The sequence below is a fragment of the Engystomops pustulosus genome, chromosome 1 (assembly GCF_040894005.1).
Source record: "Engystomops pustulosus chromosome 1, aEngPut4.maternal, whole genome shotgun sequence".
Taxonomy (NCBI): domain Eukaryota; kingdom Metazoa; phylum Chordata; class Amphibia; order Anura; family Leptodactylidae; genus Engystomops; species Engystomops pustulosus.
Genome location: NC_092411.1, coordinates 88,363,969 through 88,436,057, shown reverse-complemented (window position 1 = coordinate 88,436,057; position 72,089 = coordinate 88,363,969). Strand labels below are relative to the sequence as shown.

Sequence of the window (72,089 nt, the reverse complement as noted above, 5' to 3'; positions counted from 1 at the left end):
GTGTATGTGTATATGCTGTATATACTGTATGTGTGGTTATATGCTTTATGTAGACACATTCATATAAATATATATTTATATGCATATGGTGTATGTGTGTATCTGCTGTATATACTGTATGTATGTATGTATGTATGTGTGTATGTTGAATGTATATGCATTATGTGTGTATACACTGTTTATACTGTATGTATGTGTGTATATTATGTATATAGATTCAGTATGTGTATACACAGTGGGTGTATACCGTACGTAAAAGAATATGATTTATGTATGCTCTATACCAGTGATGGCAAAACCTTTTAGGCGCCGAGTGCCCAAACTACATCCAAAACCCACATATTTTTCGCAAAGTGCCGATGCGACAATATAAACAGTAACTTATTACTCCCTGCTCTGTCACATATTTAAATTGTATAGGCACCTGAGGACACCAATACAGTAGAAAGAAGGAGAAAAAGCTTAGGTTATCATTGTAGCTTCTTTCTAGGGTCCCGGGCTGCCTGGGACTCCAAGAGGCCTTGAGTCTTGTCTGGCGGAGTCTGCGGTGGGGTGATGGCACGGGTGCCCCGTGCCATAGGTTTGCCACCACTGCTCTATGCTATATGTATATAAACAATAGGTATCTACCTTTGATGCATATATACAGTAAGTATATACAATATGAGTTTGTATATACTGTATGTATTAGTGTATAAATATATCTATATATATACAAAAATGTGTGCGTTTAGCACTCCTTTCACTTTGCCTCAGATGTTTTGTGAGGTTAGTGTGCATGGGGGGCTACAGCTTGTAGGTCTGAAGAAACTGTGGTGTTGGAGAAGGTGGCAGCGGTTTCTGCTTCCTTGCATGAGGATATGGAAGAGAGAGGTAGGAGAGTTTGAAGATGTCCAGATGATTGAGATTCCTATGTGGCTGTATAGGCCTGCGGACTGCAGGAGTGGTTGTGTATACAGTGATGTAGGGCTTGCAGGTGCTGAACCTTGACTTGGTATGGTTTTATGTGGTTCAGTTTATGCTGTGTCTTATGATTTTATTAGGTTTTATGCTGTAAAATGTATATTGTAATATGGTATGGTTTGGGGGCTATAGGTGTGAGGTTGGGGAGGATAATTGAGGGATTGTTTTTGTGGACCATAAATCGATCTTGGACACTGGTATGGACTTCTTACTGCAAACTGTGGATGTATCAGGGGAAGGAGGGTATGGGCATGGGGTTTAGTGTAGTTTTTATTTTGTGTATATTGTGTATTCTTAATTAAAAAATAAAGAAATTAGTGTGGTTAAATTCATTTATGGTGGGGTGGTTGTCTGTTATAAGAGGGTGTGGGTGGGTTTATGTTAATTAGTGGGCATGGTTTATTTATTTTTTTTGTTAGTGGGTTGGGTTTATGCTGTTGTTATTGACTGGGTGAGGGTTGTGGTATGTGGTGTTATTATTTATTTTTGGTGTATATTGCATTATTATTATTATTAATATATTATATAAAAAAAAGTTTGGAAGTTGTGAATGGTGCTGGACAGCATGTGAGTTATTGTAAATATTTTGTGTATATTGTATATAATTGGAGAGAGATTAGTTGTGTTTGTTTCTTGTGCTTATGTTACTATTTTATTATTATTCAAGATCAGACAAATGGAAAGACAGATGTTATGTTGAAACAATAAACTTTATTTTAATGTAGTCAAACTGAATCATAAAACCAATTAAAATTCCCACAATTAGGGAAAGAACAATTGAGCCCCCAGTGTTCAGCCCCAGTACAGAGTACATAAAAGGTGTGACAAAAAGTGGTACATAAATATTGGCATAAATATAAAGTGCTTAGTAAGGAAGCCCGCTTGACGGGCGATACGCGTGGGGCACCTGTGACCCCCCGGTCTCTCCAGCCCGGCATCCGTTATTTGGTAATGTGACTTGTATTATCCTTACTAAGCACTTTATATTTTATGCCAATATTTATGTACCACTTTTTGTCACACCTTTTATGTACTCTGTACTGGGGCTGAACACTGGGGGCTCAATTGTTCTTTCCCTAATTGTGGGAATTTTAATTGGTTTTCTGTTTGACTACATTAAAATAAAGTTTATTATTTCAACATAACATCTGTCTTTCCATCTGTCTGATCTTGATTTATAGTTTCAGATGTTGTTACCATTATCTTTTGACCCTTTTTTTTGCAAGTTCATATTTTATTATTATTGTTATTATTATGTTTACTACTTCTTCCAAGTTTTTTAATTTTTTTGCATTTCCGTTTTAAAAACTGTATGACCCTTTGATCACATTTTATTCAGATTTTTATTGGAAACAAAATGGCGAAAAAGTGTTGCTTCAGACATTTAGGCATTATTTTCCGTTATGGGGGTTCATCGCCGGAATAATTATTTTTATATTTTCATAGATTGCACATTTTGGGAAACGGTGATACCTAATATGTTTATTTATTTTACTTGAGTTTATTTTTTTTATGTGGTCTAGGTAAAGGGGGGGGGTCTATATGAATTTTTAATTTTCTTAATTTTTTAAAACCAAAAACAAAATTGAACTATTATTTCAGCCCCCTTAAGTATACAGTTTGGCAGTATATGGGGATTTTCCACATCATTAATTACAATGTGCAAATCACACATTGTAATAGATGAGTGTGACCCAAGGATGACCTCACAGGGGGCGGTGATTGAATCCAATATGCCGGTACCCATTTGCTGCAGGATTTAAATGCCTCCGCCAGCTTTGCCGAAGGCATTTACATGGTTAACACCTGTGATCGGTGCAGTATGCAGCAAACACTCACCTGGTAGGGAGAGGACTGAGCCCGTGAGCCCTCTATGTGCCCCCACTCCCCACACTATTACGGAACATGTTGGGAAGGGGTTAAAAAATTGTTTTAAAAGCATACAATGTGATTTATTTTATTTTTAGATTCTGTCCCAGATTTCACATTAAAAATTACAGACCTCTGAATTCTTTCTAGGTGGGGAAACTTGCAAATTCAGAAGAGGTCTGCTGTGCTGGGGGAGAAGATCCTAGCAGGGGTGGCTGAGTATTTAAACAAGTATCAGGGGAGGAGGACAGGGAAGAAAGTAAAGGGGCAGACAGGTCAGATGGGGGCAGCCTATGTTGTTAAGTGGCGAACTACAAGGTTGAGTGGTACGAGGAGCTGCGCGTTGAAGATTTATGGTAGGAGGAACAAAGAGGCTACTGGGGCGTGGTGTAGCCCCGCCATGTAGCCTCAGCTTTGGCTACTCCACGCCCTAGTAGCCTCTTTAGAAAATGTATATATTAACCAAATAAAAGTCATCAAAAGATTGTGGGGCTGTGAGGAATAGCCCTTAAAAGGGCTATCCTCACATCCTATAGTTGTACCTACCACCCGATATACCTTTATAGGTAGATATGTGGTCAAAGGTTCCCTTTAAGGCCATTCTCATCATAAAAATTGGGCAAAGTGTCCAATGTCCAGTGTCCAAATATTTTATTTTATGCATTTTCATTATTTACAGCACATTGGGTTCCTTTAAACATTAGATGGCCACAATAGCGAGCCTGTCTATAAAGCATAAAATATCTGGCTTCTGTACGATGGTGTTCATTTCATTCTAATCTTGTGTCCTTGTAGTTCCTAACCTGTTGCATAAACTCCTACAACTATGTATACGGACCAGTCATTACATGTCTGATGCTGCAGGCTATAATGTCACTGCTTTACAACTAAAATTAAAAAATGTGCTTGCTCAGTAAAAAAAGTTATACAATGAAACTTAAATATTAATAAACTCTGAATATTCTAACACACAAGAGCATATATCAGGATGGTAGCATATACAGGAATATATAACAGAGGAAATATGAATTGAAAAACTATTTTCTAAGGCCAGCTGCAGAACATGTATATTGACACAATCCCACAGACTGCACACTTCTCACAGGACGGGAGTCCTTGCATTCTACAGAAATTTGATGCATGGACTTCCCATCTGCCGGCAGAACCGATACCGCTGTTTTAACACTAACGAGACTAAGCACCGGCACCAGCTCACCCTGAGCTGGTGCCCGGTATTTGCATCTCATACCTACCTTCAGAAGTGGTAGGTTTCCTTTAATACAGCATCAGTGCTGCAGTTGTGCTGCCAGATGGGAAGTCCTTGTACCATATTTTGCATAATTTATTTAATCCAAAAATAATCTTTCCATAAACAACATATTTTAGGTCTCAAGAATGCACCAAATCAACAACACCACTAGATGGCTGCAGAGTTTTAGACCGAAATTTTTTTTTTTATTATCAGAAAAATATATTTTTTACATACATAATTCAAAAAGAAACGAAAAATAATTTTTAGGGGTTAAAGACATGCTATATTAGAGAAAAGAGAGGGTTTGGCACAAAAATAAATAAAAGCTTACATGGGTTGCCACGGTCAGGTTAGCTTTAAAAGAATTTCTATGCTACTGTGCTTTCTTTTTTACAAAGGAAAATTATATTGCACCTATCCCTGCTATGTCACCATATTTTGTTATTGCCCTGTCCGTTTAAGGAAATGAAATCCAATCTATAAACATTTGTATGACAACTAGAGCAAAGTTACAGCATTACAATTGGATTTTTAATAACTCAATCAGACAGCAAGGAAAGTGAGAGTGCTTGGCACTGGAGACCTGGCACCCAGGGAACACTCTCAACATGTGTTTCGCAAGAGGAGTGAAAAATGCTAAGCCTATGTGTGTATTTATAGTTTGGTCAGACCAATGGAAAGTGGAGGGGAGGGATTAGTTGATTTTTAGCACTTGTATACCGGCGCGCATCCAAGGATTTCCCCCTGCCCAATGGAATGTGGAAGACGCCACATTCGGGAACTAGTCCCAAGTATTACGTTACCACGGTGGATGGTCCTACTGCGGTTGCATTGCGATCCAGCAGCAGTTCCCCGAGAATGCGCACACACAACAACGCAACAAATCAACATTGGAATGAAGGACACATCGCGAAGACTGTATGTACCTGTTAAGTGATGTGAACTATAAAAGTGTAAAATGTGATGCATGTCCGTGTATTGTATATCAGACCAACATACACTCACCGGCCACTTTATTAGGTACACCTGTCCAACTGCTCGTTAACACTTAATTTCTAATAAGCCAATCACATGGCGGCAACTCAGTGCATTTAGGCATGTAGACATGTTCAAGACAATCTCCTGCAGTTCAAACCGAGCATCAGTATGGGGAAGAAAGGTGATTTGAGTGCCTTTGAACGTGGCATGGTTGTTGGTGCCAGAAGGGCTGGTCTGAGTATTTCAGAAACTGATGATCTACTGGGATTTTCGCGCAACCATCTCTAGGGTTTACAGAGAATGGTCCGAAAAAGAAAAAACATCCAGTGAGCGGCAGTTCTGTGGGCAGAAATGCCTTGTTGATGCCAGAGGTCAGAGGAGAATGGGCAGACTGGTTCGAGCTGATAGAAAGGCAACAGTGACTCAAATCGCCACCCGTTACAACCAAGGTAGGCAGAAGAGCATCTCTGAATGCACAGTACGTTGAACTTTGAGGCAGATGGGCTACAGCAGCAGAAGACCACACCGGGTGCCACTCCTTTCAGCTAAGAACAGGAAACTGAGGCTACAATTTGCACAAACTCATCCAAATTGGACAGTAGAAGATTGGAAAAAAGTTGCCTGGTCTGATGAGTCTCGATTTCTGCTGCGACATTCGGATGGTAGGGTCAGAATTTGGCGTCAACAACAAGAAAGCATGGATCCATCCTGCCTTGTATCAACGGTTCAGGCTGGTGGTGGTGGTGTCATGGTGTAGGGAATATTTTCTTGGCACTCTTTGGGCCCCTTGGTACCAATTGAGCATCGTTGCAACGCCACAGCCTACCTGAGTATTGTTTCTGACCATGTCCATCCCTTTATGACCACAATGTACCCAACATTTGATGGCTACTTTCAGCAGGATAATGCGCCATGTCATAAAGCTGGAATCATCTCAGACTGGTTTCTTGAACATGACAATGAGTTCACTGTACTCAAATGGCCTCCACAGTCACCATATCTCAATCCAATAGAGCATCTTTGGGATGTGGTGGAACGGGAGATTTGCATCATGGATGTGCAGCCGACAAATCTGCGGCAACTGTGTGATGCCATCATGTCAATATGGACCAAAATCTCTGAGGAATGCTTCCAGCACCTTGTTGAATCTATGCCACAAAGAATTGAGGCAGTTCTGAAGGCAAAAGGGGGTCCAACCTGTTACTAGCATGGTGTACCTAATAAAGTGGCCGGTGAGTGTAGTTCGCTGTATTGTAAAGATATAACGATTCTTTTGAAATTAGTTCTGAAAAGGTGCTTATTGGATGTGTATATTATAAAGATATGTATGTTGACTGGTGACTACTGAGTAAACTGAGTGAAATACTAAAGTGCCAATGTGCTTATTAATGTATAAGGATCAAAACATAGATAAATACATACATATATTGTTAAATATATTTTAAAAGAGTATATATGTTAACTGGTGATTACTGAGTAAACTTAAGGTAAAATACTAAAGTGACAATGTGCATGTTAGTGTATTAAGATCAGAACATAGCTATATACGTACATATATTGCCACTAAACTGAATACATAGAAATAGTGCATACATTATGTTGTGGTGCTTGGGCTACAATTATATCTACTTTCTGATACATATAAAAAAACAAGATACGTTACCACCGTGTTACATAAATTACTACTGTTTGAAAGAGATCAACTTTAACATTTTATTTTATAAATCAACTTGTATTTATCAAATTAGAAAGCAGAATAATATAATACTCAGTGTTCAGAGAGCATCTATGTATCATAGTATCATAGTATATAAGGCTGGAAGGAGACGCAAGTCCATCAAGTCCAACCTTCAAGAATTAAATAAATGTTTTATCCCCATAACCCGTGATATTTTTTCTCTCCAGAAAGGCATCCAGGCCTCTCTTGAACATGTACATAGAGTTGGCCATAACAACCTCCTGCGGCAGAGAGTTCCATAGTCTCACTGCTCTTACAGTAAAGAACCTTTGTCTATGGTGATGGTAGAATCGCCTCTCCTCTAGGCGTAGAGGATGCCCCCTTGTCCTGGTCACAGGCCTAGGTATAAAACGATCTTTGGAGAGATCCTTGCACTGCCCATTCAGGTATTTGTACATTGTAATGAGGTCTCCCCTCAGTCGTCTTTTTTCTAAACTGAATAATCCCAAATTTTGTAATCTGTCATTGTATTCTAGTCCCCCCATTCCCCTAATAATCCTGGTTGCTCTCCTCTGCACCCGTTCCAGCTCTACTATATCCTTTTTATACACTGGTGCCCAAAACTGTACACAATATTCCATGTGTGGTCTGACCAGAACTATGTCTTTATCATGAGAATCTATTCCTCTCTTGATACATCCCATTATTTTATTTGCTTTAGCAGCAGCCGCCTGGCTCTGGTCACTAAAATTAAGTTTACCATCCACCAATACGCCCAAGTCCTTTTCAGCTTCAGTTTTACTAAGTAATTGACCGTTTAGAACATAATTATACTTTTTGTTTCCATGGCCCAAGTGCATAACTTTACATTTATCTACATTAAACCTCATCAACCATTTCTCTGCCCATCCCTCAAGCTTCCACAAATCCCTCTGTAATGCTAAACTATCGACCTCAGTATTTATTACTTTACACAGCTTAGTATCATCTGCAAATATTGAAACTTGACTGTGTAAACCCACTACAAGGTCATTAATAAAAATATTAAAAAGAAGTGGCCCCAATACTGACCCCTGGGGCACTCCACTGGTAACATCAACCCAATCTGAGAATGTGCCATTAATGACTACCCTCTGTTTTCTATCACTAAGCCAATTACTTACCCAGATACACAGATTTTCTCCTATGCCCAGCAGTCTCATTTTATATACCAACCTTTTATGTGGCACGGTGTCAAATGCCTTTGAAAAGTCCAGATATACAACATCTACAGCGTCCCCCAGATCCAGTCTTGAACTTACCTCCTCGTAGAAACCAATCAGATTAGTCTGACAGGACCGATCTCTCATAAACCCATGCTGATGCTGGGTTATAAGGTTGTGCACAGTGAGATACTCCAGGATAGCATCTCTAATAAACCCCTCAAATATTTTCCCCACCACAGCAGTTAGACTTACGGGTCTGTAGTTTCCAGGATCGCTATTTGATCCTTTTTTGTATATTGGTACCACATTTGCTATGCGCCATTCCTGTGGAACATAACCAGTCAGTGAATCTTCAAATATTATAAATAACGGTCTGTCTATCACCGTACATAATTCATGCAGAACCCGGGGGTGTATGCCACCTGGCCCAGGTGATTTATCTATCTTAGTGGTTGCGAGGCGGCGTCGTACCTCTTCCTGGGTTAAACTGTTGACATTATAAAAATAATTTACATTATTCCTCATTGTGTTTTCCACCAGGGGATTTTCCTGGGTAAAGACAGTTGAGAAGGCGACATTCAGTAGATTGGCCCTTTCCTCATCTCCTTCCACCATGACCCCCATGTTATTTCTAAGGGGACCCACACTCTCTCTTTTTAATTTCTTATCATTTATATACTTGAAAAATAATTTGGGATTATTTTTGCTCTCCCTGGCAATATTTCTCTCAGTCTCTATTTTTGCGGCCTTTATCTGCTTTTTACAGGATTTATTTTTCTCTCTATAATCCTGTAATGCCTCATCGCTACCTTCACGTTTTAGCACCTTAAACGCTTTATCTTTGTCGCTTATTGCTTTCCTTACAAGACTAGTTAGCCACATAGGCTTTTTCTTGTTCCTTTTATGCTTTTTCCCATAAGGTATGTGTTTCTCACAGGACTTTTTCATAATATATGAGAAAAAGTCCCATTTTTGGAGGGGGCTTTTGTCTTTGAGAGCATTATCCCAGTCCCATGCCTTTAAGGTCTCCCCTTAGTTGATGAAAATTTGCCCTCCTGAAGTTTAGAGTGTTGGTTGCCCCTTCACTAACGTGCTTAGTAAAGCGTAATACAAAATCAATGATATTATGATCACTATTCCCCAGGTTCCCCCCAACCTGTAGTTTTGATACCCTATCAGGTCTGTTGGTAAGGATAAGGTCCAGCAGTGCCCCCCCTCTTGTTGGCTCCAGGACTAGTTGCGACAGGTAATTGTCTTTTGTTGTTGACAAGAACCTGCCCCCCAGTCAATATCTGGGTAATTGAAGTCCCCCATGATAAGTACTTCACCATGCTTTGAAGTCGCATCCATTTCACTTATCAGCATTTCCTCTGCTGCCTCCATTATATTTGGAGCCTTATAACAAACCCCTAGTAATATTTTATTATTCTTTTTCCCTCCTCTTATCTCCACCCATAGGGACTCCACATTTGCGTTACTGATGTCATCTCGCAAGACGGGCTTGAGGCAAGAATTCACATATAAACAAACCCCTCCCCCTTTTTTATTTATACGATCCTTTCTAAAAAGACTATAACCATCTATAGTAACAGCCCAGTCATAGCTACTGTCCAGCCATGTCTCGCTGATACCCACTATATCATATTTCCGTTCCAACATCAAGAGTTCCAGTTCCTCCATTTTGTTTGTGAGGCTTCTGGCATTTGTGTACATACACTTTATATGGTTTTTCCTGTCCGTATTCCTTTTGTCCTTATTCCCCAATCTCATTCCAGCCCCCCTTCCTCCCCCATGGACTATGACTCTTCCCAGCTCTCTATGTACACCGTCTATTTGCCCTGCACAAGTGTAGTTGCCCTCCCCCCAGGTCTCTAGTTTAAACACTCCTCCAACCTTCTAGCCATTTTTTCCCCTAAAACAACGCCCCCCTCCCCATTGAGGTGCAGCCCATCCCTACTGTAGAGCCTGTAGCCGACAGAAAAGTCAGCCCAGTTCTCCATGAACCCAAACCCCTCCTTCCTACACCAACTTTTGAGCCACTTATTTACCTCCTTGATCTCCCGCTGCCTTTCTGGTGTGGCACGTGGTACAGGCAGTATTTTGGAGAAAATTACCTTTGAGGTCCTTGCCCTGAGCTTATGGCCTAAATCTCTGAAATCATTTTTAAGGACCTTCCACCTACCTGTTACTTTGTCATTAGTGCCAATGTGGACCATGACCGCTGGTTCCTCACCAGCCCCTCCCAGTAATCCGTCAACCCGATCCGCAACATGCCGAACCCGAGCACCCGGCAAACAATACACTGTTCGGTATGCACGGTCTTTGTGACAGATTGCCCTGTGTGTTCCCCTAATAATGGAATCTCCCACTACCAGCACCTGTCTGACCTTGCCTGTGCTCCCATTACCCTTCTTACTGGAGCAGACATTCCCCTGGTTGCTAGCGGCCACGTCTTTCTGCAGCATTGCTACCCCAGAGCTGATATCCCCCTCATCCGCTAGCCTGGCAAACTTATTGGGGTGCACCAGATCAGGACTAGACTCTCTACAACTCTTCCCTCTACCCCGCCTTCTACATGTTACCCAACTTGCTGCCCCCTCATTCTGCACCTCCATACTTCCCTCCCCACAACCATCTTCCCCAGAGAGTTTGTGCTCCAGGAGCAGCAAACTTCGTTCCATATTATCAATTGCTCGCAGCCTTGAAACTTGCTCATTTAGATCCAGAATCTGGGCTTCCAGATGAGCAATTTTCACACACCCCACACAGCAGTATTCCCCCTCGAACGCCTGTTCAAGGAAAGCATACATGGCACAGGATGTACACTGTGTAGCAATGCCACTTATGGAGTCCATTATTCTAATGGGGATTACAATAGAAATATGCACAGAAAGAAGAATTTACAGTCAAAGTCTTCTTTTTGTCTTTTTTCAATCCTTTGTTTTTTCACATGGATATAATATTGTGACTTTTCTCTCCTTTTCTTTCCGCTATTGGAATAGAAAGTGCTTCATTGATATTTGGTATTTGATACCATAGAAAAACAGAATTCAATATTTGGTACAGAAACAAATTACAGGGGTAAGGCGTTCCTGTATTTCTTTGCTAAGTTTGTAAACACTGCAGCAGGGATTTTGGCATAGTCCTCCAAACAGATCTTCTTCAGATCTTTCAGATGTTGAGGCTGTCACTGGGCAACATTGAGTTTCAGCTCTCTCCAAAGATTTCAATCGGGTTCAGGGCTTTAGACTGGCTAGACCACTCCAGGATCTTTAAAATGCTTTCTAAGGAGCCACTCCTTAGTTGACCTGGCTGTGTGTTTTGGGTCATTGTCATACTGGAAGACCCAACCATGACTTATCTTCAATGCTCTTAATGAGAAAAAGAGGTTTTTGTCCAAAATCTTGCAATACATGGCCTCATCCATCCTCCCTTCAATATGGTGAAGTTGTGCTTTGCAGAAAATCACCCCCAAAGTAAAAGGTTTGGGACAGTGTTCTCAGGGTTGTATTCATACTTCTGCTTCCTCCAAAGCCAGCCAGTGACGTCAATACTAAAAAGTTCTAATTTGGGCTAATCTGACTACATGACCTTATCCCATGCCTCCTTTGGATCATCCAGATGGTTAGAAGGGAGCTTCAAACGGCTTTGACGTGTTCTGACATGAGCAGGAGGACCTTGCAAGCCTTGCATGATTTTAATCCATGACGGCATAGTGTGTTACAAACAGTAATCTTTGAGACTGTGTTCCTAGCTTGCATCAGGTCATTGACCAAGTCCTCCTGTAGTAGTTCTGAGCTGATTCCTGGCCTTTCTCAGAATCATTCTTACCCCACAATGTGGGGTCTTGAATGGAAACCCAAATTGAGGAAGATTTACAGCCATCTAGTGTTTCTTCAATTTTCTAATAATTGTGCCAGCAGTTGTGGTCTCACCAGGCTGCTTGCTTACTGTCCTGTAGCCCATCCAAGCCTTGTGCAGGCCTACAGTTTTATTGCTGGGGTTCTTAGACAACTTTTTGGTGTTGCCCATGGTGGAGAGGTTGGAGTGTGATTGATTGAGTGGACAGGTTTCAGGTTGTAGTGTTTTTTTTTTTTTTTTACAGGAAACAAGTTCAAACAGGTGGAATTAATATGAGTAATGAGTAAAGAGAAGGGGGAGCTCCTTAGGGTGTGATGCCATACCACTTTGACTCTGGATCAATATCTACGACTTTTCTCTTAAAAAGTTGAAATTGTACTTCTGCCATGAAACCCTCCACATACCAGATGTATCAAGCAGTCTAAGCACCAGTAATTCAGTTGATGGGCGGCAGAGCTCCAAATATGCTCTACAAGAAGCCTGCCCAATTATATATCCCACTCCCACATAGAAAGAGAGGTCCAAAGCAATGGAAGGTTCTGACAGCAGCTGAAATGTAACAATCATTATTAAGCAATCCTGCCACTCCATTGGGAGATTTATCACAACACTGTCTGGTGTCTTGTGCTATGATTAAAGAGGACCTGTCACCCCAAATTGGGCCCCCCATAACCCTCTCCCTAGCCCCTTTCTCCCCAGCATTTTTTTAAAAAAAAAATCTATGGTCAGAAACGTGATTTAAACAGATCCGATCTCTTACAAAATAAGAAGCCACATTTTGCTTTGATTACTGCTCTGCACACTCTTGGAATTCTCTTGATGAGAATCAAGAGGTAGTCGCCAGAAAAGGTTTTCACATCACAGGTGTGCCCTGTCAGGTTTAATAAGTGGGATTTCTTGCCTTGTAAATGGGGTTGGGACCATCAGTTGTGTTGTGCAGAAGTCAGGTGGATGCATAGTTCTACTGAATAGACTGTTAGAATTTGTATTATGGTTAGAAAAAAAGCAGCTATGTAAAGTAAAGCGCTACAAAGCAACTGGCTCACATGAGGAACACCCCAGTAAGGAAGGCCAAAAGTCCCCCTGCCGCAGAGGATAAGTTCATCAGAGTCTCCAGCCTCAGAAATCGCAGGTTAACAGACGCACAGATTAGAGACCAGGTCGCTGCCCCACAGAGTTCTAGCAGAAGACACATCTCTATAACAACTGGTAAGAGGAGAAGGTGTGCAGCAGCTTTCATGGTAAAATTGCTGCTAGGAAGCCACTTCTAAGAGGAAACAAGCAGAAGAGACTTTTTTGGGCTAAAGAACACAAGGAATGGACATTAAACCAATGGAAATCTGTGCTTTGGTCTGACCAGTCCAAATTTGTGATCTTTGGTTCCAACCACCGTGTCTTTGTGTGACGCATAAAAGGTGAACAAATGGCCTCTACATTCCTAGTTCCCACCGTGAAGCATGGAAGACTAGGTGTGACGGTGTTGGGGTTGCTTTGCTGGTGACACTGTTGGGGATTAATTCAGGTATACTGAATCAGCCAGTTTACCACAGCATCTTGCAGCGGCATGCTATTCCACCCGCGTTGCGTTTAGTTTATTTTTCAACAGGACAATGACCCCAGACACACCTCCAGATTGTGTAAGGGCTACAACATGAAGGAGAGTGATGGGATGCTATGCCAATTGCCCTGGCCTAAAGAGACCAAAAACAAATAGAGATGGTTTGGGATGAGTTGGACCGTGGAATGAAGGCAAAAGGGTCAACAAGTGCTAAGTATCTCTGGGAACTCCTTCAAGACTGTTGGAAGACCATTTCAGGTGACTACCTCTAGCAGTTTATCAAAAGAATGCCAAGAGTGTGCAAAGCAGTTAGCAGCAAACATATTTTCAGTTGTTTCACACTTTTTTTTCTTAAGTATATAATTCCACATGTGTTAATTAATAGTTTTGATGCTTTTAGTGTGAATCTACAATTTTTATAATCAGAAAATACAGAAAACTCTATGAATGACAAGGTGTGTCCAAACTTTTCGTCTGTACTGTATATATTAGAGATTTAAATTTTTGCCTTTACAACCACTTGCACCGGTATATTTGAGAAAATCATACCATGTGGCTTCTAGATTACCCTTTTATTTCAATGTTCATCAATGTTCAATAATATACGTTAGGGTGTGGAAGATTTATGAACTACACAAAAAGATAGGATGTATATTTAATCTTTAATCAAAAATTCATAGGTAATATTAAAAACATTTAAAAGGCACACATGTGCACAAAACAGCAACGGACCACAGGAAGATGGTACTGAGAGACCAAGGCAACATCCACGAAGTTTCCTGCCGAGCCGCAATCCAGGAGGGCAGATGCAGGAAACGGGTCACGTAAGAAAGGTATGTTCAGACGTTGAGAAGCTTTGTTGAGGACGCTTCTCCCAAGAAACCTAGTTGCGTGCGTTTCCCAGATGCTGAGGACAGAGTGGACAGGTCCGTAGGAAGTGCTCCGGGCTGGCACAGTAGAGAGGTTCTCCTGAAGTTGCCTAGATTGTTTCTGGGAAGACAGCTGAGCTCAGTCCACCTGCATAGGCTCCTCTGCAGGTGGTACGGCCGTAGGCTGGACTGGCCTTTCAAAAGCAGGAGCCAAGCGAAGCAGACGTTGTAGACGGACTTGAGGTTGCTTGTGACGTAACTCCTCGGTATGCTCACTAAACCCCATGTCAATCCGAGTGGCCAAGGTGATGAGACCACTCAGGGTAGACGACAGGTCACGAGCGGCCACTGTGTCCTTGACTTGAGGAGAGAGCCCTTTCCAAAAGGTTGCGGACAGGGCTGCATCGTTCCAGGAGAGCTCCAAGACCAGGGTCCGGAACTGGAAAGCATAGCATATTCTCCCATGGAAGAGCAGAGGAGGACAAAGTAGGTTCTTCAAACATTGAGCAGAATTCTGCCAGAAATGCTGTATAAGTAGCCGTGACCGAGCCGTCTATGCCCCAGAGGAGTAGCCCAGGCCAGGGCCTTCCCCGAGAGGAGATGATAAATGCCACCTTGGATCACTCCGTGACAAACTGAGACGGCATGAGTTCAATGTGCAGGGAGCACTGGGTAATAAAGCCCCTGCACAGCTTGGGGTCCCCATCATATTTTTCGGGCATTGGGAGTTGTAGCCTGGGTTCAGCCACAGGAAAGCTAGCCGGGGTAGCAGCAGACTTCACAGGAGCAGTCTCAGGAACATGATGCTGAAATTGATGCTGAGTGGCTAGGAGCTGTTGCGGCATGGCGGTTACTTGACCCAGCTGTTCACGTTGTATGGCAATCTGCTGATATTGCGGGACCACGATGGTGGGATGTGTGGATCCACTGGACCACCGCTGGCCCTTAAAGTACACCTATGTACAGCAGAAAGAATGAGGAGTAATTAGAATTATCACGGTAGGTTCCCTACAGGGCCCAGTGAACAGCAGGAGCTGAGCAGTGCAAGTCCTGGGTTGCTTTAGAGTCAAGAGGATGCCTTCAGTCCTGAGAACTCTTTGCTGGAGTAATAGCCTGGGTTCATAGTATGCCACAGGGGATGAATGTATGCAGATTTGCATACCAACTGCCTTTAGAAACAAGTACAAGTAAGGTGGCTCAGTGGTTAGCACTACAGTCTTGCAGCATTGGGGTCCTGGTTTTAAGTTTCATCCAGGTCAACATCTGCAAAGGGTTTTTATGTTCTCTCTGTGTTTGTGTGGTTTCCTATTGGTCCTCCGGTTTCCTCCCACACTCCAAAAACATAATGGTAGATTGATTAGATTGTGAGCCCCATTGGGTACAGGGACTAGTTTGGCAAGCTCTATGTGCACCATATAAATAAAGGAATTATTATTATTATTAAGTAACATTGTATATTGTGTACTACTACTCACCTGGTAAAATATTTGTGTGTGGATAGAAATCTCGAATACAAATAAAAGCTGGAAATAATTTGGCACTTCATTAAAACAGTTTAATATCATGAAATATGAATGAAAACTTGGAACGCGATGGATCATATATTAAAAGTTTAAATAGAGATTTGAAGAATAAAAGTTTAACACTGCGGTAAAAACCATCTTCACTGTTATTTTTTTCTTTTGTTTTCAACCACTTGGAACAAAATGATGGACTATTACAATGCATCAGTCTTTTGTGAAGATAAAAGAATAAAACTAGTTATTGCAGACACTCCTTCATGTCACCAGTTTGTGTGTTGGAATAAAAGCATCTATTATTAATAGGTCTGAAGATGCCTCGCCTCATCGGTCCAGTATCATCTGAACCGCTTTTATACCAGTTACTTGTCAGTGCTTAATGTGGCAAAAATAAAAGCCTCTTGTGGCTCCTTATAAAATACTGGCTCCATATTCAGTAACAAATCAAAGATCCCAGCTTCACAGTAAAGTCAGATGAGCTATGAATGTCCAATTTAACCAACAAGTCTGAAAAGATGAAGCGTACAAACAAGTGCAAATACATTCGCTCTGGACAGTCACAGTTTGGCAATATTTGGCAAGCAATATGCTTGGATATCCGTATTCCTTCAACATCAGGATTTTTCTATCTCATCTTCATGACAAGACGTTGAACTTTAAAACCTGAAAATAAAAAAAGTAATATTGTAAAGAAAATACAAAAAAAACAGTAAAATTAATATGATGCAAGTTTAATTAGGTACCAAAAAAAAGAAAAAACTCCAAATTTCTATGAAGGTCCAACATATCTATAAGTCCCATGGTAAATTAACATTGATCAGGGCAGATAAGGAGGAAAGGGGATTCACCCCTACAGCCCACCGCAAAGCGATCATGATTCTTTGTGAGTATTACAGTGTATTACAGAGTATTACAGTGTTATAACAACAATGTGAGTCCATGTGCAAGTGCCCTTGTGTGACATTATATTAAAAAAAAGTTAAACGCCACCTTTTACAGAAATGTTATCTTTTAACAGTCTCCCATAGAGCCCTAATACCACAAAGGCACCCTTGTTTAAAAAAAATCTCTGCTCCCGAATGGATAAAATGTACTTTGACTGGATACCAGGTGGGGAATCTAGCGAGCCTGTACGGGCAAGTTGGGCGGCTCCTGCTCATCTCCTCATGAATCCCACACCTTCCCTCCCACGTCATACGGCTGGCCAAATTCTGCGCAGTGAGTGGAGGGAGGACACGGACCGGTCAGCCAGATGACAGAGGGTAGGTGTGAGATCCGTGAAGCGGTGCGCAGGAGACTGGCCAGTACAGGCCACGCCCAGTTTGATTCAAATTAGTTTTCGCACAGTTGGAGACAGCCTTTGACATAAATTGCAATGATACCTATACCATGCTGCTGGCTTCTGAGATCCAGCCCTATATGTCTATCAGCACTATGTGCAAAATCCTCTCCAGCTTCTCCTGAAGGGGGCGGAAACTTTGTGGCTGTGACATCAGCTATGGGAACAGAGGTCAAAGAAGTTTCCCTCACTTCCCATAATGCTGGACTCTCTCATAATTGTGTCCCCAACATAAGATGTGTCCCTAACCTAACAGATAAATGAAATGTTAGTATGTTGTATGTAAAACTAATATCCACTCCAGTTACGGTGACCAAAACACACACAAATATATTTATGCATATATATGTATTTTTAAACAGAAAGATTTTATTTGGATATAGACATGGCTGTTGTGCTCACTACCTGCTATACACTACCTGCCATGATGCATTACAGATCATTCTACTAGGATACTGTTCTGACCCTTCCCCTTCTCTTCACTGACCTGACTGTAGCTTTGTCAAAGTTTAGAGAGAAGAGGATGGTATGCAGATTCTTTATTAAACTGAAAAGAGGTGGGATGTGTGTGGGAACAGGAGGGCAGACTGCAGACAGGACAGAGCAGACATGCTTACTATAATTATTGAGCACAGACGGGAGTGAGCACATTGCAAAGCCTTCCCCTTTGCTGGCACAAGAGTCTGTAGCCTGCGTCTCTTGTTGCACAGTACAGATTCTTCTTGGAAACCAGATTGCAGGGCTGAAGGGAGAGGGAGTGGGCGGGCAGACATGTGTAATTAATGTATATTAGAAAAATGCTAGATTTCAGCTATTACAGCTATAGAATTTTTTTTTTATACATTTTACATTTACGGTTTAAAGTTGCTTATATGCCTTTACAGCGTTGTACATAATCGTTGAATGTTACTCAAGTCATTAAGAAGTACTGCAACCTACTTTTATAATGTGTGCAGAGTCTACATCTTACATATTTACATGCCTGATCTCTGCTGAATAGGTGAAGCCGGAACAATGCTCTGTTCCTACCCCCCTTCCACTGCCTGGCTCAGTCAGGGCTGCAGTGGACATGCTGTATGAGAAATGAAGAGAGAATGAGGTCACATTGATGTCAAGCAGCGACATGTCTAATGGAAGACTTGTAAAGTGGCCAACTCCTTTACATAAATATTAAAATAAAAAAATATTAGACCTTAAAAATAAAAACTTATTTGTCCTTTACCCCATAATTTTTTTATTCTCTAAAAAGAATAATAAAACCCTATCCTTAAAAACCTAGGAAAAGAGGGTATTGTGATGGCCATAAAAAATAAATAAATGACAAAATTGCTATTTTTGTACTTCCTGCCTCCAAAAAGATGTAAGAATTTTACCTGCGTAGCTGCGATCACGAGTGTGATGAATTATTCTGATGAATCTTCAAATAAAGAAAAAGAATCACAATTATCACAAATGTACATAACCATATTTACCACAACATGTAGGGAAAATGTAGTATCCAACAGTAACAAAAAAAAAAATCAAAAAAAAATATCAATTTTTAACAGTTTCTTTAACATTCCTTAATTATACACTGCTCAAAAAATAAAGCGAAAACACTTAAACAACACAAAATTGGCGTTGATGTTCAGCTTCAGTTGCGCATCTTTTGTGTTTAGTCTTCGTTGTGTCTCCTCGATGCATCCATTTTGTCTCTGTGTCCGCCAAAAAAGACTGAAGGTTTAACATTGCTTTGAAAACATCATACCTGGTTTTTCAGCCTCATTAGTGAAAAAAATTGAGGTTTCATCTGTTTTTTTATGGACCCATCGACTTCTATTGCTTTTTGTGATCCACATCAGTGAAAATACAAGCCAATGTAATAACACCCATAGAAATCAATGGCTGTGAGAGGCATCTGTGGAAATCACTAAACTACAGACGTGAAAAACAAAGCCAAAGTGAAAGAGCCCTTGATCAACCTTCTGTGAAATCCAACTGTCCACTTAGGAAGCAACACTGATTGACAATAAATTTCACAGGCAATTAACTAAAGGAGTGGTTCTGCGGGAGGGGATCACAGACCACTTCTCAGTACCTATGCTTTCTGGCTGACGTTTTGGTCAATATTGAATGTTGCTAACGCTTTCACACCCTAGCCGGAGACGGATTTTACAACCCACACACAAGTGGCTCATCCAAGTGGCCCAGGATGGCACATCAATGTGAGCTGTGGCCATGCGTCATCACGTAAATACACATAACCACAGGTGGGCGGCGCCACACTAAGCTTCAAACAATGTAACTCACAACCTGTAACATCTATAAAACATTGTTTAAATAACACCAATGATACACGCTTATACACCAGATCGTGAGATTAAGTTAAATTCATGAAAACAGGTGATGATAAAAAGACAGGGTGTAGGAGAACTACAGGTCCCAGGAGGTGGTATTTTTGGAGCCATGTAGCCCCCCTGGGGAAGAAGTTTACTATGAACTAATTTGTCCCTAATTGTAGTGCTCCTTCTAAAGGCAACCAATGGTCTGTCAGATGTAATCGTCGTCAGATTGGGGTCCTGCCTCAATATATGCCAGTTTCTTTGTATAGCCAAGCCTATTGCGCTCTCACAGGAGTAATACTCAAATCAACCACCGTCGTCCCCATCTTCCTGTTCCTATTTATGCCCCTCAATAATTCTCTACAGGGGACCCCCATCGTTTTCCTCTGTGCATTTTCCAGGAGTTCTAACGGGTACCCCCGATCTAACAATCTGTCCCTCAATTCATGTGCCTGTACTAGAAACCTGTCCACATCGCTATTAATCCTCCTCAACCGGAAGAAATGACTGTACAGGAATCTATTCTTCGTATGCTCTGGATGGAAACTACGGTGCTGTAGTAAGGAATTGGTGGCTGTGGGCTTGCGGAACGCTATGGTAACCAAATTCTCCTGATTCCATTAAAAGCACATCCAGAAATTCCAGGCTCTTGTTACCAAAAACGGATGTAAAACGCATGTTCATACTGTTGGTAGTATTAAGGTATAGCACAAAGGCAGGGAAGCCGGATACCGAGCCCTCCCATACCAAAAACACGTCATCCACGTAGCGATAGTATGCCTTCACGTTTGATGCATAGCGGTTGTCCAGAGAAAAGACATGGTGGCTCTCAAAGCACGCCAGGAAGATGTTCGCAAAGGTACGGGCAACGGGGGTGCCCATTGCCATACCAGTTTTCTGGACAAACCACTTGCTCTCGAACATGAAGGCATTGTGGTAGAGTACCAGTCAGAGACCCTTACACACGAAATCAATATATTTCTGACTCTGCCCGGCATTTACTGAAACTTCCCTAATACACTCGACCCCCAGCTCCTGTGGAATCCGCATATACAAGCTCTACACATCGATGGATGCTAGGCAGTAGGACTCCTGCCACTGTAAATCCTTTAACAACCCAAAGAAGGCATTGGTGTCTTTTAAAGGAAACCTACCATTTAGAATGGTAGGGGTAAGCTGTAAGTACCGAGCACCAGCTCAGGGTGAGCTGGTGCCGGAGCTTACTTTCGTTAGTGTTATAAACCGCGGTATTGTGGTTTTAACACTTTTTAAACTTTAGAGCAGAAGGGGCTTCGGCGCTGTTTCCTATGGAGGCGCACGCAGCGCCGAAGCGTCTTCTGCTCTAAAGTTTAAACAGTGTTAAAACCGCAATACCGCGGTTTATAACACTAACGAAAGTAAGTACCGGCACCGGCTCACCCTGAGCTGGTGCTCGGTACTTACAGCTTACCTCTGCCATTCTAAGTGGTAGGTTTCCTTTAAAGATGATGGTATATCCTTCAATAAGCAGCCAATCAAGGTACTGTGACAGGGGTTCGAATAACAAACTGATCCCTGCCACAATTGGACAGCCTGGAGGATCAACCAAGGTCTTATGTACCTTAGGGAGAAAGTACCAACTAGGGTACCGTGGGTTAAGAGGGAGTAGCCTGGCTGCCTTCTGTCTGAAATGATTCTCTGTTCCATGCCCCAAAGTAAAAAAAGGACCGAAGTCTGTTTTGATATCTACAGGTCGGGTTACCTTCTAGCATGGCATAGGTATTAACTTCCTGCAGCTGCCACATAGCCACGTTACCCCCCTTGTCGGCGGGCTTTACCACCAAATCTGTACGAGAACTAAGGTGATCAAGCGACTGTTTTTCTTCCCTTGTAAGGTTGTTGGGTACCTTAGGGTACACCAAAGCACGGACCTCCTCCAGAATGCGTTCTCTTAAGATCAATAGGTGAGCCTGCCGGCAAGGGTGGGGGACAAGACGTGGAGGGTACACCACCTTTAAAGGCCACCATTTCCAATACTGTTTCTACTGAGGGTTCCACAGTAGGGCTTTCTACCCCAATTCCCAATAGTAAATTGATCTCTGCTTCACTAACCAGAGCAGGCACATTAGGGGGGATAAGGGGAGGAGGGAATTTAGAGGAGTGAATGGAGGGAGGACCATGGTCTTGTCAGCAGGACTGTCACCGGTTACCTCCCGACGGTCTACCGCCACAAGACTTGTTTCCGCTTCTTTCCGAAGCACCTTCCTCTTCCTCCTTTTGCCTCGGCTCCTCTGGGTCCTGCGCCTAAAGGGGTTACAGGCATCGTGGATGAACTCGGTCCCCTTGCAGACAAACTGTCCCCCACTTCGGGACCTTGTTGTTCGATCCTACCTTCAACTCCTCCTTCGAGCTGGGCCTCGGATGTACTTGAATCAGACTCGGTGGATTTCAGTTTCCGGTTCTGCTGGCCTCTGAAGCATTTTCTCCTCGGGGTTGGGGTATTCTAATTGAAAATCTAATCTTGGTCAAAATCAGCTTGTCATGCAAGAATTTATCTCTTTTTTTCATTTCTTTTCCTTCAATTTGCATCAGATTTCTTCTCTAGTTTTTTTAAGAAGTTCTGCCAGACGTTATCGGACATCCTGGTTCTCAGCTCTATTTTCGCCTTGCATAATTCAGCCGTCATCTTACTGTACTTCGTCTCGTTCCATTGTAGTACGAGTTGAACCTTCAGTCACGTGCATTTATGTGATGACGCATGAGGGCGGGGTCATCGGCTTGAGAAAGCACCATAGGGTGCGAAACTGCCCCGTTGCCAAGGCTTGCTAAGTTACCTCCCTATATGTTTGGTTTATAATAAAGGACGTTTTTTATTTTCGACAACGAAAATAACAGTGAGTGCCGTTACCTTCTTCTAGTTTGTTTACTTTACTCCTCTGATATTGACTGAGCACCTTCAGAAGGTCCAATACTGGATATACTGGTCCCAGTCCATAGTCCAAGTGTGTGGTTGAAGAAAAAATCAGTTTCGTCGAAGATAGTGCCCGCCAGTTGTCTTTTCTCTTGTTTTACTTGAGGAACAGGAGGAGAACTACCAGAGCCCTTGCAAAATTACCTCTAGCGGGCGACAAATGTGCATGTGTCTGCACAAAGGGTTAGAAAATGACTGCATGAGGAAGGTATGAGAGCCAGACATGTACAGATGCTCACAGCCCAACACAGTGCATGACGCTTGACAGTTGCCAGAGAACACCAGGATTGACAAATTCAACACTGCAGCCTGTGCACTTCACAGATGAAAGAAGGTTCACACTGAGCACATGTGACAGAGTCTGGAGACATTGTGGAGAGCGATCTGCTGCCTGCAACATCCTTCAGCATGACCGGTTCGGCAATGGGTCAGCTATTGCGAGGGGTGGCATTTCTTTTGAGGGCTGCACAGCCCTCCATGTGCTCACCAGGGGTAGCCTGACTGCTATTAGGTACTGTAGACCATATGCTGGTGTGGTTGGACTTGGGTTCCTCCTAATGCAGGACAATGCTAGACCTCATGTGGGTGGAGAGTGTGTCCGCAGTTCCTGCTAGAGGAAGGATTTAAGGCTATGGACTGACCTTCTTGTTCCCCAGACCCGAATCTGGGGACATTCTGCACCACAGACTGTCCAGGAGTTGGTGGATGCTTTGGTCCAGGTCTAGGAGGAGATCCCTCAGGAGACCATCCGCACCCTCATCAGGAGAATGCTGAGGCGTTGTAGGGAGGTCATACAGGCACAGAGAGGCACACACAAAATACTGAGCCTCATTTTGAATTGTTTTAAGGACATTAGATCAAAGCTGGATCAGCCTGTAGTGCGTTTTTCCACTTTCATTTTGTGGGTGATTCCAAATCCAGGCCTCCATTGGTTAATAACTGTGATTGATTCATTCAGATCTAGGATGTGTCGTTTGAGTGTTCCTTTTATTTTTTTGAGCAATAAATATTAAAGAATCCTCTTATTTTAACACAGTAAACTATCCACTGACATGTAGTATAATACATCACAGCTGTCTATAACAAAAATATAAAGGGGTCCACTGCAAGTCTGTTAATTTAGAAAACAAGCCCCATGTTCTTATGATAGGTAGAGGTCCCAGTGGTCAGATGATAACATTTAATTTTGGGTGTATGTGAAAGAATTGCGGGAGCAAAGTGACCTGCAGTCTTCCTCTTCAGGGAGAAGGGGAGGGCACGTTACCCATCACCTATGGCGGGAAAAGCCAGAATTTTAGGCCACACTTTCCATGTTAAACATGAAAGGCAGCCATAAAGGGTAAGGTATAATGTGACATGGTAAAGTGGTTTTTTTTTTAATTCTTTCATTCAGTTTGAATTCTGAAGAAATGAAATAAATAACACATTAAATAAGTAAACTAAAAAAAAATATTTATGCAAAGAAGGCTTACCTGAATAAATCCTTTCAGGCTACTTGGTGTTTTAAAGTCACCCTTTAAGATCTGAAACATATTAAGCATAAAGGACAACAAGTAATAAGATTACACATGAAAGAATACTAAAATAATAGTCCATTACAGTACGAGAACTGATGTTCATACAGACAGGCACGCGAAACTGCTGTCTCTCACAGGTGTTGTTCGTGGGTGATTGAAGGTAGGTGGATGCCAAGTAAACTTAAAGGCAGACTCCACAGGCTGGGAGGCACTGACCCCTGAAGAAGTCGCAGGATTGTGACGTAACGTGTGGGGTGCCTGCAGCCATAAGTGAGGGACCATGTGTTTCTCCCACTCTTCACTGTACTTTGGCTAGTTTTGATTTCAGAGATTTGGTCCTGGGTTGAGCATTTGAGCAACTAGGGAATCCCATTGCTCCTTATTCAACTAGACTACTAAACTTTATTTATGTGTTTGCATGCAAGGGGTTCTTAGGCACTTTGTATAGGGACTACTGCAGGAGTCCATACATTTAACCTTTTGTGCTCTTGTATCTGTGTATTTTTGTAATAATCAATTATTATTTATCGTATTTGAGAGACCTGTCCCTATTTCTTTTTTGACTCGTGGCTGTATGTGGACCTGTGTGATCGACTTTGGTCCACTGGTGTTTTTGATGTGTGTTTATGGTTTTATGAAATTTTGATGCTTGTCATCTGTTTGCACTGATTTGTAAGACAAACATTTGTATATACTTTAGCCTGTATACACTGGCTTTTTCTTGGATATTGCTACATATTGGATACAGTGTGATGGCTACTTAATAATATTGCTTATCTCCACTATTTGCATATATGCAAGTTATTGATGAGACTCTCTCGGTCCTTGTAAGGCTTTTTCCAGTGGAGTTTGTAGTTTTTTTTATTTTGGCACTTGCCTTATTATTTGGAACATGGATCTAAAATCTAGAGAAAATGTTTGATCCAGTCAGTCTGGCTTGTTACTGGATGTCAGAGATGGTCTTGGTTGGTGATATGAGCTTTCAATTGATTTTTTGGAGGAACTCCCGGAAGCTCACAAAACCCTTACGAAGGTTTATTGGAACATCAGGAGCCTCGAGGAGTATTTAAAACTTAAAATAAGGATACCGATTTTTCCATCCTGGGAGGCAGATACCGACTTTAAACAGATATGTGAGAACTGTTTGTTGCAGTGCTCCAATATTTTGATACATTTGCTCCTTAATAATAAACAGATTCTGGCACGTACTAGAGATTAGATTCAAACTCTAGAGAGTAAATTGGTCAATTTTGATGAGGTCACCCAGGTTCAACCATTTAAGGCGCACAACTCAAGGAAGTCATAGACAAGCTTGAAAAGGAGGCAATTCAGAACAAGCGGGATAAAATTAGACGCAACAAACAGGATTTTGATAATAACAAAGCCTACTGTTGGAACCACCAGGGTAATCAGAGACGATTTTTTAGGCGTACCCCCAGAAACCAAACAATGAATGAACAATCTTCCAGCGAGGATATTTTTTTTTCCGGAACCAGCGATGCATAGAGCCAGTTGGGGAAAGCATGGCAGGGGCTACACAGTCCATAAAAAGAGGGCCCCAGAACAGGGTCTAGTCTCCCTCGCACAAACGGGGGAATCAGCGGGGCAAGTAATCCAAGGTCCTGCCACTAGGGGCATGGAGGGGAGTGGTCTTCAGGTTATTAATCTTTTCACATACAATTTGAACGATGCAGAACTGCCAGTGCTAGGGAGAGGTTTAACCTTCTCTCCAGTGCATCGTCTTGACAAATTCAGTTAATTAAAGATATTTTTCTTTTCTGCAGACAACTCGCTTTCAAGATGTTATACCATCAACCTAATTTAACAGGGCACCAGAAGAAGATCGACAGACCCTGAGAAACCTCCTGGATCTACTCAATGAAAATGAATCAACGGAGATCACAGGTAGGAAACCCTGTCCTCTACGGGTACCCTCCCAACTTACGCCCAACTTGGGACTAATCCCTACCTTGCAATTGTTCTATAACCGGGTGACACAGAGAATGTACCTCTTAATAGATGTGCACAGGAGAATCTTACAAGGGAAGAAAAAGCAGCAATACAAACTCTCAGGTCCAACCCTGAATTTTTGATCAAGGAGGCGGATAAAAAAAGGGGGGAATGTGGTTCTGTGGCCCCCGGACTTATACCTAAAGGAGGCCAGGCAACAATTGAGTAATCGAACCTACTACTTCCCCCTCCCCTCTGATCCCACTGAGGTTTTAAAAAAGAAATTAGACCATTTTCTTTGCTCAGCACACAATTACAGTAGAACATCAAACAAAGAGCACAAATTTTTGTGAGTGGAACCCACTGTGGCACCCACGTTTTATATGCTTCCAAAAGTCCACAAGTCCCTGGCCTGCCCTCCTAAGAGGCCCATTGTGTCGGGGATTGGGAGAAGGCATGTATGTATATTGCCTACTTTCTGCAACCATTGGTGTTGGACTTAAAATCATATATTTGTGACTCTACGGATCTTATTCAGAAAATTCAAAGCCTCACTGTACCAGAAAATGTGTGGCGTGTGACCCTTGACGTCGAATCATCATATACAAACATTGCACATAATGACGGCATTTATGCAGTCTCTACCTTCTTGGATAGGTATTCAACAGGTCATCGGCGCCACGATTCTTTTTTGATTGAACTTTTGGGTTACAAAGTTACTTTGTTTGTGATGGAGAATATTACAGAAAGGCCTCTGGAACAGCGATGGGTGCAAGGTGTGCTCCCTCCTACGCCAACCTATTTTTGGGGTGGTGTGAGGGCGCACACGTGTACCCATCCTCCCATACAACATACCTTGGGGTGGTTTCGCTTCATAGATGATATCCTGCTGCTTTGGGATGGACCGTTGGAGGCCTGTGAATCTTTTATCGCAAATCTAAACCAAAACCCTTTTCACATTATTCTTACTCACAATGTCTCACAGGTTACAGTGGAATTTTTGGATCTGAAATTCAGCATTCGAGACAGCAGTCTTCATACCGATTTGTATCGTTAAAGCACCGCAACGATTAGTCTCCTGCATTATTCAGAAGATATATGTTGGCCAAACCACACAGGAGTTAAGGAAAAGAATCCAACAGCATCCTTCAAGTATCACTAATGCCAGCTCACATTTTAGCCAGGACAAGACCCTTTCAACGGTGGCTACACATTTTCAACAAAAACATTCAGGTAGGACCCAAGGCATCCTGATGGTGAGCCTTGACATAGTGCGGCCTGCCATAAGGTGGCAATATTATACCTGAATTATTAAGTAGGGAGGCCCGTTGGGTTTATAATCTTGGGAGCCTTGCCCGCCGGGGAATTAATGAGGACCTTTTATTTTCAGGCTATTATAAACAGCAATGATCTGCCTCTGGGCCTGATGTTTCTCTGGAATTTCACGTGTAGGTAAGTGTACATACATGTATATATTTATATATTTTTTTGTCTAAATTTTTTTTTTCCCTGCACAACTGGGATACACGTATCCCCCTTTAGACATGGGACCCTTCTGGTCCCCCTACACTTGGAATAAAGTTCCTGAGGAGATGTGAAAAGATGTAAAAAATGATATAGTTCCAAAATTAAAAATACGCTTTTTTAGACCTTTATGGTCCCTTCATACACCTTTTTATAATATTATAATATTTTATTATTAATTTTTTTACTTTTTACAACTTGCCTACAGAATTTTCCGAATGGATGTCACAATCCTTCATTTCCTTCTTGGTATGCAACCTTGATCCCTCTGACCTTGATGTGCCTTGTATGCAACTCTTTTTCTTACCTGCTTTCGGATTCCCCTGGGATGACTTCATGGGATCCTGTGGCAAGATCCGAGCCCTCTGGACCTCACTTAATTCATCTTGTGTATATTATCTCTTGATTACATATTGTTTAATATATATTTTAATATATAAAATATATTGTTTAATATATTATATAATGTTGTACCAGTTTGTTATATTTTGGAATATGTTGCCATGCGCAAGGATTTCCTTTAATTTACTGAGCTGTGGAGCTGACGGTTTTTGGGGTGTTCATATGCCTTCATTGCCCCCCACCCCCTTTGTTTATTTTTAGTAGACGCCAGGTTTTGGTTGCACTATATTTTGTTTCATAATTTATTCGAATATAACGAATTTGTAATTAATGAATTTTGCTCTTGGCACTCATCGCACCTTAGGTGCTGCATTTTATTGTCAGGTAGGATGGGTTTACAGTGCTTCCAATCTTTGGATAATGGTGTACTATTGCATTTGTAACTTTGTGTACTTTATACATTTTTTCGATTTATCATATAAAAACATATTCTTTTGGTTACTTATGTGGACATTAAGGGTCTACACGCTTGTATTTTACACATCGCTTCATATTAGTTTATCGTGTATATTATGAATTAGTCGGCCCAGCACAAATTGCACTTTCGTTTTTTTGTACTTTATTGTTGTTCATTTAGTAACAGTAAGTGGCAGAGTCGGCTGTTAGTTTTATTTGACACTTACCTGAATTTGCGCATGCGAAGGTGGAGTGTCGCAGTCTTTGCCTTGTTCCTTTTTGCTTGCGGCGACTCATGTGTACTAAGAGCGCAGGCGCATAAATCGTGTATTTGATAGGACAGCATTGGCGTCTCTACTACAAGAGTCTGTATTACTGCGCATGCGCGTGATATTTTCCTCATCGCGAAAACTGATGTTCATACAGACAGGCACGCGAAACTGCTGTCTCTTACAGGTGTTGTACGTGGGTGATTGGAGGTAGGTGGACGATCTGTAACTTTAAAGGCAGACTCCACAGGCTGGGAGGCACTGACCCCTGTGGATTGTGACGTAACGTGTGGGGTACCTCCAGCCATGAGTGAGGGACCATGTATTTCTCCAATTCTTCACTCTACTTTGGCTAGTTTTGATTTCAGAGATTTTGTGCTGGTTTGAGCATTTGAGCAACTAGGGAATCCCATTACTTATTATTCAACTACACTACTAAACTTTATTTATATGTTTGTGTGCAAGGGGTTCATAGGCACTTTGTATAGGGACTACTGCAGGAGTCCATACATTTAACCTTTTGTGCTCTTGTTTTCCAGGACTGTCTTGTATCTGTGTATTTTTGTAATAATCAATTATTTATAGTGTTTGAGAAAACTGTCCCCATTTCTTTTCCTACTCATGGCTGTATGTGGTCCTTTGTGATCGACTTTGGTCCACTAGTGTTTTTGATGTGTGTTTTCACACTTTTAAATGTTTTTATGAAATTTTGATGCATGGCATCCATCGGTTTGTGCTGATTTGTAAGGAAATAAAAACTTGTATATACTTTAGCCTGTACACACTGGCTTTTTCTTGGATATTATTCCACTACACTGAAAATACTAACACACAGTATGAGGTGAAGGAATATATATATGAAGGAACTATGAATTCATTTTTATACTTTATATTCAACAGACATTTCCTCAAGTTATAGCAATATCATTATGAATAGGACTATAATTGCCTTAAAATTCTAGGTACAATATTTTATTATGTTGTCATTATTTATTTATAGAGCACCATTAACACCTTGGCTCTGTATATTTGGAAGGGGTTACATACATTACAATAATAAGCAATTATTTTATGGACCATTTTATTTTTATAGGGGTTTGGGGATTTCTGTTAATATAACCCCCCCATATATTACCCCATCTTATTAACTTCTTCCCTCCAACTATTCAAAACAGCATGTAGGAAGCTTGTTAACCGTTTAAGTATTTTAGAGAATTTCAAATAAAATGAAGGTTTCCTTTGGAGTTTACCAGTTTTTTTTTTTATTAATGTTCATTGGTGCCGAAAACGACCAGGTTCTGCTATGCACTTCTTTAAATGACAATATCTCTGTAAAAGTTTTACACATCATATTTTACTTTGTTTATTTCATGGCATGTGAGACTTTAGTTTGATAGGATAGTTTTATTAATTACATATTTTTTTCTTTATAAAATTTGCCAATAATTGACTACAAATGTAAAAAATAAGCTTTGTCATTTTTCTTAAAGTTTTTTTTAAAATAAGTAGTACATTTTTAACAAAATATGTTATAAATATCTACAGCATTAGTTCACTTCACTTGAGGCTCGCTTCAAACACCTATATCTCCTGAACCCTTGCACGTAGAAACACAATTCTAGTGTCATATAAATCCGGAAAGCAAAACAGAAAGCTGTACATAAAAATCATTTTAGTACAAATTTAAGCGGGGGTATCTCCGGTTCTGTTAAGCATCCATACACAATTCATTCAAACAATGTGTTTCTAGGTGCCAGGGTTCCGGAGATATGGCCGTTTGAAGTTGTTCACTGTCAAGACGTTTATAAAAGTACTTTCTGCAGGGAGCATCTGCAAATAGGAGCTATATAGCCGTAAGGCAGTCGCGAAGGGGTTCAAGAAAATCTACCATTTGTTTTTATGCATTGTGAAGAAAACATACCTTCAGAATGCTGTAGCTACACTGATGCAGAAACATACCTGGATGACTTATACACAGCAGCTGGGGAATGGTGCAGCAATTGATTATTTCTGCGTGTCAGGGACTACAGAGTGATGACGTATTCTCGGCTTATGCTGGGCAGGGCAAGACTGAAGCAGCCCATAATTAGGGTAGGGAGAAGCGCCGGGCAGCCACATCAGCGACATTGCCTCATTATCATTATTTTATAATTGTTTTTTCATCAAAACCACTCGGTTCAGGGATTAAACAAGACAAGTTTCTGCATCAGTGTAGCTACAGCATTCTCAAGGTATGTTTGGTTCATAATGCATAGAATCAAATGGTAAATTTCCCCTTCGTGCCACAAGTACGCCCCAAATGACATGTCTACTTTATTCTTTAGGTCGGCACGATTACAGGGATAACAAATTTGCATAGGTTTTTATAATGTTTACATACATTTACAAAAATTAAAACCTCCTGGACAAAAAAAATTGGGGGGGATTTTGCCATCTTCTGGCACTAATAACTTTTTTATACTTTGGTGTAGAAAGCTTTGAGAGGTGTAGTTTTTTGCGGCTTTCGAATACGTTTACAATGTTATCATTTTTAGGACTGCGCAACCTTTTGATCACTTTTTACAGAATTTTTAATTTTTTTTTTTAAATGGCAAAAAAGTGCCATTTTCGACTTAGGCTCTCTTTTCTGTTACGGGGGTTAAGGACCATTATTATATTTTGATACATCGGGCATTCTCAGCAAGTCGATACCTAATGTGTTTATGATTTTTACTGTTTATTTATATCAGTTCTAGGGAAAGGGAGTTGATTTCAGTTTTTAGGTTTTTTTATTATAATTTTTTTTTTTCCCCCAGACTCCCTAGGGTACTTTATCCCTAGGTTGTCTGTACGATCCTATCATATAGTGCCATACTACAATATGGCAGTATATGGGGATTCTCCTCCTCATTCATTACAATGTGCTGATAGAACAGTGTAATGAATGGGTTAACACAAAGCAGCCTCTGGTCTTCGGAAGACTCGAGGCTGTCATAGCGATGGATCGCCACTCCCCGCTGACGTCATGGGGAGCGACAATCCTCGGCAAGATGGCGGCGCCCATGCGACATGTTTGTAGAGCCCCTGTGGCCCGCATCACATGTGGCGTTTTAGTTGTGTTTTGAAACGCAGTCCAAAGGCTCCAACTCCAATCACATGTTGAGGTAAGATTGCATTTCCTCTGTGTTTAGCATTGGAAACACAATGTTACCTCAAAATGTGATCACAGGTGGAGCCTTTGGATTGCATTTCAAAACACAACTAAGACGCCACATGTGAATGAGGCTTCAGGCCACAAATTCTTATCCCAGAGTATGACTTCATTTTGTAAACTTTTTATCACGTGGTATAACCCCTTGGCACTGATGGGCTTTTTCCATTTTACTTTCTGTTTATTGCTCCCCATAACTTTTTTTTAATTTTCTGTGAACAGAGCTGTGTGAGGGCTTGTACTCTGCGTAACAAATTATACTTTCTAGTGGCAATATTTTATATTCTATGCCATAAACTGGGAAATGGGAAAAAAAATTCCACAAGCAGTAAAATTGATAAGAAACTGCATTTGTATCATTTTCTTGTGGGCTCTGCTTTTATGTCTTTCACTGTGCGCTCCAAATAACATCTCTAATTTATTCTATGGGTTGGTAAGAGCACGTATTGCAGTACATTAGTAATTTCGGCCTACGTACATTACAGGCAGTTTGCTCGGTGCTGCCACGGGCAGAAACAGTCCAGTACAGGCCGGTAGGGTGGAGAGCATACATCACCAGGTATGCAGATCCCATTCCGATGCGGTCTGTTAGAGCAGGGGTCCGGCTGTTATATGACATATGAGACACTGCTCTTCCCTGCATGGGGGACCCGTACAGAACTTAGGCTGGACCAACGGAGAAACCCATCAGCTTAGCCTAAGGCCCCTTAGAGGCCGATTTGGAACCAATATGGGTAATAACTATGGGAATAAACTAGAAATAGTGGAGGGAGAACCATCGCAATCTATACGGGAGGGTACATTGTTAGGGGGTTATTTTGTGTTGTAGGCAATCCTAAACAGATGGGTTTGCGGGTCATGTTTGATGGTTTGTAACGTGCAAGAGAGTGTGACATTTTTGTAGAGAGTTCCAGAGTATGGGAGACGCACAGGAGAAGAGCGAATGGTAATAGAGTGAAGAAGAAGGTCTAGTGAGGAACGGCAATAACATGTGGCACAGTATTGTCGGGTTAGGTCAGAGATATATGGAAGGGACATGTTGTGGACGCCTTTGTAAGTCGTAGTTAGTATTTTAAACTACTGGTGATGGACTGGCGACATAGATATACTCACTCTCTGGGTGTTGTTGACCACCAATGCATCTGCATTACCATATTTTGGTGGGTTTGCGAAGGGGTCATACCCTAGCCGAGCTAGCATTGGAGCTATTCGAGCCATGTCCTCTACAATATCTGTTGGAAGCTTTCCAACCCAATTAGTCAAGGCCGCAAGATTCACAGGTTTCATTACTTGGTCTGTTGACTTTTCTGTTCTGAAAAAGCAAAAAATAAAATGTAAGTTGCTCAGAAAGACAGCCAAAGATCTATCCAGAAGGATGAGTTCAGGCACAAGTCAACTTCTCTACAATACCTCCTTCCCCCTCCTCTCTCCTCATTGCCCTCCCTTTCCCATTCTCAGCACCCCCCCTTATGTCAGCTCACTGAGGAATGCAATTCTCATTTGAACTGCCCCTTTGGGACTCACCACACACTACTGGCAGGGAACATAAATCAACATAACAGAGGCTGTTGGAGCCTGTCATCATTTAAAAATGACCTTCCAGGTTCCCTTAAATAGTTCTCTGTGCCCGAGTATTTGCATGTTCTCCAAACTAGTACAATCAGTGAAAAGGGTAGTCCAATTTCAACAAACTATTGATATTGTTTGTGCAATAAAAAAAAGGTTATACAATTTTCTAATATACTTTCTGTATCAATTCTTCACGTTTTTCTAGACCTCCGCTAGCTGTCTTCTTGCTTATTCAACAGGAAGCTTCATCGTTTACTTCTTGTAGATAAACACTGGTCCATGGTCATGTGATGTCACACAGGTGCACGGCTGGTTATATCACAGAGTTCTGATTACACAATGTGTTTGAGCTATGCAATGCATCTGTGTGACATCACACGACCACGAACCAGTGTATATCTACAGGAACACGTCTTTAACCAAGGGTCATCTGTAAGTCGGGTGTCCTATAGTAGGAGACCGCCTGTATCTGGTCTGGAGCCTGTATTAGTTATTGTCTATTCTATGTTAATACAGCAGGGGTAAGTAATCAGTATTTTGGTGGTGGTCACTACCATCACTGAACAAGTGTCAGTCCAAACTAGGGTAAATTTAAAAAAAGAACACCTAGTTTTTCATATTTACTAAAAATAAATAAATAATAATAATAAAAAACGATTATGGTAAGATCTACACAAACCCTTCCATGGGAGTACTCACTTAGAGAGGGATACACCTCCTGGTTTCCCGATCAATTCCTCATGGTGGAGCACAGCATCATCCCATGGGATGTCCAGAAACTCGATAATGGCATGCATGGTTTGCTTGGGATGTAGCACTAGCTGTTCATAGTACACCGGAAGGCACTTGTGCTCCCCGACCTCTAAGCACTGGGCGTACATGACCTCTAACGCTTTGTTCCATTTGGTCAGACAGTCTCTGTAGCTGTTGAGATCAAAGCCAGCTATAGTTATCTTCCTAGTAATCATGGAATGTACAGACGCACGGCCATCCCGAATCATCAGCAGAAACTTGGAATTTGGAAACAGTTTGGAAAGATAGACGGATGATTTTAAGGTAAAGGGGTCCTTATTACAAAGTAGTTTTGCAGGTTCTCCATGTTTGGCTATAATTTCTAATATAAAGGCTTGCACTGCGGCATCCATGACCCCATCTGTAACACCAGCCTCATCAAGACGCAACTTTTCACTGCCGGACTTTGACCATGCTTGGCGCATTGCTAAAATCCGAGGAATGATCCGTGTCTCTTCTCCGCACCTGACTTCAGGGTGAGCGTCCAGCATGGCTCTCATTAATGTGGTACCACTTCTGGGCACTCCTCCAATAAATATAAGTGGCATGTCTTTACTGTATCTGTACTCTATATTGTTGGCATCCATCATTACAAGTTCTTCATTTTCAGGCTTCATAACTCCCCGATTTTTTCGGCCATAACCTCCATCCAGAATCTGTTGACATTCCAACATTTGCTGGCCAAGATGCACAGCCAAGGCCACCAAGATCATGAATCCAAACGCCAAGATAACCTTCCTCATTGTGAACCGCATCCTTGCTTGTCAACATGCAGAAACAAGTAATGAAGCTGGTAGATGTTCAATATGATAATGTTCCCATGAGGTCCCTAGAGAGGAAAGAAAGATGCATGTTACATTGTCAGACCTTTTACAACTAGTAAACCAGATCGGATCCATGTTTTGCCATAATATAAGTGTTGTGCTGTTGTATCGACCTCTGGATACAGTAACATAAAGTGACACAAGGTGGCAGTGTTCAGCTCTATATGACAGCTAGGTTCTTTGTGCTATGTAAACCATTTCACCATCCGATCTTTGTGATCACTTTATTCCCATTTCCAGCCATTCTAAAACTAATCCTTTTAGAAAATAGGTGAAGCACGTCAGGTCTTGTTGGTGCAGCATTGTTACAGTGCAGCCGCATATAGTAAGAGATTTACTACTCAGGACAACAGATTACTCAGCAATGCAATGTGTGCAGGTGAGGCAACCGTGGGCCATGGCGTAGTACTCCTGCTGCTCTGTGCTCCTTATCAAGATCGGACCATTTTCTATAAAGCTAGGATTTACTACTATAGGTTGTCCTCTACTTAAGAACACCCGACTTACAGACAACCGCTATTTACAAACGGACCTCTGGATGTTGGTAATTTACTGTACTTTAGTCTTAGGCTACAAAAAAACAGCTATAACAGTTATCACAGGTGTCTGTAATAAAGCTTTATTGTTAATTGGGCTCCTTATGACAAACAAACATTTTTAAAATCCAGGGACCGAAATTTTTTCGGCTGGGGGTTACAAGAATAAAATATACAGTTCCGACTTACATACAAATTCAACTTAAGAACAAACCTACAGAACCTATTTTGTACGTCATCTGCTGGATTTCTGGGGTTCAGATTGGGTTAAAGCCAGGGCCCACTGGAGGATCCTCTGGTACATCATTACCTGTACTACTGACAATAGACATTGATGTACTAGCCATGAATTAATTGCAACTCCTTGCGAACCACCAGAAATTGTGATTGTATCCCCCTTTATGCCACCTCCACTCCAAATGGGCTTCAATCACTGACAGATGATAAATTTCCCCCGATGTCACATATTTTGGGTCATTTACTAAGGGCCCAAATCGCTATTTTACGTTGGGTTTCCCAAAAATTACCGTTTTGCGCCGAATTGCCCTGGGATTGTGGCGCATCGGTGCCGGCATGCATGCGACAGAAATCGGGGGCCTGGCCGTCGGAAAAACCAGACGGATTCGGAAAAACTGCGGAATTTAAAAAAATGTGTTGCTTGACAAGCGCTTACCTGCACCAGGAATAGGATAGTGAACTCTGGCAGCAACACCTGGTGGACATCGGACACACTACCATAGTGAATCGCCAGAAGACCCGAATCCTCGACGGAGAACACGCCGGTGGATCGCGACAGGACTGGGTAAGTAACCTGCCCCATTATCTACACCTCTTATATGTACAGCGCATAACTATAAAACTCTCCATAAACCTCCAGGTTATTGCTGCATTCAGCCATGAGGCTGCTGTAAAGAAAATCACTAAATGATGCTAATAGAGCTCAGGTATGATGACACATTGGGGCAGATTTATTAATCGTTTATGACAAAACTGCCTGTGCCAGATTTATAAGTTTTCAGGCTTTTTTACAATGAATATGACAAAGGGGGTGAGAATGTTGAAAAGGGGTGTAGCTCTGCACCCAATTGTACATGCACCAGAAAATAATGCTTATGTGGCAGAATTTTGGCGCAGGTTTCTGACGTAAACTGAGACAACTAGTAAGAAGTGCAAAGTACAAATAGACAGTCTTAGGCCCCTTTCACACAAACGGATATTTTCAGTTGTATGCTACCCGTACCGTACCGTCTCAGTACAGGTAACATATAGCCACATGCATTTCAATGGGCAATATGCCATCCATATTAATAAAAGTATTGCCCACCGTAGAGCTTGCGCTATCTTTTCCTGTACGAATCGCCGTGCCGCACTCCTCCCTGTGGAGGGGGATAAATAGCGCTCACCCGTCCTCTTTCCAGTGCACGGCTGTATTCCCGCCCAGGATACACTGTTCATGTGAGAATGGCCCCAATTTGCACAAGAGAATCAGACACTGATTAGACTGATTCGCCTAGACACTTTTGTTAAATTTACCAAATTTTCTACAAACCCTAGCTGCAGTAAGAAATTATGTTTCATGTGAGAGAGCCATAGAAACCACAACATTTAGTCTATCCTGTTAGGGAGGTAGATAACTCCAAAGCTGGTGGTACTAACCCAGAAGAATAACCAAACAGAGCTGCCTATAACCATCAATCAGGGTCAGAGGTGAAATGAAGACCGATAAAGACAGCCCTACCATAGACAGGTCTGATAAGTGAAGCCCAGGATCCGAGGGCTGGTGCTTTATGTCCTGCACATGCCGCTCTCTGCCAACAGCAAGGGGTACAGTATTGTGTAAAGAAATACCCACTACGCTACACCTTTCAATACAGTTATGGTACAGACCACCATATACAACATACATGCTGGGAACTTTCTTTCTTCTATTAATGTGTATAAAGGACACAGAGCAATGGATTAATGTGCATGGAGGACACAGTGAAATGACCCAGAAGAATGGCTTGTTGGTATAAGCATCGGATTGAATTGTAAAGACGAGTTGTGGTCTCTTTATAGCACCCAACTCCAGTAAATTATTCATGACAAAGCAATAGAGTATCCATTTATGATATGAAATATTGATACCAGATACATAAGACCATATCAGAGAACATGAAACCACCTAGCCATATTGTAATCACTTTATAATGGAATCGTCCTGCAGCCTAAAATGGTGCATTCTGAAAGAGAAAGGGGAACATCCATCAATAATTCAGTTACATAACCAACTCTGTCGAGATACTGCAGCTCTTCTTTATTACATTCCACTATCATTTAGCATTTACAAGACATCTACCATTTGATTTGATGCATTGATTTGATTTGATGCTGTAGCTACACTGATGCAGAAACATATCTAGTTTAACGCCTGAGCCAAGTGGTTTTGCTGAAAAAACAATTATAAAATTATGATAATGAAGCTCTATCACTTTTGTGCCTTGCTCCAGAACTTCTCCTCCTACATTAAGTATGCACCGCTAGAGAGAATGATGTAATCACTGTGTTGTATCTGACAGACAGAAGTAATCAATCGCTCCACCATCCCCCAGCTGCTGTGTAAGAGTGGTCCAGGTCAGGTTGATTAGTCCTGTCTGGACAGTTCAGTAAGCTTGTGTAATATCTTAGCCTGTATGCAATCCAGCTTTCCCAAGGTGCTGAATGTTATAATTGTTTTTTCCAGCAAAACCACTTAACTCAGGTATTAAACAAGACATGTTTCTGCATCAGTGTAGCTACAGCATTCTCAAGGTATGTTTGGTTCATAATGCATGAAATCAAATGGCAGATTCCCTTTACTTCTAAGTCTGAAAGACACTGTTCCTCTATTATTCCTACTATAAATACAAGAATAAGGCTAAGTTCACACCACATTTTACATATAAGCTGAGTGTATATGCCAGGAAGTTTCCCCATGTATATGCTCATCGTATACATAGGCATATACTGGTAGCAGGATGCATGGTTTTTTTTCTCCGTCAGCACAGTATATTTCGTATACTCATCCTGATTTCTCCTGCTTAGTTACTGAACTCTATGAAGGGGGGCGGTGGGGGCTCCAATGCAGCATTATTGCATCCCTCCTGGCCTCCGCTGTGCGTAGGGAGGTTCCCTAGTGATGTCATGGTCCATATATGGTAACACCCCAAACAAGCAGCAGTCAGTGTTCAGGGGGGAGGAAGAGGCATAAGCATACAATGTGGTGTGGATGTAGCCCAAGTTGAAAACTGGCTGGTAACATTCCTCCCACGGTGATAAGTAATATTACTTTTCCAAGCCGCTACCTGTACATCTCCCAATTGTCATGTCCAGCCAGACTTGGTTCCCTTTAATCATAATTGTATATTTTAACTTGCCTGGCTCCCTGACAAAATTCTGTGCAGAGTCTCGGTGCTTGTCTTATGCTGCTCAATCCCTCCTCTCTTCATCCACTCTCCTCAGCTCTCAGCCCCCTCCTTCCTGCTTGCTCAACTCCTCCTTCACTCACACATGGACAGAGCTCACCTTGAGAATTGCTTGAAGAGGTGAGCTGACTTCAGTGGGGGAGGGAGGGGTAGTAAATGGGCAGAAAGGAGGTGGCTGAGAGCTGAGGAGCATGGATGAAGGGAGGAGGGACTGAGCAGCAAGAGACAAGTGTTTAGTTTTGAAATGCATCCAAACCAAAGCCACTACCGGGACTCGGCACAGAATACTGGCAGGGAGCCAGGTAAGTTAAAATACACAATAATAATTAAATGAAAATGCTCAGAGAAGGGACAAAGGCATCGTTGGAATGCAGGTGTAATTGCCTTTTAGAACCTGTCTTTAGTAAAAATGAGGTCCCTGATGATGGGTTCCCTTTAAAGTGTATCCCAAGGTGACCATAAACCCAAAACTATCTGGCACACGGACAAGATAACATGCATACAGACTGCACCATCTATTTTTAATAAAGCAGTCCATCTAATGCACACAGGACAAATACATTTACAAGGTTTAAAGGATTTCAATAGGAAGTCTTTCAAATAAAGCATAATAAAATATTTAATAACTGGATAGTTATAGCACAATGCCTTACTCCACCTATAAAGATATGTAATATTCTCACAAGAGACTTCTCTATTATCACAAAGTGATGACTACATAACGAAACCAGAGCAAATGTAACACCAGGGTGTCATATAGAAGGAAGACAAGTCATCTAACATAATCATGTATACACAGCACCTCCAAGTCATGGCCAGTCCCAAATACTCTACACAGATGACCGCAAAACTTTCATCACTTTTTCTTAGTAAACAGCGCAGACAACTGACAGGCAGGAAGTATAATCACCCCCGACTAGCTCGCTCAATAGATATTTCCAGGAGCACCCCTCTTCTATACAGTCCTATGAATTACAATCACTAATAGAAAACATAGTGACATCTCTCCAAAACCTGAAAGTGACTGATGTCAGGAACAGCATGACAGCTCCCTGAGGGACACCACGGCAGCAATGGAGCACAAGTTCTTCTAAAATCTCAACTTTCTTCATTAAGTCCACAGCAAAAAACAGAGATCTATATTTTTTGCTCCAAAAAAATCCTCTCTGTTAATGTGGCTTTTTCTGCAGCAGGTTACAGAATGAAGCATTGCATAAATCCTTTCCAGAATATTTTGTGGATCGCACATACAAGAATCATCCCCTAGGCCAAAATTCCCACCTGCACATCACATGTAGCACGCTCCATAATGTAGCACAGATATTGCTTCCAGCTGTTCCAGGACTGCAACTAAATATAGTTTCTTCTCCTTTTTCTTATTGTTACAATGGAAGATGTGGAAGTCTTTAAAACATTACGACAGGATTGGTAGTTCAGTATCCAGGCTGCTATTGTCAACCAAATGTACTGTAAATGAGTATTATTTATTACTATTGTCCTAAAAAGTGCATAAAAGTGTCATTATAACGTGCATGTCTGAGTATACAAATATGTATATTTTGGAAGTAGGAAGAGGGGTATTCAGAAGCCAGCTATGGGGCCCCTGGTTCTGTCATAATGTTTCATCATGGTGACAAATACAACAAAAATATATTCTTGTAAATAGACCCCAACTGAAGAAAATCACATGATAACTATGCTTTGTACAGATAAGGTTACAGATTAGACAGAGTGACTGCAGTAAAAGGAGCAAAGCAATTGCCTTCATTCTACAGAAATATAAAAATTACAGGGGTTTTCCTGTATCCCCACATTTTTTTGCAGCATGATAGAGAATGGATACAGTAACAAAGGTAAAACAACGGTTCTACCTGCAGCTCCATCCATCCATCGGACTGAGGCTTCTGGTCTCAGTAACAGTAGGGGTCTCAGCTCCGATGTAAAGATGGTACATCCCTCTAAAAGGGTCTTTATAAACTTGTAATAAATCATTAGCACTTTGTAATAAAGCTTGTTATAGAAAAAAAAAAGCTTCATCTTCTATTGATTAGGCTTCTAAACTGTGTTCTTTGTGAACTTTCAATCCTATCTTGGTCACTAAAGTGAGTCTGAAGCACAGAAAGTTCAGAAACTGTTCAGAAATGCTTGACAATATTCCATTTACTGTATATATACTCGAATATAAGTCAACCCGAGTATAAGCCGAGGTACCTAATTTTAATCCAAAAAACTGGAAAAACTATTTACTAAAGTATAAGTTGAGGGTTGGAAATGCATTGGTCCCAGCCTGCCCCAGTATACAGCCAGCGGATGCCCCCCAGTATTCAGCTTGCAGCCCCCTGCCCCCCCCCCAGCATACAGCCTGCGGCCCCCTGCCCCCCCAGCATACAGCCTGCGGCCCCCTGCCCCCCCCCCCAGCATACAGCCTGCGGCCCCCTGCCCCCCCCCCCCAGCATACAGCCTGCAGCCCCTGCCCCCCCCAGCATACAGCCTGCGGCCCCCTGCCCCCCCCCCCAGCATACAGCCCCCCCCAGCATACAGCCTGCAGCCCCCCCCAGCATACAGCCTGCAGCCCCCAGTGCACAGCCCCTCACTGAGAAATGCCCTGCCTATAAGAAACAAAAAAGTGTACTCGCCTTCCGACACTTTCCCCCCCAGCAGGTCCTCTTCTAGTCATCAATGTTCCAGCTCCGGCTCCCTCTCTCCATGCGCTGCCGTCGCTCTGGTTGTGACGTTAGCCGTTCTCTGATATATGTGTGCCGATGGAGACGCACACATTAGAATGTCAGCGAACCGCTGACGTCACAGCTTGAGCAATGGCACAGCACGGAGAGAGGGAGCATCGATGACTAGAAGAGGACCTGCCGGCTGGGCATCGGAAGGCAAGCATACTGGGTTTTTTTTATAGACTCGAGTATAAGCCGAGTTAGGGTTTTTCAGCACATTTTTTGTACAGAAAAACTCAGCTTATACTCGAATATATATGATAAGCTTCACCATGTCAGTGAGTGAAAATCTTTAAATGTAAGCGTCTCCCGTTTTCTTCTTGTGCCGTCTATGGAAAACAGAGGGGAAGATTTATTAATCTGTCTGTGCCAGAATTCTGGACTAATTTACACCTTAAGTGGCATACACCACATTTATTAAGTGTTTTATACCATTTTAGGCAGTTTTTAGACAAAAGAGGCGTGGCCTTGGGGCAAATAGTCTGTGCACCAGAAAATTTGGTTGCTGCCCAAAATAAAATAGATAAACTGGTGTAAAGTAGACTTCACAGTCAAACTACTCCAGATTTATCCTCCAGCATGAGAAATCTGGTGCAGAACACAACTGTGTTGTCTAACTTCGCACAGGTGTTTTCACGGAGACTATCATAAATGTCCCTCAAAGTCTGCATCTTGGAAATATATCACTTTATACATCAAAGAAAGCAGCAAATGACACCCATCTAAAATTTGTTAAATGAGATTTCTCAAAAGTAATATTTTGAACGGTGCCTGGTCACCGTGACTGGTCTGTGCAAGAGTGATCCTCAATTCTATCCAATTCTGCCCTATGTATTACAATACAAATGGCTTGGTCGCATCAGAGTGAATCCATTTTCTCCGGAATGGTGGTGCTCCAACTAGTAGGATCCTTGCTGATCAGGGGATAACTTAAAAAGTTGGTACAACCCCTTTAATTGTTGGGCAATGGGGCTTTATCGAGCCGTTTACAACAAAAGTCAGATCCAATTGTGATTGTTTGGGCTAAAGTGTATTGGTCCCATTTTGTTGCTTGAGCACTCTTAGTGAAAATAGTAGTGGGGTTAGTATACAGCTACACAGAGGGTGAGGTAGTAGAAAATCTACCTCACGCCCCATTATGGTTTCAGTCTGAGGCTTCTTCCCTCTGAATGTCTGCTGTGAACACGTGTTAATTACGAGCTTGCCAGGATGTCCATGCAAGATGAAAAGATTATCCACTTTTACTGCAAGAATGAATGATACTATATCATGAGATATTGAGGTAATTATGACTCTAGAAGTGAAATAGATGTATCACCTCCAATAAGCACTCTCATTTCCTTATGTCTGATTATCTCTGATATAGTCTAAGTATTTCATGCTACCATGCTATTTGTACTTCTTTGATGTACCTCTAGTGGATTTATCCACCATCGGGATAGTGGGGTCTGTTTAGCACTCAGTTGTGCTTTTTAAATGTTTTTAATATATTTTTGTGACTTAATAAAAATTTCAATTTATATATCTTTGAAAACCGTTGTGGATATCCCTCTTTTTCTTTAAAGTTTGATAAATGATACTATATACAGATTACTAAACCACCAGAGAGAAGAGACTGCTTATACACCACATATTTCCATAGCAATGTGGTGGGTTCCATTAATGGATCGTAGATATTATTGGTAAAAGGTTTCTGCTCGTATTGGACAAATCTTCTGCAAGAACAATAATAAAGTTGGGCCCAGTTCACAACACTTTTAGGATTGGTCAGAAACGCGTCAGAATCACTATGCTATAGGACGTCACTATTTGTTTTTATAACTACCGTATATACTCGAGTATAAGCCGACCCGAGTATAAGCCGAAACCCCTAATTTTACCACAAAAACCTGGTAAAACCTATTGACTCGAGTATAAGCAGAGGGTGGGAAATGCATTGGTCTCAGCCCCTTCCCCCAAGTATATAGCCAGCAAGCCCCCAAAAGTATATAGCCAGCCAGCCCCCAGTAGTATATAGCCAGCCAGCCACTGCTCCCCAGTATATACCCAGCCAGCCCCTGCCCCCCAGGATATAGCGTACTAGCCCCTGTGCTCCAGTATACAGGCTGCCAGCCCCTGTGCCCCAGTATACAGGCTGCCAGCCCCTGTGCCCCGGTCAATAGCCTGCCAGCCCCTGTGCCCCGGTCAATAGCCTGCCAGCCCCTGTGCCCCGGTCAATAGCCTGCCAGCCCCTGTGCCCCGGTCAATAGCCTGCCAGCCCCTGTGCCCCAGTCAATAGCCTGCCAGCCCCTGTGCCCCGGTCAATAGCCTGCCAGCCCCTGTGCCCCGGTCAATAGCCTGCCAGCCCCTGTGCCCCGGTCAATAGCCTGCCAGCCCCTGTGCCCCGGTCAATAGCCTGCCAGCCCCTGTGCCCCGGTCAATAGCCTGCCAGCCCCTGTGCCCCGGTCAATAGCCTGCCAGCCCCTGTGCCCCGGTCAATAGCCTGCCAGCCCCTGTGCCCCGGTCAATAGCCTGCCAGCCCCTGTGCCCAGTTACCGAGCCGGACCCCCGCCCCGTTGATGTAAAAGAAAAAATAATCAAAACTCACCTTTCCGGCGGCCCCCTCGGTCTTCTGTGTGATCCCGCAGTCAGCGGCAGGTCCGTGCCGCGCACAGCGCTGAAGTCAGCCGCAGCCGCTGACATCACAGTGCCGGCACACACAATACTATTGCAGCGGCTGATGTCAGTGTCTGTGACATCACACGGACCTGCCGCTGACTGCGGGATCACACAGAACACCCGAGGGGGCCGCCGGAAAGGTGAGTTTTGATTTTTTTTTTTTTGCTGTCTTGTTTGCCTCGAGTATAAGCCGAGTTTGTGTTTTTCAGCACATTTTTTGTGCTGAAAAACTCGGCTTATACTCGAGTATATACGGTATTTTTCTAAATAAAGTGGATTTTTAATCGATCAAGATATTGATTTTGCCTGGATGCTGGACCTCTACTTTTTGGATTAGTAAACTTTTAAGACTGGATATGAATGGACAACATTTTTTCTCTATGGTTTGAAACTGTCTATAGTTTTAAGTAATTTGGGCTGAAATTATAATAATTGATAATTTAAATGATGATCCATTAAGCGAACCTGTCCCCAGGAATATAATTTTTAGTTACAAGTTCCAATAGCCTATGCTATGCTGATTTTGAAAATGCCTTTCTATGCCTTCTTACTACTGCCACTACTTTACAGAACTTTATTTTGCATTACCTGGCTCCTTGCCAGCTGCATGTGGTAGGTACCATGACATCAGCAGCAGCCTGTGTCTCAGTCTCCTCATACATTCTTCCTCTCCTCCACCGCTGCCTGCTCAAGCCTATGACAGGAAGAGGGGAGGAAGCCGCACGAGTGTGGAGACTGAGACAAGCACACACAGACCGCAGCTGCCCCTGTGGGGGACTGACCACACGCTGCTGGCAGGGAGCCAGGTAATATAGTTATATTGTAGTTTAATATAGTTTATATAGTGGCAGTATTCAGAATTCTGACAAATGCATTTTTAAAATTAGAATAGAATAGGCTATTGGAACCTGTCAAAGAGGCAAAACTCTTCTTTCATATGAATCTAGGATAGTGTTTTTAGGCACAAGGGACAATGTGGGGGTACTTATGCTTAAAGTGACAGTTTTACTGCCAACTGTCATTTTAACAGTTAATATCTGTAAATACTGACTTAAATTTTGGGAACAGGAAAGTATATTCATGTTATTAACCCTCTCCTAGCCAGATCAATAAGAGAACACACTTGCTCTCCGATTGTCATACATCAAATGATTGTCTTTTTACACAATGGAGGGAGAGGACAATGCGGCAGATATTAACTATGCCACTACAAGCTTGTCCAAACAGGAAAAACACACACACATTCCTGAATAAAGTTTTTATTTTACACTGTCCATTCATTATTTATACCTACTTTATGGTCTTTTGAGACGCGGAAGGTTTCATTATGGGCCCGCTGATACAATGGCACACATATTATACTCTTCTAAAAGCGATAATTTTTATCTCATCAGCATGGTGAAAAAATTGTTTGGCACACCCCATGGCTGCATATTTTTGTTGGATATGCTTCTGGTGTTTGTATGAACTCCCCACATCTTACTGTTTTTAGTAAAGTGCATTTTCTTTATACAAATAGTCTGGATTTGTACATATTTTAGTGAAAATTTAGAAAATTTGTTTTTGCATTTTATTTTCAGCAAAGTTGAACAAAGGTGGTTGAGTGTAATAATTCTAAAGTTATATTTTTATACATGACAGGCTGTGGTTTCTGAAGAAAAACATTTTGCGCTTTTTACTTGCATTATATATTTATTGCATTATATATATTAATGCATATGTATAATCTGTATATTACACATATTGTATAACTGTTGTTTTAAAATTTTTATAAGAGTTTAAATTCTTAAATGGTTAAAAAAACAAACAAAAAACTAGCAATTCAGTAGAAAATTGTGCAGATGAAGTTAACCCACAACTTCCTGCATGTCTCTACATGGCTTCACAGCATGTGGTATGGGCTCTGCGTGTGGGTAAATGGATGCAAACAAGCAAAAGGTCCCACAACAAATACTGACAGCGAGATCTGTGCAGTTTGTTAGCAGTGATCAGAACACTCAGGCCGCGTTCCCATGTGGCTTCTACTGCGATCACTTGTTAAGGTGTTTGCATCACGTTATGCAAACATAATAAAAAGAAAAAAAATATGTCTGGTTTGCGCACCCAATCGCCTAGATTCGCCTCCAAAACAACAAGTCCATGCGGTTGTTCACGCCTTCAATAAGGTTATGATTAAGACGCTATAAGCGTTGAAACGTGTCAATCCGTATTTGTTGTCTCCCACATGATGTACTCCAATTTTTGTTAATAAAGACATGCAAACATAATGTAACAGTGTTACAAGGCCCCTCTTTTATCTGGCTTTACAGACTGTTACATTCTCACCCTCCTGCTCACTGCAAAAGGAAGCAGTGCTCTACAGTGCAACAGCCTTTAAAGCCTGATCACAGAGGAGCTAGGGTAGCCCCTCAGGCTCATTAGCTTAATTTTAAAAAGTTGATTTTAGAGGGAAGGAGGCCCTGGATAACAAATATAAGAAGATTACCACAGTCATGGTAAATGGATCTAGGAGTAAGTGCCCCTGGTTTATCATGATGGATTTTGATGGTAGATTTCCTTTAAAGGGAACTTACCACCACAAATCTGCCTACAAAAAGGTAGATCGGGTGGTAGGTGGATCAATAGGACGTGAGGATAGCCCTTTTAATGGCTAATCCTCACGTCTCTGCACTTTTTTGGTAACAACTTTTATTAGGCACATATATAAATTTTCTTATGCGGCTACTGGGGCGTGGAGTAGCAGCATCTGAGGCTACACGGCGCGGCTACTCCATGCCCCAGTAGCCTCTTTTCTCCTCCTACTCACAATCTTTGGCGCGCAGCCATTTCATAATCTGGTTTTGAGTAGCATTAATATGCTAATGAATGAATTTGGTGCCTCTTTCAGTTGACCTCCTCTCCTATTTTATGCTGTTCACTTATCTCTTCATTTTTAAAGCAGATATAATAGAGGGTATGTCCGTACATATGTAAAGTACATTGCAGCTTTTATGAAAAGTGTGACATTTCACAGGAGTTTGAAAGGTAGAAAAACTCCCTGTTCTTGTTTCTAAATTTAGTGAAATGACATCAGCCATTTTCAGTATGATAAGGGGAATGAAGATGCTTCTCGGGTTTCCGCATAGTACAGGCTTTGTCACAACACTGGTCTCACCTGTTTTGAGCTACAGATTAGATATGAAAACACCACACTTAAAGGGGTTTGCCCAAGAAGGAAAATTCTGAAATGTCAATCCCCTAATGATGTTTACACAATAAAAGGTCATTTTTACCCCCCTACTTTACAATTTTACTCTTTTACTTTGAAAGTTTTATTGCTGTTTTAGCTCCCATCACTCAGGGATGGATGGTCAGTGTAAGATTCCACAGTGTGTGTGGGGACTCTCTAAGGGGACACAATATGATGCCTGTAGTGCTATGAGATGCTGTGTGGTTATATTATCATGGTCCAGGGTTTATATACACTTTCATTTAGTTTCTGAACATTCAATAGTATCTGGAGAGGGAGTAAAGACTTATGAAGCGTCACGCAAGATGGCTGACGACTCTGAAATCAGAAGATAGAGGGTCGGAAACCAGGGGCAACAGAAATTGTGTACAGCAGGACTGATAGAGACAGGATGGAATTATATCTGTTAAATGCTGTATTTTTGTTAATAACAGTGAATTAGAGAATGTGTTGTTATACTGAGTACATATGTGAAACTTAGTCTTTGTGCTGATCGCACATGGTAATGAAAGGGTTAAAACTAGACAGCCTCGGGTCTACGGAAGACTCGGGGCTGTCATGGTGACCGATCCCCATTCCCCGATGACATCACGGGGAGGGCACCGCCATTTTTCGAAGCTGCCGGCAGCTTTGCCTTTAACGGGTTAACACCAATATGCAATAAGCAGGAAAGACTTACTGGCTATGGAGTGGGCTCAGCCTGTGAGCCCTCTCCATGCACCCGGCGTGTGATGTACTATTACGTCACATATCCTTAAGGGGTTAAAATTTAAAGAAAATCTACCATCAAAATCGAGCATTATAAATCTGGGACACTTACTCATAGATCCAGGCACAGCAACAATAGAAATCTCCTTATATTCGTTTTCCAAGGCCTCCTTCCTACTAAATTTGCGTTATGGTAATGAGGCTAAAGGGGACTTAGGGTGATGCCAGGACCATGTAGTTTCACTGGCTGTTACACAGCCAGATCTTGTTGCAGTGAGCTCAGCAGATTTTTGTGGCCCATAACCTTATAAAAAGAAAAGCGAGTGTGGGAGCTTGGTGGCGAGTGTGCATTGATCCGAAGTGTGTGCAATGTCCTAAGTGGGACTTACGTTTAAGGGTCTTAAGTTTGAGGGACTTTAGCAGGTAACTGCTGTATTTTGTGTTACTTTTACTGTGAATTACTCTTTTCTTCCGTATTTCTCTTGTAATCCCCATTAGAACAATGGACTCCATAAGTGGCATTGCTACACAGTGTACATCCTGTGCCATGGATGCTTTCCTTGAACAGCCGTTCGAGGGGGAATACTGCTGTGTGGGATGTGTGAAAATTGCTCATCTGGAAGCCCAGATTCTGGATCTAAATGAGCAAGTTTCAAGGCTGCGGGCAATTGATAATATGGAACGAAGTTTGCTGCTCCTGGAGCACAAACTCTCTGGGGAAGATGGGTGTGGGGAGGGAAGTATGGAGGTGCAGAGTGAGGGGGCAGCTAGTTGGGTAACATGGAGAAGGCGGGGTAGAGGGAAGAGTTGTAGGGAGTCTAGTCCTGATCTGGTGCACCCCAATAAGTTTACCAGGCTGGCGGATGAGGGGGATATCAGCTCTGGGGTAGCAATGCTGCAGCAAGACATGGCCTCTAACAACCAGGGGAATGTCTGCTCCGGTAAGAAGGGTAATGGGAGCACAGGCAAAGTCAGACAGGTGCTGGTAGTGGGAGATTCGAATATTAGGGGAACACACAGGGCAATCTGTCACAAAGACCGTGCATACCGAACAGTGTGTTGTTTGCCGGGTGCTCGGGTTCAGCATGTTGCGGATCGGGTTGACAGATTACTGGGAGGGGCTGGTGAGGAACCAGCGGTCATGGTCTACATTGGCACTAATGACAAAGTAACAGGTAGGTGGAAGGTCCTTAAAAATGATTTCAGGGATTTAAGCTAAGCTTACCGAGCTCTCGGGCACACTAGCGCATGCGCACCACCTCCTCCCGGCGTGTCGCGGCCGGATCCCATTGCGCATGGGCGAAGTCCATGGCAGTGGAGGGAACCCCCCCTTTCGTTGGTGGGAGCGGCGAGCATAGTGTTTTTTTAATGTTCGCTCACCCCCACGGTCTTCTCTCCGAAGCCTCGCCATACTACGAGGCTTCGGGACTTCGCGCATGCGCAATGGGATCCGGCCGCGACTCGCCGGGAGGAGGTGGTGCGCAGGCGCTAGTGTGCCCAAGAGCTCGGTGACGTCACCGGCTCTCGGGCACAGCAAAATTAGTGACGGGAGCGGCGCTGACGAGAGCGTGATCGCGGAGCAGGGTCCGGGGTGCGCACCTTATGACGCTTACAGAAGCGCCGAAGGGAGATTTTACTACCACAAGAAAATCATTTTTGTACAAATACAGCGGTTTCTGGTTTAATTGAAAATATGGTCCAACATCAGCTCATCCTGAGCTAGCTTAAGGTATTTGTGGGTCAGAAGGGTCATTTTAAAGTGGTAGGTTTCCTTTAATGGCACATTCTCAGATTGGGTTGACGTTACCAGTGAATTGCCACAGGGGTCAGTATTGGGGCCACTTCTTTTTAATATTTTTATTAATGACTTTGTAGTGGGTTTACACAGTCAAGTTTCAATATTTGCAGATGATACTAAGCTGTGTAAAGTAATAGATACTGAGGTAGATAGTTTATCATTACAGAGGGATTTGTGGAAGCTTGAGGAGTGGGCAGAGAAATGGTTGATGAGGTTTAATGTAGATAAACGTAAAGTTATGCACTTGGGCCAGGGAAACAAAAAGTATAATTATGTTCTAAACAGTCAATTACTTGGTAAAATTGGAGCTGAAAAGGACTTGGGGGTATTGGTGGATGGTAAACTTAATTTTAGTGACCAGAGCCAGACGACTGCTGCTAAAGCAAATAAAATTATGGGATGTATCAAGAGAGCAATAGATTCTCATGATAAAGACATAGTTTTGCCCTTATACAAATCCCTGGTCAGAACACACATGGAATATTGTGTACAGTTTTGGGCACCAGTGTATAAAAAGGATATAGTAGAGCTGGAACAGGTGCAGAGGAGAGCAACCAGGATTATTAGGGGAATGGGGGGATTAGAATACACTGACAGATTACAGAATTTGGGATTATTCAGTTAAGAAAAAAGACGACTGAGACCTCATTACAATGTACAAATACCTGAACGGACAGTACAAGGATCTCTCCAAAGATCTTTTTATACCTAGGCCTCTAACCAGGACAAGGGGGCATCCCCTGCGCCTAGAGGAGAGGCGATTTTACCATCACCATAGACAAAGGTTCTTTACTGTAAGAGGAGTGAGACTGTGGAACTCTCTGCTGCAGGAGGTTGTTATGGTGGACTCTATGTACATGTTTAAGAGAGGCCTGGATGCCTTTCTGGAGAGCAAAAATATCACAGGTTATGGGGATAAAACATTTATTTAATTCTTAACGGTTGGACTTTATGGACTTGAGTCTTTTTCCAGCCTTATATACTATGATACTGTGCAGGAGCACTTCCCCCTCCCACTGTGTTCTGTCGGCAGAGTGAGAGGGGGACACAATGTATTATCATTACGGAGTGCTGTATATACAAGTGCATTGTAATGCATTGAAAAATATGTTAGTGTTACATAAAGATAATTATCATTTGAGTGATGTTAAAAAATTCATTTATTAGCAGGGGATGCTGTTCATCTGAATATAAGAGGGTAGGGGGCTTTATCTATGTATTTAAAAATCTGTATGTGCCTCTGCAGAGCCTATATAAAGCAGGAAGTAAAATTTTAAAATGATTTACTCAAATATCACATTTTGACAATTTGATCCTTTTCGAGGATATTCTGTAACACAAAAAATCACATCCTCCCACAGAAGAAACTAAATCATGGAGACTTAATGATAAAAGTTTCCCTTTGTGCGGCTGTAAAAATCTAAATTAAAATCTGCTTTTGGACATCAATGATGCTTTTGAGGAAGGTGCTCATGCCAAAAGAAGCAGATGTCATTTTAATCCTATGAAGACAGAGGTTATCAATCAACCATCTACATTCACATCAAGCAGCCATTTATTTTAAGGTCAAAGGGAACAAAGAAAATATTGACTGAAATTAGAAGACTCTTCATTTTCACCCGGGCGAGTGGATAATATAAACTGTAATCCTGTTAACCATCTAGGTCATTAAAGTCTGAAGTCAGATCAGTAAGGGTCCAACAGTAAGATTATACCATAATGGCACAGCCCCCCACTACCATTTAAAACTAGCTTAGTTAAAGGGGTCCAGATTTTTTGCCCATCCCGGCAAACTGTAGAAAATAGAAATAAAATATATTACGTCTTAAGCTCTTCAAGAGACTGTTGTGTCTTCCAAAATTGATCATGCAGCAAAACCAAGCTTCTGGGGGTGCGGTCACACTGTGCATTGTCCGTTCTTGCATGGTAAACAAGCAAAAAACCTTTAACGACCAGGCCCCTTTTTACTTTTTCATTTCCATTTTTCACTCGCCACCATCAAAATTCTAGAACTTTTTTTTAACAAGTAAAGAGCTCCGTTAAAAGGGCTTGTTTTCTGCTTTTTTCCGAGTGTGCAGCCGCGCACCGCTGTTCTCTATGGAGGAGGGAGGGGCCATCTTGTCCTCCTCTCCAGCACACGCCGGTATGCCCGCACGCCAGGCATACCAAGTGTGAATGAACCCTTATGTAAAGTAAACATAGGCTCTGTATTGGTAAATAATTGTAGTCTCTATGCAATAACATTCTGCAATCACTACAAAGCCCGGCATAGTCAGCAATGATTGGGCAGAGACTGCGCAAGGCCACGCCCACAAGTGGTGACAGTCTGTTGTCAATGTATTCCTCCATCTAGTAGTCGGAAGGTTATAGTGACAGATTAATTTAGTCAGAGAAGGAGGACTAAAACTGTAGCAGATGCCAAGACGAAGAGGAAATTTACAAGCAAAGGGAACCGCTTGAAGAGGTTTTTCAGATCTGTGATAGCGATGACCAATTCATTATGGGCATATATGGTGTCTTTCATGAGAAAACTTTTACAAAAAACCATAAGCTAGAGTGTGGGCTACACCTTGACTTTTTTTTTTGTCCAAAACTGCCTAAAAGTTGTCTACAGCTTAAAAATGTAAGCAGCACCAAAAGGAACCTGTAAGGGCTACTGGGGACACTGGACCATCCACAGTGTCTAATGGACCCATGGCTTAGTGTCCTACACAATGAAGACCCAGGAAACAAGCCTCTTCGGATGACCCTCTGGTGCTCTGGGTTCTGCTTAGTGAAAACGTACAACTTAGCTTCACCACACCTGTGCCCAAAGTCCAGCTGATGCACACCATAGTCACGGTGTAGCACTCCAATATCAGTGACTGATCTGTGCAGGCACTGGAAGGAACAGAAAATGGGCAAGTATACAGAGACCCCAGAACAAGGATAGATGCTCAAATCTGGAAAAGCCCTTTACCATATGCAACACCCTCGCCGATGCAATGGCGAGGTAGTGTTTGCGAATACGTCCCACCTGCATGTATCCACATTAAACTACATGGTCCTGATAGGACATAGGGGTATTGCAGTGGCGAATCCTGCCTGGCAAGGCAGAGGTTAAGTATTTTGTATGATGCAAGATGCTGTTGTCCAATGATATGTGTTCCATCCTGTGCTCTGTAAGCTGAGATGTGATTGGAGGAGCAGCCACCACCTGACCAAAGGGAGGTAATAAAACCCCCTGGCCAGGAATGTTCTGGAGTTCTCTCAGAGAGATTCATGAGAAGAGGAGAAGATCTTGTAGACTTAGAGTGAGTGAGTGAGTAATCTCAGTCTAGCCCATACCAGAGCAGGAAGCGCCTAGCCCCTGCCTCTGAAGAGTGGAGCATCCGACTAGAGTTAGTGTAGTGAGAAAAGGGGTATTATCTTACCTTTAAAGGTGATACCTGAAGCCCTACAGGACAAGCTGAAGCTTCCTACCAGGACACAGCTGCCTTCCCAGCCTGCCCTCTACATCCAGGCTGGTGAACTATCTCCTGAGGCTCCCTCCAACTCACATCTCAGCACTCCATCTACTTGTTAAAGGCACGTTGCTGCGGTTCCTGCCGGTTCTAATAAAGAACTGTAAGTTGTTTTCTTCAACTTCTGTCTCCGTCTGGTCCCTGCTAATACGGCTGCCTTCATCACCGGGCACCCTGTCCATCACCCAGAGACTCACACTCGGGACATTAAGGGGTTGCCCCAGGGAGATCCGCTATAGCAGCCGCTCCCTCATCTTTTCTTGCCAACACCACCCTGCTGGAGACCTGCCAGGCTGTAGGACAGCCCTCCGGTTCCCCCGTACCAAGCACCGTGACAATAGCGTGCTTAGGCCGCAACCGCCAGCCACTCCGGTACCGCGGGCCCCGGCTGACTCCAGGCCTCACCGCAAGGGCTAGGCCCCGGTGGGGGATGTTGCACATGTAAAACATATAAAGCACCTAAATCATTCTCACAAGACTTGTGGGTAACTTAGGAGACATACTCCCACAATAATTGGTACAGGCTCCGCCAGCTTACGTAGTAGATAGGTCTGTTCATAATTTGAATTTTCAAGACAAAGGTATTTTTTGTGGTTGTGACAATAGGGTTTTCAAAGTTTGGAGATGGCATAGGAACAAGGATTAATAAAGATTTATTGCTTTGATAACTCTTGTGTGGTTCAGTAAATTACCAGCATCCAGACATCTTCACCAAAGCTCACAGAGGACAGTGACGTCCATTTGTATATAGGATACATGTGTAAACTGGGTGTCCTTAAAGGGGTACACCTGTCTCAGCATTCACATTTAATTTACTTCAGTATTATACATTTGCATACATACATAGACACACTCTTTAATTGGATGTTATTAAAAAAAAAAAAATTACCTGTGCAAAGAGAATTTCCCATAAATGTAGTCATATGGTGTCTTAGAAACGGAGGACGCCGTCCTTGGATACCACCGCTGGAGTGACTGCACAAAGAAACAAATAGTTTTTACATATGAAAAGTCCAGGAGTTACTGAATATCCCAGAGCTATCCTGTGGTAATTAACGCTGATCAGGCAAGACTCAATAACCACATGGTAGATCACCACTGGAAGATTGAGGTGGTGGTTGTACCGAATATGACTGGATTTATGGCAAATTACAACATTTTTTAATAACATGCAATTTAATATATATTGGGCAGATGTATCAAATTAAATGTGAATGCCCGGATTACAAAACCCCTATGAGTCAGTAACCGTCTATATTTTATTAGACTTAAGAACTTTCACATCTGCTTTAGAAACGTATGCCATGATCCTCCTCTTGTAGCAGAGTATGACAGAAACTGAATACTGAAGGCAATCCCTACAGGGTCTATGTACAGATGGCATAGAAGGTTGAAGGAAAGATAGAAAGCACTTAGTGCTGATGTGAACTTAGCTTTAAGTGTTTGGAGCGTTTGGATTAAAGAGAAGGAGTATCAGCAATGTTGATTTTCAACGAATCCTCATTTGGGGCATTTCTGGACCTAGGTATAGAGTTTCTATAGATTCTAGTAAATGAAAAATGTAGTCACAAAACCATGTAAAGGGAGCTGGACTCCTTACAGGGGTTCTCCTAGAATTCTGGAAAAGCCTTTAGAACTGCTCCAGGTCTTCAGTCTCGCAAGTAATTTTGGTCTTTCAAACCTGCACCTGGCTGAAAGTGCTGTGGGGAAACAGGACCCGATTTGGCAATCTCTAGCCCATCACAAGTGTCATCAGAAGAAATGATACACCATGGACCAAGTATAAGCATGATGTGGGAGCCAGAGCCGTGTAAAGTTACGGTTTTTTGCCACCCATGCACATGTCCCCAAAGGGTTTTGTTAGAATGCCTGGAGAACCTCTTCAAACTGTTGCACCAAACAATCATCTCAATAAATGTATTACAGGGTTCATCCAAGCCTCAACCTAAGGATTGGTCATCAATAGTAAAGACTCCCTTGTTCAACAATCAGAGGAATCCACATTGTACCAGAAGTAGCACAGGTCTCTAAACCGTGTCATGGCTGGGAATGGAGATGTCCGCTTAATTCCAATGACAGATCAAACAGTAAAGTGTGAGGCGATCTCTTAACAACACATGAATTTCACTCAAACTACTTTTAGGCCTCATGCAGAAGCCCATTGTATTCTATTATACACTGGGTGGCCAAATTCCTGCATATATTGCCGCGTCCCAGATCCCAATGGAGATGGAAGGGATGAGGAGCCTTGTTTGCAGTCTGTTTAAACACATATGCACACATGCACAGAGCCTTACTTTACATGTGGTTGTAGCTTTACAAGGATTACCTGGATGTAGACCCTTACCTCATTTTAGGTAACCAGCTCATGCATCCACCCGTGACATCATCTGAGGAGTCTTTATATCTACCCTTCACAGCTCTTCTCACCCAGCATTCAGACACAAAAATGTGGCTAAATAATTTCTGCAGAAATTTACCAAAACCCCCTTACAGATGCATAATCCAATAGGCACAGTGTTACAAGAATCCAATTAGTAGGGTCCGGCCACATGGACCCTCTCAGTGGTCCCTTTTCCCATCTCTGAACTCTGTGTCAGGAGTGACACAGCAGTGTGCAAGTGCTACTCTGTTCAAATGGGCGACCACCTGTCTCTGGATCACTGGGGTACTGGCAGTTCCCTACTTAGGGGACACGGTGGCTGAGTGAGTAGCACTTCAGCCATGCAGCGCTGGGGTCCTGGGTTCGAATCCCACCCAGGTCAACATCTGCAAAGAGTTTGTATGTTCTATCTGTGTTTGCGTGGGTTTCCTCCGTGTACTCCGGTTTCCTCCCATACTCCAAAACATACTGTTAGGTTAGGGACCAATTTGACATGCTTTGTGCAGTGCTGCATAATCTGTGTGCGCTATATAAAGAATTATTATTATTATTAGAGACACCTGCCTTACGGACGACCCCTAGTTAAAGACAGACCCCTCTGACCTCTTATGAAGCTCTCTGAATGCTTTACTATAGTCCCAGGCTGCAATGATCAGCTGTAAGGTGTCTAAAATCAAGCTTTATTGATAATTCTTGGTCCCATTACAGCAAAAAAATGTAAAACTTCAATTGTCACTGGAGCAAAAAAAAAAAAAGTTTGTCTGGATCTACAATAATAAAATATACAGTTTCGACTTAGATATAAATTTGACTTACAAACCTATGGAACCTGTCTTGTATGTAACCCGGGGACTGCCTGTACTGCGATTTTTTTTTTTTTAATCAAAGTGTATGTTTTTTCTTGGTTTCTTCGTTGACATTAAAAAGCCAAAAAAACACCTGAAAAAACTGTGGCGAAAAAAAACCTGCGTGGAGGCCAAAATATGTCTTAGTAATGCGGTAAAGGAGATTTACGAAAGCTAAAGTTTTTTTAAAATTCCAGAGAAAGTCAATTTTCTTCTGTGGATTTCTTCTCTAGGACAGAAAAAATGGTCTTGTTTCGTCCATATGAAAATCGCCATGTGTAATTTTATGATCCATCACAGATTTTATCTGGATTATGATGCGGACTCCAAAATACCAATTCCAAATCCCGATCTCGTTTTAACTTCTCATGATTTTTATAAATTTAAAAAGTGAAAAACAAGGAAGCAATTACTTCTCCTTATAATACTCTCTAGAGACTTCCTCCCAGGTTACTACGGATCATTGTCCCGTTCATATGCTGGTATCCAGTAACAGGAGCCCGTCACCTACACTACATATACTGTAGTCACAACACCCCACTCTCGCTCTGCTCAGCTAGGGGTAGTTCCTATACATGGACAACAACCCATAAACTAGCCTTAAAGGGGTTGTCCATACACATTAGAGCAAACTCTTCAAGGCCATGATAAATGGGGATTGATTTGCCACAAAGAAATCCAGAGTGGATTTTAAATATTCCATAGACTAAGCAGCGGATAAGGCACATGCATTAGTTCCACTGAAATCCAATGAAGCTAATCTGGGGTTTTTGTACGTAATCTGCAGCGATTATGAACATACTGAAGATTTTTAAAAGAGATATATAAGCGCCATAATATGGATTTTATATTTAGAAAATGTACATGAATCGTGATAAAATTCACTATGACGGTATTCACATTATAAAATAGAAGTAAAAAATACAAAGTTTACAACCAAATCTAAACCCGCTCTTGCGGGTAGCCAGTGGTCAGGGTGACAACCCCTTTAAAAGCATCTAAAGACAGTACAGGCAGTCCCCGGGTTACATACAAGATAGGGTCTGGAGGTTTGTTCTTAAGTTGAATTTGTATGTAAGTCGAAACTGTATATTTTATAATGGGAGTTCTAGACAATTTTTTTTCTTTTGCCCCAGTGACAATTGGAGTTTCAAAATTTTTGGTGTAATTGGACCAAGAATTATCAATAAAGCTTCATTACAGGCACCTTACAGCTGATCATTGCAGTCTGGGACTATAGTAAAGCATCCAGAGAGCTTCACCAGAGGTCACATGGGGCAGAGGGGTCCGTCTGTAACTATGGGTTGTCTGTAAGTCGGGTGTCCTTAAGTAGGGGACCGCCTGTATTCCTTGGGCAGTAGTCAGGGTAACAACCAATTTAAATAGCTGTTACAGCCAGTGATTTTCATCATATATATATACCTGGGTAGTCAGTAGGAAGGGCAACAATCCCTTTAACAGCTGTTACAGCCAGTAATTCCCATGATATATACCTGGACAAGCAGTAGAAAGGATAAGAATACCTTTAACAGCTGCTACAGCCAGTGATCATGTTATGTACCTGGGCAGGCAGTAGTAAGAGCAACAATCCCTTTTACAGCTGTTACAGCCAGTGATCATGTTATAGACCTTGGCAGTCAGTGGGAAGGAAAACAATGCCTTTAACAGCTGTTAGTGATCATGTTATGTACCTTGGCAGTCAGTTGGAAGGGTAACAATCCCTTTTACAGCTGTTACAGCCAGTGATCATGTTATACACCTGGGCAGTCAGTAGGAAGGGTAACAATCCATTTTACAGCTGTTACAGCCAGTGATCATGTTATACACCTGGGCAGTCAGTATGAAGGGCAACAATGCCTTTAACAGCTGCTACAGCCAGTGATCATGTTATGTACCTGGGCAGTCAGTAGGAAGGGTAACAATCCCTTTTACAGCTGTTACAGCCAGTGATCATGTTATACATCTGGGCAGTCAGTATGAAGGGTAACAATGCCTTTAATAGCTGCTACAGCCAGTGATCATGTTATGTACCTGGGCAGTCAGTAGGAAGGGTAACAATCCCTTTTACAGCTGTTACAGCCACTGATCATGTTATACACCTGGGCAGTCAGTATGAAGGGCAACAATGCCTTTAACAGCTGCTACAGCCAGTGATCATGTTATGTTCCTGGGCAGTCAGTAGGAAGGGAAACAATCCCTTTAACAGCTGTTACAGCCAGTAATTCCCATGATATATACCTGGACAAGCAGTAGAACGGATAAGAATACCTTTAACAGCTGTTACAGCCAGTGATCATGTTATACACCTGGGCAGTCAGTAGGAAGGGTAACAATCCCTTTTACAGCTGTTACAGCCACTGATCATGTTATACACCTGGGCAGTCAGTATGAAGGGCAACAATCCCATTTACAGCTGTTACAGTCAGTGATTATGTTATGTACCTGGACAAGCAGTAGAAAGGATAAGAATACCTTTAACAGCTGCTACAGCCAGTGATCATGTTATGTACCTGGGCAGGCAGTAGTAAGAGCAACAATCCCTTTAACAGCTGCTACAGCCAGTGATCATGTCATGTTCCTGGGCAGTCAGTAGGAAGGGAAACAATCCCTTTAACAGCTGTTACAGCCAGTAATTCCCATGATATATACCTGGACAAGCAGTAGAAAGGATAAGAATACCTTTAACAGCTGCTACAGCCAGTGATCATGTTATGTACCTGGGCAGGCAGTAGTAAGAGCAACAATCCCTTTTACAGCTGTTACAGCAAGTGATCATGTTATACACCTGGGCAGTCAGTATGAAGGGCAACAATGCCTTTAAAGGGAACCTACCACCACGAATCTACCTATAAAGGTAGATCGGGTGGTAGGTGGATGTATGGGACGTGAGGATAGCCCTTTTTAGAGCTAATCCTCACGTCCCCGCTAGCGTCACATAAACTTTATTGCCCTAATATGTTAATTTAATTAAGCGGCTACCGGGGCGTGGAGTAGCCGGACACGAGGCTACACGGCGCGGCTACTCCACGCCCCAGTAGCTGCTTTCCCCCGCCTACCCTGTGATCTTCGGCGCGCAGCTCCTGGGCAGTCAGTATGAAGGGCAACAATGCCTTTAACAGCTGCTACAGCCAGTGATCATGTTATGTACCTGGGCAGTCAGTAGGAAGGGTAACAATCCCTTTTACAGCTGTTACAGCCAGTGATCATGTTATACACCTGGGCAGTCAGTATGAAGGGCAACAATGCCTTTAACAGCTGCTACAGCCAGTGATCATGTTATGTACCTGGGCAGTCAGTAGGAAGGGTAACAATCCCTTTTACAGCCAGTGATCATGTTATACACCTGGGCAGTCAGTATGAAGGGCAACAATGCCTTTAACAGCTGCTACAGCCAGTGATCATGTTATGTACCTGGGCAGTCAGTAGGAAGGGTAACAATCCCTTTTACAGCTGTTACAGCCACTGATCATGTTATACACCTGGGCAGTCAGTATGAAGGACAACAATGTCTTTAACAGCTGCTACAGCCAGTGATCATGTTATGTACCTGGACAGTCAGTGGGAAGGGCAGCAATCCCTTTAACAGCTGTTACAGCCAGTAATTCCCATGATATATACCTGGACAAGCAGTAGAACGGATAAGAATACCTTTAACAGCTGCTACAGCCAGTGATCATGTTATGTACCTGGGCAGGCAGTAGTAAGAGCAACAATCCCTTTAACAGCTGCTACAGCCAGTGATCCTGGTATACACCTGGACAGGCAGTGGTCAGGGTGATGACTCCTTTAATAGCTGCTACAGCCAGTGATCATGTTATGTACCTGGACAGTCAGTAGTAAGAGCAACAATCCCTTTAATAGCTGCTACAGCCAGTGATCATGTTATGTACCTGGACAGTCAGAAGTAAGAGCAACAATCCCTTTAATAGCTGCTACAGCCAGTGATCCTGGTATACACCTGGACAGGCAGTGGTCATGGTGATGACTCCTTTAATAGCTGCTACAGCCAGTGATCATGTTATGTACCTGGACAGGCAGTAGTAAGAGCAACAATCCCTTTAACCGCTGCTACAGCCAGTGATCATGTTATGTACCTGGACAGGCAGTAGTAAGAGCAACAATCCCTTTAACCGCTGCTACAGCCAGTGATCCTATTATACACCTGGACAGGCAGTGGTCATGGCGTTGACCCCTTTAAAAGCTGCTACAGCCAGTGATCATGTTATGTACCTGGACAGGCAGTGGTCATGGCGATGACCCCTTTAATAGCTGCTACAGCCAGTGATCCTGGTATACACCTGGACAGGCAGTGGTCAGGGTGATGACCCCGGGGTCAGGGGACACACGGTTTTCCTAGAAGACAAGGGTGAAGGACTAGTAGTAAGTGTTGATGCCACAACTTGACACACATCGGCGGTGACAGTGACAAGCCCCCGGTTATATATATACATATATATATACAGCGGTGAGCGGTATATAGCTGCTGCTGCTGGTGACGTCAGAGCTACTGGTAATACAGCCCTGTACAGACATGATAACAGACACATGTAGATTTATCAGCACAGCAGCCGCTACAGGAAGCGGAGAAGATACAGGCGCCCCTGATATCACACTGTCCCCCCCAGCCTCCCTCTCCCGCACAGCGGGGCGCCCACATACCCGGCCCCCACCCCAGAACTCACCACTCCCGCCGTCCCCTGCATGGAGCAGCCACTAACGGGGAATCTCTCAGCACCAGCACGGGGCGCGCACCCACACACCGAATCCCTCCTCCTCTGCCAGACACACACAGTCCCCGCCCACGCAGGAACGCGCGCCGAGTCCCCGCCCCGTAAGGCCTGTGCATGGCCCCGCCCCTGGCTGCAGGTTGTGTAGCCCCCGGTGGTGCTGGTGCTGTACGGAGGCTCCGTTGTGTCAGCGTCTGCTCCATTGTCTGCGGGGTCACCTCTGTATGGTGTCTGTGCTGCAGCGATAACGTTCGGGGTGTAAACTCGCTGCACACAAGGCCCCGACGTGTAACGGGGAGAACAGGTAGTCAGGTGTCTGAGCACGAAGAATGTATTGTACCGGGACCGTGTCATATGCCTGACAGGACGCGTATACCCGGGAACAAGATCAAAACACAATACACTGTAATAACATACACACACAATATAATAGTATAACACAATACACAGTAATAACATACACACACAATATAATAGTATAACACAATACACAGTAATAACATACACACACAATATAATAGTATAACACAATACCCAGTAATAACATACACACACAATATAATAGTATAACACAATACCCAGTAATAACATACACACACAATATAATAGTATAACACAATACACAGTAATAACATACACACACAATATAATAGTATAACACAATATACAGTAATAACATACACACACTATATAATAGTATAAAACAATACACAGTAATAACATACACACACAATATAATAGTATAAAACAATACACAGTAATAACATACACACACTATATAATAGTATAACACAATACACAGTAATAACACACACAATATAATAGTATAACACAATACCCAGTAATAACATACACACACAATATAATAGTATAACACAATACCCAGTAATAACATACACACACAGTATAATAGTATAACACAATACACAGTAATAACATACACACACTATATAATAGTATAACACAATACACAGTAATAACACACACAATATAATAGTATAACACAATACCCAGTAATAACATACACACACAATATAATAGTATAACACAATACCCAGTAATAACATACACACACAGTATAATAGTATAACACAATACCCAGTAATAACATACACACACAGTATAATAGTATAACACAATACACAGTAATAACATACACACATAGTATAATAGTATAACACAATACACAGTAATAACATACACACACTATATAATAGTATAACACAATACACAGTAATAACATACACACACTATATAATAGTATAACACAATACACAGTAATAACATACACACACAATATAATAGTATAACACAATACACAGTAATAACACACACAATATAAGCTACACAGTATATAAGCTATATACTGTAATAGTATAATATAATACATAGTAATAACATATACACACACACTATAATACTCAGGAATAAGATATATACTATAGTAGTATATTACATTACACAGTAATAACATATACACTGTAATAGTATAATGCGATACACAGTAATAAGATATATGCACCATAATATTACCATATAATAACCAGAAATAAGATTTTAACACCCTGTTAATACCCTGTAATAACATATACACACAATATAATAACCAGGAAGAAGATATATGCACCGTAATATAATAATACAATGCACAGTTATAAGATATATGCACCGTAATATAATAATACAATGCACAGTAATGGGACATATACACACCATAATATTACTATATAATACCCATAAGATTATAACACAATACCTTGTAAAAACATATAGACACAATATAATAACCAGGAATAAGATATAAACTGTAATAGTATAATGCAATACCCAGGCATAAGATACAGGCAGTCGTCGGGTTACATACAAGATAAATTCTGTAGGTTTGTTCTTAAGTTGAATTTGTATGTAAGTCGGAACTGTATATTTTATAATTGTAGCTCCAGCGAAATTTTTTTCCGTCTCTGTGACAATTGGATTTGAAAAATGTTGGATTCAGAACCAGGGTTAACAATAAAGCTTCATTACAGACACCATTAATAACTGTGTTCTTAAGTAGGGAACTGCCTGTATATACAACATAATGTTACCATATAATACCCAGAAATAAGATATATACACCATAATGTAATAACATCCTGTAATAAGATATATACACTGAAATAGTATAATACAATTCACAGTAATAAGATCTATACACCATAATAGTATACTACAATACAAGGTAATAAGATATATATACCATGATGTTATAATACAAGACCTAGTACACCATAATATTGTAATATAAGAAAAAAGACAAGGTACCAATAGCTCACCATATCCTGATGTCCCATCTTAGAATGGAGTCTTCTGTGGTGTGAACAGTGCCCAGGATCATGAGTAAAACTGTGCAACCTCTGGTATATAATATAAAATAAAGAGGTAGATGATCCAACAGCAAAGGAGTCCTTTATTTCATATCATTAACCCTTTAAGGACGCAGCCATTTTACAGCTTATGGCTCAGCCCCATTTTTTGGATTCTGACATGCGTCGCTTTATATGGTTATAACTTTTGAACTCTGTTACTTATCTAAACGATTCTGAGATTGTTTTTTTCCCCACGTGTTGTTCTTCATTTTAGTGGTAAATTTTGGCTGCTAAGTTTTGTGTTTATCTACAAAAAAAAAGAAAAAATTATGAATTTTTTGAAAAATTTGCCAATTTTGAAATTTGAAATCATTGCGTTTTCAGGCAGATAGATTTACCACCTAAATAAGTTGCTGAATAACATTTCCCATATGTCTACTTTACATTTTCATAATTTTTGAACTGTTTGGATAATTTATTTTGATGTCACGCAGCTTACAAATTGAATATCGCTTTTCTGGATTTTCAGAATTGACTATTTTGGGGATAAATCCCGTTTTGAATGAAATTTTACATATTTAGCATCAAATCCCCTATATAACCAACCCATTTTTAAATCTTCACCCCTCAATCTATCAGAAACAGCTTTTAGGAAGATTGTTAACCCCTTGAGATCTTCATAGTAATTGAATCAAAATGGCGGTGAAATTTAGAATGGTCAAATTTTGTCGGTTATACGTTCATCTAGCCCTAAAATTTACACATTTCCAAAAGATAAAAAGAGAAAACCCACCATACAATTTGTTCTATAATTTCTCCTGAGTACAGAGACCCCCCCCACATGTGGACATTACTTGTTTTATGGGGGCACAGCGAGTCGCAGAAGGAAAGGAGCGCCCTGCAGCTGCCAGGATTGACCCCTTTTGTAGGCTATAAAAGTTTAACTTGCTTTATTGGGGCCATTTTTTTTGCGGGATGAGATGCTTTTTCCAGTGTTACCATTTTGGGGTTGGTATCACCTATTGTTGAAAATTTAGGAACTTTTTTTTAGAGGGCAGGAGTAGAAAAGCATCAATTCTGTACTGGATTTTAAACTTTTTTTTCTGGTGTTCACCGTATAGCCTAATAATCATGTTATCTTTATTTTACGGGTCGATACGATTACGGGGATACCAGACATGAATATTTTTTCTTACGTTTTACTAAATTTGTCAAATAAAACCCTAATGTGGGGAAAAGTCTATGATTTTTGTATGGCCGTCTTCGTAGTGGCATAACATTGTTACTTTTTTGGGTACGGAGCTGGTTGATGGCTTGTTTTTTTGCGGGACATGTTGGTATTTGCACCAGTATAATTCTGGAGTACATATGTTTTTTTTTATCACTTTTTATAGCATTTTTTGTGGGATTGAATATGTAAAAATCATAATTTTTGGAGGGCTTATAACAGTTTTTTTTACGGCGTTTATCGTGCGAGTTCAATAATTATTTACTGTTATTCTACAGGTTGTTACGGACGCGGTGATACTATATATGTGGGGTTTGTGTTTAGATTTAGATTTTTTTTTTTGAGTTATATGTCTCTTTATATGTTTTGGGGCTTTGGGGCATTTTTATTGATTTCTTACTTTATTTTTTATTGAATAACTTTTTTTTTCACTTTTTCCACCATGGGACATGAAAAAGCAATCATGTGATTGCTTGTTCATGATAATACTCTGCAATACCGATGTTTTGCATGGTATTTGCAGTGTCAGCCTATGCACATGCATAGGCTGACACTCTGCCTGTAAGATGACGTCATAGATGCCATCTTATTGGCAGTTCTTGTAGGCAAAACTGGGGTCCCGATCGGAGCCCAGTGATGCCACAGCAATGATCGGCGCCCCCCGAAAACGGTTTGCGATCGTGGGGGGAAGACCCCTTCAGCGGCATGTTAGATGCCGTGTTCGTGCTGACTGCGGCATTTAACGGGTTAAGCACCCGCGATCGGAGCACACTCCGACCGGGGGTGTTACACTGGGATGCAGGCTATATGTTACAGCCACCACCCTGCTGTTTAGGCCTCTCAAAGTCACTTAAAGCTGAGCAGGTGCCTCTAAATAAGGGTTTTGGAGATTTTCATAAAAATGAGAAAAATTGCACCCAAAATTCTGTACCTCCTAACCAACTAAAAAAAGAGAGCGGATGCATAAAAAGCCATTCCAATATAAAGCAGACATTTGTGAAATGTTAGTTATAAAATTACTTGGGTGCTATGACTATCTGCCTGAAAAGCAGAAAATTTTGACCAAAATTGTTGCCAAATTTCTATTTTTTTCATAACTAAACACAAAAGATATCAGTAAACTGTTTCTATTACTTTGCAGTACAATGTGTGACGAGAAAACTAAATCCCCTGGATATATTAAAGTGTTACAGAGTTATAACCTCCTATAATGACGCAGGGCAAATTTTAAAAATCAGGCCTGGTCCTAATGCCCTAAAATGGCTTAGATACAAAGGGGTTAAACTTCCAGAAATGAAGAAAAACGTTTTCAACCCACCCAACACGCATGCATTTTTGGTGTGTTTAAAAAGACACCCAAGAATGGACCATGTGTTCGCACCATGAAGCTGAAACACAGTGCAAAGGCAGTTTTGGGATGATTTGCCTAATTGCATAAAGTTAACATTACATTGTGTTTACATATGCATAATGTGAACACAATGCAGTAATATCACATTGACACTGTGTAGACACTGATGTTGAGGAAGCATGTTTACATTGCGTTAACATTGTACTTGCATAAATGCAATGTCAGTGCATATACACTCACCGGCCACTTTATTAGGTACACCTGTCCAACTGCTCGTTAACACTTAATTTCTAATCAGCCAATCACATGGCGGCAACTCAGTGCATTTAGGCATGTAGACATGGTCAAGACAATCTCCTGCGGCTCAAACCGAGCATCAGTTAGGGGAAGAAAGGTGATTTGAGTGCCTTTGAACGTGGCATGGTTGTTGGTGCCAGAAGGGCTGGTCTGAGTATTTCAGAAACTGCTGATCTACTGGGATTTTCACGCACAACCATCTCTAGGGTTTACAGAGAATGGTCCGAAAAAGAAAAAACATCCAGTGAGCGGCAGTTCTGTGGGCGGAAATGCCTTGTTGATGCCAGAGGTCAGAGGAGAATGGGCAGACTGGTTCGACCTGATAGAAAGGCAACAGTGACTCAAATCGCAACCCGTTACAACCAAGGTAGGCAGAAGAGCATCTCTGAACGCACAGTACGTCGAACTTTGAGGCAGATGGGCTACAGCAGCAGAAGACCACACCGGGTGCCACTCCTTTCAGCTAAGAACAGGAAACTGAGGCTACAATTTGCACAAGCTCATCGAAATTGGAAAGTAGAAGAATGGAAAAACGTTGCCTGGTCTGATGAGTCTCGATTTCTGCTGTGACATTCGGATGGTAGGGTCAGAATTTGGTGTCAACAACATGAAAGCATGGATCTATCCTGCCTTGTATCAACGGTTCAGGCTGGTGGTGGTGTCATGGTGTGGGGAATATTTTCTTGCCACTCTTTGGGCCCCTTGGTACCAATTGAGCATCGTTGCAATGCCACAGCCGACCTGAGTATTGGTGCTGACCATGTCCATCCCAGGATAATGCGCCATGTCATAAAGCTGAAATCATCTCAGACTGGTTTCTTGAACATGACAATGAGTTCACTGTACTCAAATGGCCTCCACAGTCACCAGATCTCAATCCAATAGAGCATCTTTGGGATGTGGTGGAACGGGAGATTCGCATCATGGATGTGCAGCCGACAAATCTGCGGCACGAAGAATTGAGGCAGTTCTGAAGGCAAAAGGGGGTCCAACCCGTTACTAGCATGGTGTACCTAATAAAGCGGCCAGTGAGTGTATATACATATTGTGGGCCCCTCCCATCTCACCTTCATATTGTGGTTCCTCTCACCTTCCCCTAATATTGTGGTCCCGAACTCACCCCCCTGTCATCTCCCCTAATATTGTGGGACCCGTCTCATCTACCTCTCTTATTGTGGGTCCCCTGTCATCCCCACTCTTATTATTGGCCCCCTCTCATCACCCCCTCATACAGTGGGGCCCCTCCTATATCCTCTCTCTTATTATGTGCCCCCACTCTCCACCCCCCTCTTATTGTGGGACCCCTTTTATCTCCCCCTCACATTGTGACCCCTTGTCCTCCTCCTCTCTTCCTCCTTTGCAGTTTAATTTAAAAATAATAAACACCAGTTTTACTCACCCTTCTCCATTCCAGGCAGCAGTCCTCTTCTGTGCTGTGATGCCATCAGGCGTGATGACATCATCATATGGTGCCTGCTGCCCTCTGATGCACACAGCAGAGGCACAATGATGATGTGGGGATCTTACTGCTCTCTGCATTATCATTGTGTTAGACTTGACAGGTATCAGTGGTGGAGGAGTAATAGGGGGCAGAGTAAGTAGGCATCAGGGCCCACCGATACACAGCTGGGCCAATCTGTGTTTGGGTTATCATATGCCTTTGCCTGCATGTCCAGTTTATTGCCCCAGAGGCTGTAGAAATAGGAAGTCCACCAGTTCATCAGAAATTAACTAAATCTCAATGTGTAGCTTGAAAATAAAACCTGCAAGACCCCCTTCTGCATTATATATTGGGTGCGTATGGTGTTTATTTGTATAATGCCCCTTTAATGACTCTAGAGGGGAGATACTCTTTAAGGCTGAGTGTACTTTTGTTTAAGCTGTCAGTATGTAGACAGAGTGAGTTTGTAGGCCACTTCAGCAAGTTCTTATTTGATAGATATCAGACAGACAGTCTTGCTGACAAAGCTCATATAAAAATAAAATGTGTGGAGTTGCAGAATTTGATCCATGCATACAAAGTGACATCATAAAGAATTGTGCCGTGGCCCATGCTTTATTTATCTCCGTCACTTAAGTCTTAGCTTCTTATAACATTACTGTATTGTTGTCAGGAGAGTTATTCATAAATTGTTCTTTAATGGAAATGATAGATTCAAACTTAAAGGGGTTGTCCATTTTCATCAAATAATTGATATTGTTTGTATAATGACAACTTTCCAGTATGCTTTCTGTATCTATTCCTCACTGTTTCTAGTTCTCTGACATTCTATACTAAGTTTCGTTGTTTGCTTCCTGTGGATAGAATTTGATCCCTGGTCATGACATATGACACAGGTGCATAACTCGTTAGTAATCAGAGCTGTGTGATATAACGAGCCGTGCACCTGTGTGACATCACGTGGCCTAGTGTTTATCCACAGGAAGTAATCAATGAATACTTGAATAGAATATCAGCAAGCAGAGATCTAGGAAACTGTAGAAATTGATACAGAGGGAGCAAAAGTGGATGATAATAACATAGGTAAGTTGGGCGGTAACCCGGGGCCCTTGCCCACCAAAACTACCCACCGCATTTTATACTGACAGGGCATTCATCCATGAAATCCTTATTCATATGAGGACAAACAATAGGGGCAAGTGTATCTCATGTTTCCTTGTATAATTAATTTCTAGGCTCCTTTCCTCATGTTAGTTTAATCAAGTAGAAATGCTTATTTAACTGTAAATCATTATGTAAAAGTACATTATAAAGTGATTTATCAGAAGTGTCTGAGAGCAAAACTGTTCTAGTTGCCCATGGCAACCAATCAGAGCTCAGCTTTCATTTTCCCACAGCTGTTTATAAAATACAAGCTGAGCTCTGATTGGTTTCCATGAGCAACTACAAAAGTTTTACTTCAGACACTTCTGATAAATCTCCCTATAGCAGAGTAATGACTCTGCTGCTCGTGAAGTAATATACATGTACTATGTGCACTGGATTGTGGCTCGTGTGATTCTCATCCCGGTGTACAGCGCCTGGCTTCTTAGGTGCACTGTGCACGCGCAAAAGTCACCCTGCAAGGTGCAAGTAGTGGGGAGATCTGGATTTCAGCTCTGTCCCTCTAAGCAACCATAAGAAAGTGTATTTTCAGCTCACCGACTAAGTCCAGTCTTCTGTGCAGATTGCTTCTCTAGGACATCAAGATTAGGACTCGAACAAGAAGAATCGCTTTCCACACCAGATGTAGACTAAAAACACATTCTGTTTATTAGGGTATCCATTAAAAATAGCAAACAAGAAAAAAAATCTTGGCAGTGCATCTTAAGAACATTGCTGGGGAAAATAGTAGTGAAAAGGACCTACGCATTTCAGGCGTAAAACTGATAAATGGCCAAAAAGATTGCATATGTGTATATATATATAGAAACCGGTAATCAAATACCACATAGATACAGGTGTGAATACGGCCCGGGATTTGTGAGTCTGCTTGTATTGTCTCCGCATTAGAGCATGCGCAGCTACACTCCTGTGAACGTACCGCTCTATCACGTTAGCTCACCGGTATTTGATTACCGGTTTCTATATATATATACATACACATATGCAATCTTTACGGCCATTTATCTAGGATACTTGCTCTCGATGAATATATGTATGTTTTTGAGCAATGTTTTGTAGTGTTTTGTTCTGCTTTATTATTTTTATATTTGTATTTTTAGGCCAGTAGCTCCACCCCTTCCTCTCCTGACAAGGGGGGGGGGGGGGATTGTAGAGCTACATATTCATGTCTTAGTTGCACACTAATCAGCCATGAGTAAGGGCGGTGTTTACGCCCGAAACGCGTAGGTCCTTTACACTACTATTTCCCCAGCGATGTTCTTAAGATATTCTACAAATATTAGAAATTTGTTTTTTCTTGTTTGCTATTTTTAATGGATACCCTAATAAACAGAATGGGGCAGATTTACTTACTCGGTCCGTTCGCGATCCAGCAGCGCGTTCTCTGCGGTGGATTCTGGTCCGGCCGGGATTCATCAAGGTAGTTCCTCTGACGTCCACCAGGTGGCGCTGCTGCGCTGAAAAGCATCTGAACACGCTGGAGTACACCAGGCCGGACCAAGTGAAGGTAAGCTCGTCCCAAGCGACACATTTCTTTTTTTAAATGCGGCGGTTTTTCCGAATCCGGCAGGTTTTGGTTCGGCCACGCCCCCCGATTTCCGTCGCGTGCATGCCAGCGCCGATGCGCCACAATCCGATCTCGTGCGCCAAAATCCCGGGGCAATTCAGGTACAATCGGCGCAAATCGGAAATATTCAGTTAACACGTCGGGAAAACGCGAATCGGCCCCTTAGTAAATGACCCCCAATGTGTTTTTAGTCTACATCTGGTGTGGAAAGCGATTCTTCTTGTTCCTGTCCCTCTATGACATTATCTGGCGCTTTTACATAACATTGAAAATGTTTGTTTTTTCAATACTGCCACAAGCCTTTTAAAATAAAAAGTAACTGCTGCTAAGCTCCTGCATAAGGTACTGAACCTAAATTACTTTTAAGATCTGCTATGTTTTCTTATACGTTTTCAGGTTCAATGTTCCTTCATTGTTCATGTTTTGTATTTAACAAAAGGCTAAAAGTCAATGCTTAGATACATATTACTCCAGAAATGAGCTTAGTTCTCTTACCCCCTATATTCTTCTATGCCATCCTCTGTTCTGAAGAAATGCCCCATTTCCACTTTAATGTAGCAGATAGGAATACCATAGCTCTGTATCTCGGATTTTTATGAGGTGAGACAACTGGCAGGGAGAAGTTGAACTCTAGAGGGTCTTCTGTGCCGTGAGCTGCAGTAATGTCTAATCAACGACAGATTATTTTTATTGTCCCAAATAATGATAATAATAGTATTTTTTGTGCATAGGAAATTGGGGCAGATGTTCAAGATGCTGAAAGTAGAAAGACAGTAAATCTGTTCCTGACTGGTTGTTGGTCATGACCTTTAAGGGGAACCATGGTTTTATTATTAAGAAGTCTATCACATCTATTATTACAGCTTATTATTACAGTTTTTTGTATTGTTAAAGGGGTTTTCCCACAAAGCAAAGTTAGGCCCTATTCACTGGATAGGGCCTAACTTGATGATCAGTCGGGGTCTCAGTGCTGAAACCCCCCACAGATTGCGAATGGAGCAGACGGCAGTGCATGACCGTTTTGCTCCATTAATGTCTATGGAGCTGACGGAAATTGTAGAGCGCTGTGCTCACCGATCTCCGTCAGCTCAATAGAGATTAATGGAGCAGAACGGTCATGCGCAGCCGTCTGCTCCATTATTCTCATGTACCGACGAGGGGCCCTTGTTTTCGCGATCTGTGGGGGTCTCAGCACTGAGACCCCCACTAATCAGCAAGTTAGAACCTTTCCCGTGGATAGGGCCTAACTTTGCTTTGTGGGAAAACCACTTTAACTTGACTTGCATGCACTTTCTGAAGACCTTAAAGTAATCATATATCTTGGCTTCTGAACACTCCAGA

General features: G+C 42.0%; 1 protein-coding gene across 6 annotated transcripts; it reads right to left on the bottom strand.

Annotated features, from left to right (window-relative positions):
* Nucleotides 1-15,763: 15,763 nt before the first annotated feature.
* On the bottom strand, nucleotides 15,764-61,463 carry TPST2 (tyrosylprotein sulfotransferase 2). 6 transcript variants are annotated; one of them, XR_011854911.1, is made up of 8 exons: nucleotides 61,308-61,463; nucleotides 54,287-54,372; nucleotides 33,880-34,801; nucleotides 32,725-32,923; nucleotides 23,836-23,886; nucleotides 18,466-18,509; nucleotides 18,075-18,164; nucleotides 15,764-16,416 (listed from the first exon to the last, which is right to left on the bottom strand). XR_011854911.1 is itself a non-coding variant. In XM_072146770.1 (8 exons), exons 4-7 carry the CDS (start codon nucleotides 34,725-34,727, stop codon nucleotides 18,480-18,482), a joined length of 1,128 nt encoding a protein of 375 aa, XP_072002871.1. In that variant the 5' UTR covers nucleotides 34,728-34,801; nucleotides 54,287-54,372; nucleotides 60,856-60,978; nucleotides 61,308-61,455; the 3' UTR covers nucleotides 15,764-16,416; nucleotides 18,466-18,479. The 6 variants fall into 6 exon arrangements, 4 of the variants coding, with proteins under 4 accessions (XP_072002871.1, XP_072002862.1, XP_072002895.1 ...); XM_072146770.1 differs by lacking the exon at nucleotides 18,075-18,164 and adding an exon at nucleotides 60,856-60,978 and having other exon boundaries at nucleotides 61,308-61,455; XR_011854913.1 differs by lacking the exon at nucleotides 23,836-23,886.
* Between the last annotated feature and the right edge of the window lie 10,626 nt (nucleotides 61,464-72,089).

What these genes read in the sequence shown, in the direction of transcription:
- TPST2 (XM_072146761.1), bottom strand. Translation starts at nt 34,727, where the DNA reads ATGCGGTTCACAATGAGGAAGGTTATCTTGGCGTTTGGATTCATGATC. An exon ending in TGGTCAACAACACCCAGAGA is followed by an intron (nt 23,887 to 32,724) that starts GTGAGTATATCT and finishes AATATGTTTCAG; the next exon opens with ATCTTAAAGGGTGACTTTAA. An exon ending in GCCTGAAAGGATTTATTCAG is followed by an intron (nt 18,510 to 23,835) that starts GTAAGCCTTCTT and finishes CTTTATTTGAAG; the next exon opens with ATTCATCAGAATAATTCATC.